The 60,882-nt window shown below is 45.5% G+C and overlaps 4 protein-coding genes across 8 annotated transcripts; 1 reads left to right on the forward strand and 3 right to left on the reverse strand.

Moving 5' to 3' along the window:
* Positions 1 to 17,558: 17,558 nt before the first annotated feature.
* LOC308147433 (nectin-3-like) lies at positions 17,559 to 27,934 on the reverse strand. Its single transcript, XM_080519566.1, has 7 exons — positions 27,820 to 27,934; positions 26,759 to 26,884; positions 23,353 to 23,679; positions 22,896 to 23,225; positions 21,902 to 22,189; positions 21,262 to 21,363; positions 17,559 to 19,226 (listed from the first exon to the last, which is right to left on the reverse strand). Exons 2-7 carry the CDS (start codon positions 26,808 to 26,810, stop codon positions 19,222 to 19,224), a joined length of 1,104 nt encoding a protein of 367 aa, XP_080375692.1. The 5' UTR covers positions 26,811 to 26,884; positions 27,820 to 27,934; the 3' UTR covers positions 17,559 to 19,221.
* Positions 27,935 to 28,201: 267 nt separating this feature from the next.
* On the reverse strand, positions 28,202 to 33,472 carry LOC308147707 (OX-2 membrane glycoprotein-like). Its single transcript, XM_080520016.1, has 14 exons — positions 33,461 to 33,472; positions 33,025 to 33,133; positions 32,575 to 32,736; positions 32,335 to 32,497; positions 32,174 to 32,251; positions 31,891 to 32,014; positions 31,748 to 31,784; positions 31,548 to 31,673; positions 30,771 to 30,918; positions 29,864 to 30,202; positions 29,458 to 29,793; positions 28,908 to 29,016; positions 28,688 to 28,738; positions 28,202 to 28,520 (listed from the first exon to the last, which is right to left on the reverse strand). The coding sequence occupies exons 9-14, from the start codon at positions 30,826 to 30,828 to the stop codon at positions 28,385 to 28,387; spliced, it is 1,029 nt and encodes a 342-aa protein (XP_080376142.1). The 5' UTR covers positions 30,829 to 30,918; positions 31,548 to 31,673; positions 31,748 to 31,784; positions 31,891 to 32,014; positions 32,174 to 32,251; positions 32,335 to 32,497; positions 32,575 to 32,736; positions 33,025 to 33,133; positions 33,461 to 33,472; the 3' UTR covers positions 28,202 to 28,384.
* A 6,227-nt stretch (positions 33,473 to 39,699) lies between these two features.
* On the reverse strand, positions 39,700 to 43,140 carry LOC308147708 (T-cell immunoreceptor with Ig and ITIM domains-like). Of its 5 annotated transcripts, none has more exons than XM_080520017.1 (10): positions 43,076 to 43,140; positions 42,858 to 42,895; positions 42,173 to 42,492; positions 42,080 to 42,102; positions 41,506 to 41,614; positions 41,059 to 41,137; positions 40,658 to 40,981; positions 40,375 to 40,498; positions 40,232 to 40,268; positions 39,700 to 40,157 (listed from the first exon to the last, which is right to left on the reverse strand). In XM_080520017.1, exons 2-6 carry the CDS (start codon positions 42,890 to 42,892, stop codon positions 41,061 to 41,063), a joined length of 564 nt encoding a protein of 187 aa, XP_080376143.1. In that variant the 5' UTR covers positions 42,893 to 42,895; positions 43,076 to 43,140; the 3' UTR covers positions 39,700 to 40,157; positions 40,232 to 40,268; positions 40,375 to 40,498; positions 40,658 to 40,981; positions 41,059 to 41,060. The 5 variants fall into 5 exon arrangements, with proteins under 5 accessions (XP_080376143.1, XP_080376144.1, XP_080376146.1 ...); XM_080520018.1 differs by having other exon boundaries at positions 41,059 to 41,228; XM_080520020.1 differs by lacking the exons at positions 39,700 to 40,157; positions 40,232 to 40,268; positions 40,375 to 40,498; positions 40,658 to 40,981 and having other exon boundaries at positions 41,124 to 41,137; positions 41,941 to 42,102.
* A 9,064-nt stretch (positions 43,141 to 52,204) lies between these two features.
* On the forward strand, positions 52,205 to 53,682 carry gemin8 (gem (nuclear organelle) associated protein 8). Its single transcript, XM_080519850.1, has 4 exons — positions 52,205 to 52,265; positions 52,359 to 52,397; positions 52,965 to 53,262; positions 53,347 to 53,682. The coding sequence occupies exons 2-4, from the start codon at positions 52,395 to 52,397 to the stop codon at positions 53,604 to 53,606; spliced, it is 561 nt and encodes a 186-aa protein (XP_080375976.1). The 5' UTR covers positions 52,205 to 52,265; positions 52,359 to 52,394; the 3' UTR covers positions 53,607 to 53,682.
* Positions 53,683 to 60,882: the final 7,200 nt, after the last annotated feature.

Genomic DNA, 60,882 nt, shown 5'->3' on the forward strand with positions numbered 1-60,882 from the left:
AGAGACGGTGCAGCGCTGCAGACCAGGCTTTGTTTGTATCAAACCACACAACAGATGCTGGTGTTTCAGGGAACACGTTCCCCCCCCCGAGGGAACATGTTCCCCCAGGGAGCGCTCAGATCACATCCCAATTTCATGGCCATCGATCACGTGGTTGTGGAAGAAGCAGTTCAGCCTGATATTCGCAGATTTGCACGTTTTGTTTCCGTCAAGCTTCTTGGGTACAGAAGATTCGGATCTAACGCTGCGTTCAAAGTCGGATTAAATCCTGTCAGTGTAAAAGTAAAAGGGTTCCAATGTCCTAGACACAGACTAGTCCTTGTAACTGACATCGTTTCCTCACATATTTCTGCATTCAGAACACAAAACTAACCTTTCATGAGCCCCTTTTGAAATCTTACAATAATCATTGAAAAAGCTTATCAATAATTTTAAAAATAATAATTAAAATGGCTCAGGAATTCATATTTAATACCAGTAAATAAAAAATGCATTGAAGTCGTCACTATTTGGGTAATTTAACCTTTTTATTGCATTTCAGATGTTTTTTTTTTTAATCAAAAATAGAAATTAAATGTTCAAATAAAAACTTAAGATAAAGAATGAAGACTGCATTTTGCAAATAAATAAATATTTAAGATTAAAGTTAAATTAGTGAGAAGGTGGAGGTTGAGGCCTGCCTCCTACCAACCCCGCCCCCTGTGGTGAAGTTACTCTGAATAATCAGTTACCGACTCAAACTGATCAACTTTCATCAATTCAATCAAATTTGAAGAATTCCCAGGTTTTATGACGGAGACACAATAAATTATCCCCCATCAAAATGAAAACACTTGTTCTGCTGTGCATCGCCTTCACGCGACGTTACCATGATGTAATCCACACGTTGTTGTGGTGGAGCGACGCTTTCATCCCCGCACTCTTCATATCGTATGTCACAAAGCTCCGTCTAAGCCGGCGCGACGATAAGGTCAAACAGCAGCTTATCACCACTCCAGAAAAGAAAGAAGGGAAAAAGAGAGAGAGAGAGAGAGAGACCTTCGTGACCTTTACACCCCGAGCAGAAGAACCACCAATGAGCGACAGGCGAGGGCAGTCTGCCGGCCAGACGCCTGTGACATCCCAGAGCGGCGTGTCGCAGACGCACCGAAGCACCGCTTGTCATCGAATGCATCTATCTAGGAGGAGGAGGAGGAGGTGGAGGTGGTGGTGGGGGGGGGGGGGGGGGGGGGCAATGGTGCGAGGGCCGGTCGCCTGGCACCGGACTTCAAAGTGACCTCCCTCATGACGGTGATTCATCACGGCCGCGGCGTGGGAAGAGGAGAAGAAGATGAGTGGGGAGGGAAAAACAAAGGAAACCTGCTGACCTTTCCCTCCACACACTCACACACACACACACTCACACACTCAAACACACACACAGCCGGAGGATCCATTCATAAACGGCAACACATCACTGACTGGAGCCGCCTGAAAGATCAATGATTTACCTTCTGCAATCTCACTTCATCCTGAGGCCTTTTGTCGATTCAACACATAAACTCAGAAAGTGCCAATGTCAGACAGTAGAAATGAAGGATTATGGGAATTCCAGTCATCTTCAGGCTGCGCGGCAACACCTCACGACAAAAATATAGTTTCTACTCAAGAAGCATCAACTGCCTCAGCTCACATAACAAAGACATGTGAATAATTGTGAATCAAGATGCATGTGTATGCATAACTTTTGGGTTTTTAAAAATGACAAAAATGTGCAACAATCAACAGCACCTGAATAACCAAATCAAAACACTGCAGCACACCTTCATGTTGTGCTACTGAAGCTTGCAATACCACTTCACGGCACAAGATGGTGTGACGAGTCAAGGTATAGTAAAGTACAGGAGTTGCCATAGCGATGAGTTTTATGTTGCAAACTTTTCTGGTTTGCAACATAAAACCAAAAATGTTCATCGTTTGTGCAGAAAGTTTGACGCAGTCGGTTTAAAAGCTGCCTCGGATCTCAGTTCTCAACTTTGGGTCCAAGTCGTCATGCAAATGTCAGCCGACTTAAGAAATGTGGAGAACGTCAGTGACGACATGTAGGATTAGAGAAAACCTGGACTCTGGATTTTTGAGGAAAAACAAGCCAGCGTAGAGAGAATTCTTCATGGAGCAGATGATTCCGACGGATCTTTGATGTTCCATCCATGTTTGCTCTCTGCGAGGCAGGAATTCACGTTGCCTCAACACTTGTGACTCTTTTTCACTCTGCCTCATTTCCTCGGCCCCAGAAGGAGACAAATTCCAGTCTCCCCCCTCGCACATGTCCGAAGCCGAGCTCGGCCGCCGGCGCAAACGTCCAGCGGAGCCCTCGGCCGCGTCGGAGGGTTTAATGAAAAGTTGGGACGGTTGTCGGAGGAGGCTCAGAGGAAATGCCTTGATCTCGAAGGCCTGTGCTGAATTATGGTCCCGGGGTCGGAGACGCATCTGGAGGCCGAGTCGGACGCGTTTCCCAGCGCCTGACGCCCAGCCGACGGCCAAACTCGCGCAGACGTCCAGGTGGATGGATGAGGACGGCGACGGCGCTTCCTCTCCGCTCACACAAACATGTGCGCTTCCACTTTATTGGATGACTTTTTTTTTTTTTTTTTTCAGACGAGGATTCCTCTGGCGGGCGGGGGAATGCGGAGGAAGCTTTATCGCATGCGTCCCAGACAGACGGCGGTAACGCCGCTGACAGGGACAGCTGCGGGGTCAAGTGTCCTGGATCGAGTGCGCGGCGTCTTCGGCGAGGCGCGTAAAGGCCAGAGGTAAACCGTCCTGAGAGCTGTGTTTACAGGAAAAGTCTTTATTTAGAGACCGAGACGCTTCGGTGGAAACACTCAAACTGAACCAAGTGATGAAAGTCCCACTTGTGAAACTCTGAGGTCTTTCATGAGAAATTTCCTCATTTTTCTGCCTGTCATGATTCATAACAGAGAGGGCATTACTGACCAGAAGCCGGGCTGTTGTTTGTTAATGGAGCGCAGAAGGCCGCTGAGGGAGGACTTTAGAGCTCAAATATTTGCGGGCGGCGCAAAGCCGAGCTGGTCTGCTGCCAGTCACCTCTAATTACTCCCATGTTCGTGTTTTCCACACTACTTTGGTCCGCGCTGCATTGTCTTCTCACTCATCGCATTCCACCGTTTGCCGCCATTAGAAGGAGTGATTGAAGAAATTCGGGCTGATGTTCAGCAGGTTTTCTGCATTATCGGGCGAGCGGTCAGCTTAGCTGGAAAAAAGTGTGAACAGAACCAACAAAACTCCAGCGGATCAATCAGACAACTGAGACAATCGAGTGCAATCACGTTATTTTCACAAGAAGATGCTCTATAATCTGGATGATAACATGGCTAAAAAAACAGATGTATGTAGGAAAGCTCTTGGAAACGGACGCCAACTTTTCCAGCAGGCTGCTGAGAGCACAGGCAAATGCTAAAGCCACACAATATTCGCAACGTGGCGGACGTCTGGAATCAGAAAAATGATGCCTCGTCTTCAAGCGCCATCGTTTTCCCACCAGACGAGAAGAATCAAACACCCGAATCCGATCTTCCCACTCGGTTCCCTCCTCCAGTCGTGCGGCAGCAAAGACAAAGACGGTGAACATCACTCATCTGACGACAGCCAATCGGCTGCCAGCTGAACAATAGGCGAAGGTGAAACATGGCCGGAGCCGGCGCCAGGCGGCGAGGCCATAGGCCACCGGAACGGCTCGCACGGGTCTGGTGTCCGGCCCGGGGGCTCTGTGCTGCAGAGCCGCCCGTCATCAAACCTGCAACCCCGAGGAGTGAGTGAGTGGAAACGCCTGCAGATATGGAGCCAAACTCACAATGATGCTTTTAGGGACAAAATCTAGATATTAGGCATCTGAGTAGCTTTGTTCGGAATCTCCCCGTTGGCGATGTCAGGTATAGTCAATGATGCTTCAAACGTGTTTCCTGATGACTTTGGTTGTTGGAAGCATTCGTGCATCTCCTCCCTCCGTCACATTTCCTTTCGCTCAAGGCGTGAGCAGACCGAATCAGATTAAAAGATCATTTCTCTTCTTGGCGGCGAGTTTGGACGAAATGTTTCCTCAATATCTTGGGTATCGGCGCACACCTGCATCCGTCCAGCTCCGGGATAAATGAAGCAGCGGCTCCGTGACACGGCGTCCGCCGAGCAAACAGCAGCTGGGAGCCGAGACGCTCACATCATTACGTCCTCAAGCTGTTAAACATCTCACATCCAAATCAAAACATTCACAGGAAGAGCGACAGAATGATGAAGTCAGACCCTGTATCAGGCTTCTATATGGATTTAGCTGGCTGAAGATTCATAGTGCTGGAGGTCACACAGTCACCAAACCTCAAACACATGTTTTTTTTTTAACTCTGACATGCACAGGCAGAACCTGCAAACTCCACACAAACCTGGAGAGAATAATTAGGAGAACCACAAGGATTAATGATGGACCTCTTTTGAATTCAAGAATGTCAAAAATTTAATAAATACATGCAACAATTGGCGCACTTATTGCCATTAGTTTTGCAGAGATTTGAGGTGAACGTGTGTCTCTAATAGAGAGAAATGGATTAAAATGAGGAATTTGAGGGGAATTTTGAAGAGTCTGTTGCTGATTTTGTTTCCTTGACAGACGTCAGGTTCAAAAGCTCTCGGAGAGGAAATGCAGACCCGAGTTCAGTGGATCTGAGCAGAGGCTGCGGCGCCTCGGCCCACAGCTGAGTACTGACCTCTGCTGGCCGCCTCGCTCACGCCTCTGCTCTCGAGCTCTTCTTCCTGAGCTAAACTCCCAACCATGTTTCGCCCTCCGAGCGTTCACCGTCTGTGCCGACGCTCCGCAGGCGTCACGCCGACTTAACCCGGCTGGGCTCCGCGCCGGAACGAAAGCTTGGGTCAACTTCGACTCGGCCTGCGACGAAAGCTGCAGAACATTGGAAGCAGGTGACGGAGCCCAAAAACAGCCGCGTCACCCGGTTTACTCAGGTGGGAGCTGTTTGTTTTCTCTGTATGGTATATTGATCACCAAACCACGCTGGTATGCAGGGGAGGACTCAACTCAGTCAGCAAGAGGGGAGAATTGTGCTGATGTTCTCCGAACGGTTAAGTCTTGGAGGTTGGTCATCTTGTTGGAAAGTGTAGATCACGACATGGTCAAGGACAGAAGGAATTATCGGACCAAACTCTTTTGGAGAAAGTACAGAAAGGATTCACGGGATCACAGCTGACAATTCACTCGTACCTCAACAGAACCAATCGTCTTGAAACTTTTTAAAATTATTAACCCTACATTGTAGTCACCTTGAGCGTTTGGATACTGAGCTGCTGTTGGTGTTCGCGGTGCTCGCTACAAACCTGCAGGTCCTCATTTACCCAGAGACACTGTAATCCAACCTGGTCTGAGAAAATAACAAAAGTGAGGACATGAAACAGAAAGGAAGCTCTGATGTCACTGAGGGGTTCATTCCAAAGATGCACAGTAACCAAAGGCTGTGTTTGGATCTGGTGGTCAAGCCGTTACCAGGCTGTGATCCGGATCAAGTTGCGTGAAGAAATATGGTTTTACGTTGTGATTGCAAGTCAGGATGTGAGACGACGCGTCTGCGTTTCCAAAGGAAGTGGACCGACGTGCTTGTTGACACTCCTTTTGCAGTTTCCCCTGAAATAGAAACATCAGAGTCTCGCGGTGTGCTTGTGGCAGCGACACCCCCCCGATCGTAAATCCCCGGGCAGCTTGAGCCGCGAGGGCCTCCGAGGCTGCCCACAGACCCCCGCCGCCTCCACACAAAGGCCCGAGCGGAAGTGGTCCTGCGGCCGCACACCGAGCGACACCGGGGCACAAAGGAGGCCAAACCTGCCTCCGTCGCAGGGCTCTAATCTCCTTCCTCCACCTCCCTCGGCCCGCTCATTCACCGCCCCGGTCCACACCAATGACAGCCCACCATGCGGTAGCTGGGGCACAATGGCGCTAATAACACAGCAGCGTGTCCCCGCTCCTCCTGTCAAACAGCACAGGCTTGTGTCCTGACAAAAATGGCAGCTGATTGAAGGGTTTCAGAGGAAGGCTGAATGAAGGCTCAGTGCACAGATCTAATTAAAGCACAATGCAGCAATTACTGCACTTCTGTGTGACAAATGAACGGAATTAGACCTCAGCATGTACAACACACTCGAACCTCGCCGCCGGGCCCGTGTGCGAGGGAAACAGCAGAGGAGCGAGGTGCCACAGGAAACTCCGAACCCCCACCCCCCCACCCCCGCCTCCACGGCGAGGGAGGGCCCGCTCAGATGTGACGGGACCTCCGCGAGGGGATTCCCGCTCCGCACTTGACATTCATCTCCTCTCAGATCACTTGAGTGTGACTTTCCCTCGCCTCGGCGCAGCGTGGAGCCCACGGCTCCTCCGCCGCGACGCTGACATGCATTGTTGGCGTGTCACTGGGTTTTGGAGAGGGCCACGTGCGTCCAGTCGTCTGAGACAAGTGCTCCCATACACGGTGCGAGGCATGAGAACGGGACAGTCTCCGGAGCAAAAACGCGCTCCCATCTGCAGGGCTCGGCCGGCACAAAGAGACTTATCTGAGAATCGGCTCAGGGGCCGCTTTATGAGCTTTTTTTTTGTGCCCAGAATGACGTCTTTCGGGCTCGCCGAGGAATTTCCATTTCCACTGTTCTCATCCCGAACAATTTGTGCAGGCTGAGTGCCTGAGAGTCTTGCTCAAGGGCACTTGAGCAAGAAAAATACTGAATGGCTGAAGCATCTGCGACTTTCTGAATGCCGGATAATCTGCGGGGGCCGGCGGGCCGAGCGTCCCGCCACTCCAAGAGTGGATTACCGGGGAAATCAATTAGCAGAAAAGACAAATGTTTTTTTTTTTAAAACCTCCTCCAAAATCCATTTCTACAGCCATGAGCACTGAAATCAACCCCCCACCCCCCCCCCCCCCGGAGATCTTAAATCTGGCTCCAACTAAACTGATGTGCCACTCTGTGTATTTGGACTATCTAATGAAGAAGCTCTCCACCAACTCCTCTCCAGTTTTCATCACAAAGAAAAGTTGACATAAAAGCTCCGTTCTTTGAAATGTTTTGACTTCAGTCACTGTCTCCACCACGCGGCTCACACAACAGTTTGAATCAGACACTGTTACAGCTTTGGGCCGCTTTGAAACTCCGATTCTGATTTCTGGACACGTTTTCAACCGCTTCGTTGCTGGTTTGAAACGTGTTCAGATTTATTCAGGTTTTAAGCTGCTGTTCAACAACACTGGACTCCTTTTGAACTCTTCTGATCAGCTTGCATTGACACTTTGATTTGTGGACTGGCGAGAATCTGATTTGGACGCACGGATCAGGAACGTACTCGCGCTCCTGAAAGTCTCCCGACGTCTTGAGCTCAGATTGAACGTCCTCCGAGGGTCCAGACGCTGGCGTTTGCAGAGCGTGCAGAGAGTGACGGACGGCCCTCGGACCTGCTGGGTGTGAATGAATCGGTGTCATCACTTCAGTGAGACAGCGAGACGGGCGGAGACGGCATTGTCCCGCCGAACAGAGGCTGATGGCTCCCTGAAAGACTGACAGATTTCAGTTGGCCTGAAGCCAGCAGACACACACACACACCCACACACACACACACACACACGTATATTCATCCACACACACACAGCATGGGAACTTTCGGGGTTGCTGCTTTCGCTGAATAGACGGCGGAGGCAGAGGCCACATTGTCCGACTATTAGTGTCAAACAGGATTCAAAGTCTCGTCTCCCGCCAGTTAATGGGGAAGCAAACACTGCAATCATTTATTTTTAATAGAAAAGAAGTGAAGCGTCCTCCGCCGAGCTGCAGCCGATACTCAAAGCCTCATAAAAGCGAACACGTCCTTTGAGAGGGACTGATGGGAGTCGACATTTCTGGACATTTATCTTCCAACGGGAATGACGTCGGACCGACGCTCCGAAGGCGGCTGTGAAATGAACCACGTCCACGTTCATATGCAGCACATGTGACGTTTCACTCGACGTCCAGACCTCTGGAAGTGTAAGGTGAAGACAGACAGAGGCGCGACGTCTCCGATGAGGTTAATCGGATCACTCACGGGATGAAAACGTGAAGACCTGCCAAAAACGACGCGGAAAACACGACTTTAAAGCAGCTGAAATACTAAACTGAGTTCATTTCAACAGCGATGATGAGGTGCAGGATGATTAGTCTGACGACAAAAAATATATCTATACATTGAGATCTGTGTCGCTCGGACAACTTCTGTGTTTTACTGCTCTGATTTGACTAAAGTATCTCTTACCTGCTTTAAAATCCATCAAAATATAGGAAAAACAGGCGCTTATTAAAAGATATAGAAGTGATGGAATGAACCAAAACTCACATTACAATAGCTTTAAACGTCGCTATAATAAACCTGACATAATACAAGACTGACCTGAATTCGATCACATCATATCTAAAACTATTTATTAAAACAGTACAAAGACAATCACAGTATCTATGGAGCATAAGAAATGTGTGATGTTGAATAATCATCGATACAGTAGATTTTTAATGAGAAATGTATGTATTGTGTGTTATATGTATTTATCATTTGCCATAAAATGATCAGTACGCTTAAGGAAATTTTAAAAAATTTAAAGCGTAAATCTACACTAAAAATTTTATAAAACTGGTTTGAAAGTAAAATGTCAAAATCAAAGAAGAAAAACAAATACGAAATCCAAACTATTAAAAACCTTGATTCTCAACCTCCATTGCACCTTGCAAGAAAATATTCTTGAAATCTGCTTCTTCGTCAAGTGAAGATGAAGTGGGACTTTTCCCAACTACATGTGATTGGTAACTGGGAACTTCCCACTGGGAAAGTGGAAGCGGAAGTTTCTTAGAATTACCAGAAGCAAATATAGCGTCACTTAATACATCACCAGGTGTACTGGGTTTATAAACACGATGCTCTACCAGACTTTTCCATTACAATCACATTCAGCCCGTCTCTCATCAATCAGTAACAAATGTCCCAAAGATTCTTCAGGAAACAAGGATCAAACTACAAACCCTGAAACTTCCTGATACCAACATCAACACTCGACGTTATGTTGCCACACAGGGTTTGGACACTGCTGTCAGTAGTGCAAGTTTCTAAAATAAAAGAAAAAGGTTTTGTTTGGTTAAGTCCCATCTAATATTGACCACCTCACAGGTGATCTTTGGCGCCCCCTGCAGGAAAGGCCTGGACTCCAGGTTGGGAGGCGCTGTCCCAGGACACCAATGTCAAGGGTACAAAGTGCAACTTCAAACGACCACCTTTGTGATTGGAACACAAACTCTGCAGGAGTTTCACCAGGATCGGGAAACTCTTGTTCCATCCAGAAACAATGAACCAAGAAAGAAACACCTTTGAAAATGTCTCATGAAACACTGCTGTCATTAGTTTGTTGTCCAACTTGTGACAGGATGTCGTCCTGTTACAACTGTACCACGAAGCTCAATTCTTTATTGGTGATCCAAAAATATGCAAATCATGCAGGAACTGAATTTTAAACTCGTTAAAAAAACACCTGATTAGAATTCTGTAACATTAAGATTAATCCCCTGAATTATATCTGTTGTAATGGAGACAAATTGGTTCTTAGTAATTCGGTTTTCCTGCACATGAGGCTCGATGGTGACGTGACAGTGCAGTTATTTAGCGTCTCCAGCTGGCCGAAGGCAGCGGTGACGGGAGACAGCTCTTTCTCCACTCTGACCCTCGGCGCTTCGACATGGTGGCTGCTCAGCCTCCTTCACACGTCCCTCCTCCCCTCCCCCCTGCTTATTTGACACCGGTGTCGTCACCCCATCCATGTGAAACAACAGAGTGAGAAAGAAGGGGGCGCTTTATTAATCTGCCCCCTCTGTATTAAGGTCAATGGAGCCGCCCGGTCCGTCACAGCAAACAGAGAGGAGACTCGGGCCTAAATCAATTTACCTAAGAAAACCTGAGGTCACAGAGGGTTAAGTAAGAGGTGGGGGGAGGGAGGGGGGGGCAGCGGCTCCTCCATTCAGCATATCTGATTTAATACGCATCGGAGCAGGGGTGAGGAGGCAGAAGGGGGCGACGCAGCAAATAAACTCAGCGGATATTAAAGGTCAAAGGGTCGTCTAACATGTGTTTCCCCGAGGCCGACGGGCTGAAGACTTGAACAGACAAGTGGGAGCAAGTTTAAGATGAGCTTACTTTAAAACTCCGGGTTCCTCCATCCAAACAGATTCTTTAAGCAGCGAATGGGCTTGAATTTCAAGGCGTGGCGCCGACGTCCTCTTCAGGCTTTAGCTTGTCCTGAAATTAAAATTCTTCTTCAGATTATTCCCTGGATATACAAAACAAGTTAAAACCTGGCGCCACTACTTCATACATTTATATTATGTATAAACATATATACAGGTAAATATACTAAACGCGCACCAACTGATTATGTAATTTTTTTATATGTGTCAAGTACTTGAGTCTTGCACCAACATATTCATTAATACACATACAGATATACAAAATATGTACCAGGGTAGACACCTTGATTATCAGGCAATCCAATCAGCATATTGTCCCAGATTAAATTAATTACAAAAATTAGCACAAAAACATTTTTTCAATAAAAATAACACTAATCTATGTACTATATAGAAATTTATAGATCGAATACTAGAATTATCCAATTATTCTCTAATATGTGCAGTTGGAATACTAGAAATCAACACAACATAAGTAGAGACACATACTCACATATGTCATATAATAAAAATCCCCATATTGTCCACAAATACACGCACATTTTCACCAAGATCTCCAGAATAAACGCTCTAAACCTGCACCAGCGTGAATATTAGAAGCTCGAACAAACAAGCCAATGATTTTTCAGGTGTGCATTTCCAGAACAGTTATTAAACCTGGTGCACATGTAAATACTTTATTTCACCTCATTGTTGTGACGTTTGATTTGACTCACCTGCTGTCAGCTCGTCCTTCACATTTCGGTTGAATCGTCAAAAACGCGAGAAAAAATATTAATTCCAGCTCTAAATCCAGTCTGCCGAGGCTCCATATGCTCTTTAAACCGAGTTAGAAGAATATAATTATGATTTACCGGCAAGGAAAAAAGGAAAAACACCTTCCAGGTGTAGCAGATTAGAGGAGAGCTGTGATTGGTCGAATGGGGACAACCGGAAGTAAAGTAACGTACATTAAAAGGTAATAATTTTAATAGTAAATAAATTGATACTGGATATGATCTAACGTCGATTATCAAACAAGCTTAAATACAAAAATAATAATTGCTTATTATAAAAATTGCGGACGTTGCAACAAGAGCACGTGACCATGTATCTCGTGAATGTAAATATTATTAAATGTTATTAAATACTACTATAAATAATATTCTATTCAAAACAATACTATTAGTTGAAATAACATTGATATCATACTTAATAATGGCAAAGAAAAAAGTTGCTGAAAGTTAAAGGCTTGATGCAGATCGAATCAAGAAAACTACTTGGAGTCAATCAAATTAATTTTTGTATTACTATTTCATCAGATTGTGGGCTCAATAAAGGAAAAAAAAGCCCTTTTGTATTTTCTCTAAGAATTGTATTTTCCCACGGTTCACTGACGTTCCTTCATTTGGCCTGTGCTTCACCCTTAGCACCACAAGTCGGCGCTGTTATTTCACTAATATATATATTCTGCTCATGTATACGAAATTTGCTTTTTTCTTCTTTTAAATGATCTCAGGGTGTATTTAATATCAAGCATAACCACTTGAATGTGGCATTTTCCCTCCATTTGTAAGAAATGATGTCATAAATAAATGTACAAAAAACAACATTTACATGTAACAATGCTACAAAACTGTAAACTAAAAATAAAAAAACAGAAGCAGAGAAGAGTTGATATTTATGCTTGAAGGCCAAACCACAACAGTTCCTCTTTATGCCACTATCAGAGAACACCAGACTGATGGAGATGCCTGATAAAGAAAACCACAGAATCACGCCAGTCAGAAAAGGCCGTGAGGTCACAGCATCGCCACCCTCTTCAGCACACTGCACATCCTCCAGTGAAACCACAGCAGTGTGCAAGACGAAGCAGTTTGCATGAGGTGCTGTAGTACAAAAGGCGAGGGAGGGGGAGGAAGTCGTCTTGGGCGGCGGTGACGAAGAACATTGTAGTGGGACTCACTTCATTCTGAAAGAGGAAGCTGCAGGGTTGCATTTCTCTCTTCGAAATCAATATAATGATGAGACCGATCTCAGTCGGTGAGGCTGCCGCCTGGAGACGACCGGAGAGCACCTGAGCGCTTCCATCATGAGGCCTGACCGCCGCTGGATGCAGGCGTCTACGTTGGCTGTGATGCTTCTCTGCCTGAACGCCGACGGTGAGAACACCTTTCTTCACGCAGAGCTCACCTTCTCTACTGTACAGCCACTTGCTTTCTACTCTCAACGCCAATTGAATCTGCAAAAACCAAAGTCTGAATGACGAGGGAAACAGTCCCTTCAAGGCTCGATTGCTTGGGATATTACATGTTTTTCCTAAAATAACTGCAAAAATGCAGATTTTCCCCCCAAATCATGCCGGCTTCCTCCTCCATGAGAAGTCGACTGAAGCCGCTTCTGCATTTTTGCTGCTTCTCCTCATGAAGCGGCGCAGTGATGAAGAGGTTTGGCCTCGCAGCCGCAACGCCACGGGCGACGGGATTTGTGGAGTCTGCATGTTCTCCCTGGACATTCCTCCTCCACCTCCTCCACCTCTACCACTTCACACCGTCGTCTTCAAAACGTGCACAGGCTCAGGGAGAACATGCAGACTTGCGATAAACGCCCCTGCAAGCTTGCATTTCGTCTTTCTTTCTTCCGTTTTCACGACTATGATGAAATGCAGCAATAAAGAAGAATAAATCCGTTGTGTGTGTTTAGGTGAAGAGCCTGCCTGCACGCCTACGATTGAAGTGAAGCGCAACACCACCTTCAAAGTTGCTCCTGGAGAAGAGCTGAGGATTATTTGCAAGGTTTCTTTGTGTGAAGACAAACCACCAAATGTGTCCTGGTATAAATATGAAGGCGGTTTGATTCCCATTGGCAAAACCAGTCAGAGTCGTTTTAAAACAGAGTGGGTTCAACTGAGTCCAACTGCTGGAAATTCTTATCTAATCTTCAAAAGCGCCGTCAGAAATGACTCAGGTCAATTTCAATGTCGACTTCAGGGCGAAATAAGTAATTTCATCAATGTTGTCGTCTCTGGTAAGTAGAACTTCTGTCTGTATTTTCTCTCTCTGTGTTGTCGGGACCTCAAATGCCAGTTTTCTCTTTCGTTCACAGACGAGTTCAGGAACAATTCCACCAGTAAGTTTCCATCTTTCCACGTTATCTTGACTATAACCCAAAATGCCAATGTGCTGCTTGACTCCCTCCCTCCCTTCCTCCCCCAGCAGAGAACCCGGACCCTGAACCCCCAGGGTGGCTGTACGTTTGCTCGGCAGGGGGCATCGCCGCGCTGGTCGCCGTGGTCGTGGTCGTCTCTGTGGTGGCGATGCGGGGGTGTAAAGGTGAGGCGCTCTGCAGAACGAGTCCCGCGGTGGCGGCGCAGCGGGGGGCAGTAACAGCAGCTGTTCATGTTGCAGGGAAGTCGAAGGAAGAGGAACAAGCTGAAAATCAGGTACGGTGAACTAGATTGAGACACTTTGCCGCCGGAAAGATGAAGTTGAAGACGTTCCCGCTGGGCCGTCCGCAGTACCTGGCGATCCCCATGGCGGAGCTGACGCAGCCCCCGCCGCGAGGAAGCCCCGTCGCCCCGCCGGGCAGGAGGTCCATCCGGAGGAAAACACAGGATGGGGAGGAGGAGAGGGGAAGGGCAGCGAGGGAGGACCGGAGGAGGAGCACGTCCATCGTGTACGCTGCTCTCAACCACCCGCCGTCGCCGAGGGGCGGAGCCTGGCCGCGCCGGCCGGCAGAGGCGCCGTCGGAGTACGCGGCGATCCGCGTGGCGTAGAGGAAGGAAACCTGCAGCCACTCGAGATCAGGACGTCCAGCTGAGGCTTCACTGCCAGTCGGCGCTGCGTGGGCGGGGCTTAATCCTCTACCTGTGGATACCGAGTTAGGACACGCCCACAAATGCACGACAACAGTTTTTCCTTGAAGCAAAAAAGGCTCATATGTGATGTGAACATAATCCGATCACAGTCTTATTTCACGTTTGGCTCAGAGCTGGAAAGAAATGAACAATTAGACAGAAAATGTACTTAATGCTCGAGATGTAATTTGCCCCTGTTGGGCTCTTTAAGTCTGATTTTATATTCCTGGAAAAAGTGTCACCAAATGTAAATTCATAAATAATCCGACCTGGAATGGACAGAATGTGCATATTTTACTTCTATGTGTTTTCCTGTGGTCTCATGTGTTACATAATCAAACCCGACTTGAATTTCCTCTGGAGAAACCTCAGCTTCTCACTCACCGATTGTATATCTGAGAGAATGTAATGTAATGTAATGTAATGTTTTCATTGTGCAATCAGATGAATTAAATCAGCCAGTTTGACTTTACTTTGACTTTAATATGTTTTTGTGGCATGAAGAGACCACGGCGCCACCAGAGAGGCGTGCCGACTCAAACAGGAAGCCGAGGGAACCACATGAAGAGTCACTCAGGTACTCTCCAGTTACAGTTACAGTTACTCCACCATGAGGCCGGCGGGCTGTCCGAGCTTCCTCCACATGGCGGCCTGTTTACTGCTCATCCCTGCTGTGCACGCCGGTGGTGAGTGCTCCTCCTCTTCCTCCTCTTTCTTTAAATGGCCGAATTTACCGCCCTTTGTCGTGCTTTCAACTCAAGTAATCAAAACGCAACAGTAACTTCAGCCACTTGTATGTAACGTACGTTGCATTTATACAGAATCTTATAAGAATTAAAGGTTAGAAGTCAGCCGTGTAATAATAATTCAGCTTTACGTGATTGTTAAAGCAGACAAGTCTGGTCTTTGGTTCAATGTCTCACTAAGCTGCTAAAAGTCTTAACTCAGGTTTTTAATCTTATTTTATCCAGTATGAAGTGACATTACGCTTTCCTCCGACGGATTAATCACATATCTCCAGTCTTTTTGCCACTTTAAACGTGTTTAATAAGAAGCCCAGAAGTGAAAACCACACACAGCGCTGACCTGACCTGGATGCTCTTTCAGTAGAAACACCTGCCAGCATGACTTTTTTTTTTTTTTTTTCCCTGCGATCTAATTCAATAATCTGAACTTTTAACTGCTAAAACGGGTTTAACTCTTCATGTCCTGTTAGGTTTTGGAGGCAACGTGAAGGACAAACGTCCCTTCTTGACCCCTGCAGACTGTCCCGACACGGCGTGGCACTTCCTGTACCGAGGGGTGGTGTTCATGCTGTTCGCCACCATCCTGATCGTGGTGTGGCGAGCTAAATTCTGTGCTGGAGGCCTCGGCCAATCAGCGAGCTCAAACACGTCTCACCCATTTGTCTCTGCAGCAGAGTCCAGGAAGACTTCGTACACGGGTCTCAGGCCTCACGCTGGCGGGACGCTCAACGTCCACATCTATGACAACGATCAATAAGTCGTCATACCGCCACCGTCACGGGCTGAAACTTTAATATTCATTCCTCAATTTGTGTGCGAGTTTTGAATTTAAAAACCATTCCTGCTAAATGATGCATGTTAACGTTTGTTCTGCCTCAAATGTCTTTTTTTTTTATGATAGTTTAAAAAAAAACATTTGTGCACATTCACATTCCTGTTCTGCTTCTTCTGTAAGATTTTTTTAATTCATATTTTTCTAATCCACCATGTGCATATTCACATTTCTAATCTCCCACATATTTTAATATATTCTATTAAAAAAGTTTTTTTTTATCCAATATATGCACATTTATTTATCCTGTATGTTCTCATTTATCTGTTTGTATTTTTCCAATAAAAAAAATATACACATATAAGATCTGTCTTATTTTCTATCTTCATATTCTGATTTTTTTTTTTTTTTAAAGAAAAGAAATATGTGAACATTTGAATACAAATTCCCCCTCAAGTGATTTTATATTCAAAATAAATACACTCATTAATGGTTTTGCCTCATTCAATGTAAAATAACACAAAAAATGTCTTTTGTTATGCCTTATTTCCCCTTTTATATATTGCTGTTGACATAAAAACGCCTGTCATGCTTTATTTATTATTTGTCACTTTTTCCTGATTAATAAAACGTGTGCTTCATTCTTCACGTCTCTGGAGATTAAAGCAGAACAAAAAACACAAATGCAGCTCCAAACGCCACATCTGCATCCCTGATTTGTCCCCAATATGTTTGCAATCTTGATCAAATCTGCATAAATCCTCATATTGAACCACTATTACCTCCTGCAGGCCTCTTTAGTCTGCACTGATTGCTCTCTACTGCCCACTGCAGCCGCAAACCACACCGAGAATCCTCCAAAAAGAGACGCAGGAAGCACAAGACACAGTGATGTTATCTGTCCCTGCTGATCCTCCAGCTCTGGGCTGGACGATTCACCACTGTCTGGAGGATCTGAACGCCGAAGAAGCAAAAAAACGAAAGCCGTTTCCATAGTCTACGTGTGAAAGCCGTTCGTCACTGGATCACACCAAACACCAGGAAGCGATACCTTTCAGTTCACACTGAAACGGCGCGTGAGCTTAATAAAAAAAAATCACCAAATTCCCCACAAGCTGCGAAAGCCTGCAGACCTGAAACATCTGAAACAGGAAGCCTTTCAAACTGCTCTCCCCGCACGCAGGAAAGAATTCAAATCAGATGTGATTCAGATTATTTAAACGGTTGTGTGACTGTAACTTGTTCAGGTAGTGTGTAGGATGTGTTGATCTGTGGTTTCACCCTCGGTAACGTGGAGGCTGCGTGTGCATTAACATGAATTATGTATAGATCTGTTCAGTGAAGGGTTAACTCGATGTGGCCATCTAGTGGTGAAAAGTCTAAAGATAGAAAAATATGTCCGTTAAACTCACCGAAAAACAAAAACAAGAATTCCTCAAATTCTGTTAACTATTACATCCCCAGGTGACCATTAAAGTATGTAAATTCCAAGTAATGCCACTTTCGTCCTCTAGGTGGCAGCAATGACTAACATTTCTTTGCCTTTTGTGGTTAGTTGATGGCAAAAATATTTACTTTAAATCTGCTGCTTTTGTGCTCTACATTAATGTTTGACACTAAAATATAACATTAAGTATTAAAAGCAGCAACCTTACGTCTGATGCATCTTATTTTGTATTCCTGAAGGGTGTTTTTTGACTATCTGGCACAATATAACGAAGGAATGATTCAGGTACGCTCAGAGTGTGAAGGTGAAACGGTGAAATCAGGAAATGTATGCGTTTGGTGATTCCAGCCAGTCAAACCCAAGAAACACCCGTAAATATCCAGCATAGTTGGAAAATAAGCAGAAAAATGAGGATGGGGGCAAAATACTCACGTGGACAAAGTGTATAGCCACAATCTGTGAAATACAATGAAGAAAACTTCAGAACACTTTATTTCTCCAAACACAGGATAGCAAAACAACCAGTAGAAAAAGCAATGTGGTGCACATACTTGCACAACAAACACAACAAACTATAGAATGACAAGCTAAATTATATTTTCTCCATCCGTTTTCCACAAAGGATCTAGTGTCATAACACTGGACACAATTGTTTTTGTTTAAAAACAAAACAAAACAACACTGGTTCTTCCCAAAGCTCTTTAAAGTTTTACAGCAATGTGAGCAAATTCAGTCGGTCGAAGTATAAATACGACGGTGATTCACACGTGTTGGAATCAGAAGCGAGAAATAGAATAGCAGCCTTCAATCCTCCCACTGCACTCGTCGCTACACTTTCCCGTAACCTGCCAAGCTAGAACGTGACCTCGTTTTTCTTCTCGTGTCTGACGACCACAAATGAAGGGTTATTAAGTTGACGCAACACAGTTGAGACACTGCGTTTAGAACGACTCTGGATTATAACCACCCTTAAAGTATATTTTCTCAATGAGATGATCACATTTTGTCGACAGCTTACATGTTTTAGTGCAAAAAAACCTAAACTTTCCCCACTTAAATCTCTTTAAAACACACAAATCCTTTCTAAGGTAAAATAAAATAAATAAAAATCCATAACTTATATAAAAACAGACGTGTTTGTAAGGCTTTCAAATTGGAATTTCTTTCAACTATTATGAGGAAATGTGTTTGATTTTCTGAATTAATAAAAAAAAATTAAAATCGGTTAAAGCTCGACAATTAGCGAGATTAATGGAGCTTAAATAATGTCTCTCTTTTTTCTAAATTACTAACAAATGAATTAAAAAAACCTTTATTTCACATATTTTCTCACTTTTGTAAAACTTCAAAATTTATGAAATTAAACGCCGACATCAATAGGATTTGTTTGTATTAAAAAACTAGTCAACTAAGTTTTTCATGTCAATAAAATATAAAGTGGTAATTCAGAAAAATAAGCTTTGAGTGTTTGTGAAAAATATATCATAAAAAAGTATGATCTTTTTAATAATAAACTTTTGTTAAAAAAAAGAGTATATTTCTACAAAAGAAAAATTGTCTTGCTAATTAGAGGCAATAGTACAATATTTTTTTATACAAATGTTTGGTGTTTATTCATTAAAAAACATTTTTAATGTTTCCCTCATTCGATCATGCAAGTGTTTTATTTTTAAACCAGAAAAATGTCAAACTTTTTATAATTTTTTTATGTAGGAAACATTTCTTGTTAAATTAAAAAAAAAAGTACATCATTATGCTGAATTTTTTTGTCAAAAATAAACCTTAATCTAAAATCAACTTTTGGGAAAATTATATTTTAGTAATTCTGCTTTTTTCTTTTAAATAGTCACGTTAACTCTGAATGTAAAATCTCATACACTTCTTTGTATAGGATTTTGAACTTTAGTGTTATGAATATTAAATTATAAATCAACGTTTGCTCTACACGCGAGTCTGATCAGTGTGTACGGTCGTGTACGGTCGTGTACGGTCGTGTACGGCGGCGTACGGCCGCAGCCTCTCTGGCAGAGACTTGATGTCCAGTGTTATTGATTTAGCCGCAGTGTGTTGTGGCAGGATCTTCCAGCAGGTGGCGATGTTGAGGTCCTTCATGGGCTCTTCCTCAGTCTGCACAGAAACACAGAGTTTCATGTTGGTTACTTGAGGCAGCAGAGCTAACCGCTGCTTCACCACGCCGACTCGGTCGCCATGACTCCCAGAGCAATGCGAAGACGAACACACACACACACACACACACACACACGCCACAGCTCAGCCGGGAGAATTTGTGTTTTACACCTACTGACCAGCAGGTGTCGCCTTCATCACGTTCGTAAGTTACCTTTCCTTCTCGATACCAGCAGAGTGGCTTTGTTCTCTTTTCCCTGGCTCTGGTCTGTCAGGAGCAGGAAGTGGCGCCTGCACCCTCACTTCCTGCTGCAGAGCCGAAGGTGCCAGCTCATACATGCAACTCCTTATCGCCGCCCTGCTTCCCGTCCCGGTGGCACCCTGTGCCCCCCCCACTCCCCACGTAGCCACAAATAGCCCAGCAGCGAATTCCTGGAAGGGCCTCGGACCTCGGGAGGCCGAGTGGCTCCCAGAGAACCACAGAAGCCGACTGCTGGTTCGACTCCGGCCGCAGACGAACATGAGTCACAGGACACATTTACTTTCTGCCACACACTGAGAAGGGTTGTGGCGTTGGGGTTGTGAAGCCGTTATCGAGCTCAAGGCCAAATATGACCATGACAGTTCTTCTCGCCAGCTGGATCCCGTCGCAGTGAAGCGTCCCCGACACCTCCCCTCCAAGCCGGACCAGGAAATACAGTTAGTGTGAGTGTGTGTGTGAGAAAGGAGGCGTTGTTATCAGCTGGGCCGAGGGTGAAAATGTCACCGCTCCCACCGCCAGGCCCCTAAATGCCTCTTTCTCCCACAGCCTGGAGGATTAAGACCAGGAAAGAGGTGGCATTCATTTCACACAATCACTGCCGCCACTTGTCATTCTGCTCAGGATCCCAGGAAAACCAGGAATCCCAGGCGAAGAATTCCAACCAGCACGGAAAGTCTCGGGGACTGTTTTCAAAAGAAAAGTCTATTTTTGTGTTGTCGCTCGCCAGCCAACCTTTAATTAAATACATGGGAAGTGAACTCTATTTCAAGACATTCACAAATGTTGACAGATTCTAGAACTCTACAGATTCCAGAGCTCTGACAAGTTCTCATATTAAAGAACTTTGCCCATTTTGAAACTCTGATCCACACACTGAGGAGTTCTTGTCCAGTAGTGGCTGTTCTTGGCACAAGGATGACACATTCTAGAACTCTGACAGAAACACTCTAGAACTCCAAGAATGCCAGAGGCTCCCCTCTCGGCGCTGAACGCGACTCACTCTTCCTGCATTGCGTGACACCGATTCATCGTGGAAAGAAGGAAATGCCAGATAAGACACGTGGAAAATATGTTTTTGTGTCCAGAAAATAAAAGACGAGGAGGAGCTGAGGGAAACGGAAAAGTCATTAATTGTTCTTTTATCCAAGTTCCAATCAGATTTGACTTTTTTTTTACCCTCAAAACAAACTGACATTAAAGCCAAATCGCACGTTGCCCAACCGAGCAGCCGTGGGACCGTCCCAACCTCCCTACGTCAGCGCCGCCATTGTTTTCCTTCCTTTGAGACTTTATTTTGGCGGGTGCGAGTGCCAACTTCACCAAAAAGCTTGCGCCCTCCACCCGCGCTCGCTGGCGCCTCCACCCAACCTCTCCTTTTGGTGTGCAGAGGATTTATGCCACTTTACGCCTGCAACGCGCCGTTTCCATGACGCCCATAGAGGATTGTGGGAAAGGTGGCAGGTAATTTACCCGATTAACTGCACTATTTAATTAAACAGACACTGTGAAAGCTGGCTTGTTTTGTGTGTGTGTGTGTGTGTGTGTGTGTGTGTGTGGTGGCCCATGAAAACTGCAGGATGTTTTGTGTTTATGTAACCAGGAGAAATGCGAACAACCCTCCTGTCATTGTTGCTACAGGGACAAGAGAGAGATTGGCCGGCGCAACAGGCGCCTCTGTCAGCGGAGGGATTTCACACAATAAAAGCATCCGGTCATAAAAAAAAAAGAAAAAAAAAAGAAATCTATGAAAGTTTTCCTGCAGTTTGGACTCACCGTTGGTGCAGATGAAGCATTTGCAGAGGCCCACGCACAGGCCCAGGAGGAGCACCGCAGCCACGCCGCACACCGACAGCAGGATCACCGTCGCTGGACCCGCTGCAAACAAACACGTTTTAAGCAAGTTCAAGTAAAAATAATACTAAATATAGTGATGTTATAGTAAGTATTAGACAGTATCAAAGAACCTGAAAATCTAAAGAATTTGACACAATTCTACAGCTACTTTTTGGTCATTTGTAATCATATAGATTGTGGAGTTCCTCAGGGTTCCATACTGGGTCCCTTCTTATTTTCCATGCATATGCTGCAAATTTTTTATTTATTTCTGCAGATAACACACAGCGATAGATCACAGGAAAGTTACAAATTGATCTAAAGTTCCAAAGTTTTCATGAAATTAAATAAATTTACATATTAAATGTATGAGAGTTAATAAAGGTTATTATACATATGCTATTTATAGATATAGAATCCGATGGTAAAAGCGACAAAGTATTTTTATTTAAGGATTATAGAAAATGAGAGTCCTATAACTTCCACGTGTTTCAATATAATATCAGCAACATGACTTGTTGGACTCAATCACATGTTTTAAAAGCGGCACTCTGGCTTCAAAGTGGCCCATCGTTGTGACCTGGTGCGTCGAGGGGGAGCGTCAGAGGCTCGTCCAGTCCCGGGTGCCGAACGACGCACCGAGCCGTCAGTCCGCCGAGCAGCTCCGACCGGAAGAGCAGCGTGCTGCTCACTATGGTGGTGCCGTCGCCCTGATCGGACGCCGACGAAGCGGGCGGCCCCAGCGTCCGGTTGTCGTCGCCGCCGACGTCCCAGGTGACGTCTGCCGCCGGGCGGGACCGGGCGGTGCACGTGGCCTCGGTGAGTCCCGAAGGGGACGCCACCCGGGTCACCTCCGGTTTGGGCGGAACTGTGCAGGATGAAACAGGAAATGGTGTTTTGCAATACAGCCGTGGCAAGGCTACGGGGTAGGGCCATGTTAACGTCGGCGGGACGCGCTCATCGTCTTCGTTCTGTCCGAGTCTGACGACCGCACGCAACACAAAGCCACCTCGGGTCCAGCAAACCGCCCCACCTGTCAATCACCGCGCCGCCGCGCCACAAGCCTCCGTCCAAAACAAGCCGGTCGGCAAACAAAAGCCAGACAGAGAGCAGTGTGTGTGTGTGTGTGTGTGTGTGTGTGTGTGTGTCTGGACCTTTGGTGCACAAGAGCAAGGCCTGTTCAGCACCGACACACACACACAGTGAGGCCTTGTGTCTGGGGAAACAGGGGGCCACTCATCCCCGGGGCTTTATCCTAAATTAATCACCCCTTCCCCTCAGTGCCACCCCTCCCTCATTATCGCCCGGAGAACACACACACATGGACGAGGTTAAGTAGCGGCGAGGTTCTGGCAGCGCGTCTCCAGAGGACAGGAGTTTAACGAGGCGCCCTCACCTCAGGAACGCCCATCGCTCTCTTTAAACATGACACTTCCTTTTCCTGCGCTAAATGCGGCAGGAGCGTGTGCTCAGATTTCCTCCTCCTCCTGCGCGGGGGAAAAGAAGAAAGAAAGAAAAATCCCCCCCGCCTGAAGCAGAGACAGGACGTAGGAAGGTGTGGGGTCGTTCCTCACCGTAGACGGAGAGGCAGGCGGCGGCGCTCCGGGTGCCGTCCGGGTACGTGTGGAACTCGCAGGTGTAGCAGGCCTCGTCCTCCGTCCTCACCGCCCCGACGCTCAGCCGGGTGTCGCCCAGCGTCCGGCTCAGCTCCACCCGGCCCCCGAACTCCGCCTCCACGTGGTGGTGGCCGTGCTTGGTGTAGGACGCCACGGTGACGGTGTCGCCCTGCTCGGCCGTCTTCCTCCACAGCACCTGGCGGACGCGCTCGGGGAGGCTGTACGAGCAGGACAGGGTCAGCGGCTCCCCGCTCAACGCCGTCCGGTTGCCCTCCAGCTGCACCGTACCTGGAGAGAATGGAAGCGGGAGTTTAAAACAGGAAGGAGCGGGCACCCTTCAGAGTCCAAAATACCCAACTTTTGCTTCAGATAAGACATTTTTTCCACCACCCCCCCCCCCCGCCCCTCGTCTCACCGGTGACGCTGACGCAGGTGGAGCCCTCTTGCGTCCCCTTGGGGAAAACGTCGAAGACGCAGCGGTAGCAGCCGCCGTCATCGTCGGCCCGCACCGCCTCGATGGTGATGGCGCTGGCGTCGCCGCGCGAGACGGTGAGCAGCACGCCGGGCTCCCGGTGGCTGACGCGCACCGGCGCCCATTGTTCGTACGCCAGCAGCAGCCTGGAGTGCCGGTCCAGCCAGCGCACCTGGCGGACCGTGTCGCCCGTCGCCGTGGTGATGTTGCAGGCCAGCACGAGGGGGCGGCCCGCCTCGGCGGTCAGGCTGGCCGGGGCGATCACCTCACCTGGCGTCGAGAAGCAAACATCTCAAGACACTCAAAACTACTAAATGTTTAATCTGTAGTGGCTCGATGAAGCTTTGACTCAATTTATATTCAACAATTTTGGGTTAAAAACTGCATAAAGAGAAATCGCTGACATGGCTAAAACCATGAGAAAAGCTACAACTTGTAAAAAAAAAACTCTAAAAAAGTAAAAAATGTTGCATGTGTGAAAAAAATGTATTTGCAAAACGCTTAAAAAGTGTCTCAAAAGCAAAAACAATATAAAAACCACACACATTGAAGAGTAAAAACTGTTGATACTGCATAAAACTAAACAACCGTGTTGACCCTATTATAAAGGTTAAAGGTATACAGGAGGATTTTCAGGAATTTTAGGAAAGAACCGCCCTCTCCACCGTTTGAAAAAAGTGCGCATGCGCAACGCTGTACCTGCTCCCGAGACGGAACGCCTACTAAAACGCGTGCGAGAGACATGCACGAGCCCAGTTCTCCTCGTGCACGCTCTGTTTACAAGTCACAAGTCGGCATCGCTCACATAAGCTCACTTTACAAGAAGATTTGCACCAGAGGGGGTGAAACTGTGTAAAAATGTCCGAGAATAATGCGTCGGGTCAGCCACCGGCATGATGAGGACCGTGTGGAGTGTAGTGATGATCAAATTTGAACGAATCGTTCAAAACCCGCGAGTCACTTTACTGAACGGTGACTCACGAGTTTTCACGTTCATTAACTCGTTCACTGAGTCATTTTTGCTACAGCCTCCTTGTAGCTGGGCCGCTAAGCACAGCAGCTTCCGGCTCCTGACATTCACATGAGGCTTTCAGCACATTCGAGTCAGCTTGTCGGTGTAGTTCAGCACGAATGACCGACTCACCTCCCCTGAATCGTTCAGCTCACATGCCCGAGTCAGCTCGCTCCAATCGTTCAGCTCACATGACCGACTCCCCTCGAAACTCGAAAGAGTCGTTCACTGAATCGGTCAGTAGCACTTCCGCTGTATCGTTCACCTCATGAGCGGTGAGCGGTGAGCCCTCCCCCCCCTCCCTCACCTGAAAATCTGCAGCGGCGCTCCGCTCAGAAAGTTTCTGAGTGACAGCGGAGAAGAAGAAAATACATTGTTTGTTTCACAAAGCTTGAAGAAATAAATACACAATAAATTATGTTAAAAATACGACTTTGTTGCCTTCAATGCTGTCCCCTATAAGTAGTTAGTTTCACCCTTTGAAAATCACGTTATTTATTAATAGAAGTAAAACTATTTTTGAGAGTTGTGAGAAGAAAATCAAAATGCTGGAAGTGAAAGGTTTCCTATCTAACTCCTTCCCCCGAACGGCCGACCTTCTTGTGTGGGGGAGATTTCGTGCCCCAGTGTTCAAAAACACAGTGGAGGTTATGAAAACCAAACTGTGCATAGTGGCAACATCAGTGCCTTCAGAACGGATCTTTTCCATTTACTTTGGAAGATTGTTTACGAGATTTGCACTAATTCATAATTTGTGAAACGCCTTCATTTACATTTTGCACATAGTTATTTTATTCGTATTTATTCATTTAAGTGTAAGTTCCAGTTTCTGTTTACTTTCTATTCCAAATTTTCGTTTTTGACGTTTCAATTGTGATGTTTCACATTTACCTTTGAGGTTGTGACAGAAAAAAAATCAACATTTGCATTTTAAGAATTTTTTATCTTTCTGTCTTTTTTCTGCTAAAAGCAGCTTGTAGCTGTAACGCCAGCTGCTAAGCACAGCAGCTTCCGGCTCCTGACATTCACATGAGGCTTTCAGCACACTCGAGTCAGCTTGGAGGTGTCGTTCAGCACGAATGACCGACTCCCCTCCCTTCAATCGTTCAGCTCACATGACCGACTCCCCTCGCTTCAGTCGTTCAGCTCACATGACCGACTCCCCTCGCTTCAGTCGTTCAGCGCACATGACCGACTCCCCTCGAAACTCGAAAGAGTCGTTCACTGAATCGGTCAGTAGCACTTCCGCTGTGTCGTTCACCTCATGAGCGGTGAGTCCTCCCCCCCTCCCTCACCTGAAAATCTCCGAGTGACGGCGGAGAAAAAAATAATACATTGTTTGTTTCACAAAGCTTGTAGAGATAAATACATGAATAATACATGGATAAATACACAGTAAACAATGTTAAAATACCACTGTAGCGTGTATTGTGTTACATTTAATATTGTCCCCTATAATTAGTTCTGCCCTATGAACGTCACATTATTTATTATTAGATTATTTATTAGATACTAGTAAAAAAAGAAAATCAGAATGTTGGAAGAAAAAAAAACTATAAAAACATATGTATACATTAATATATACTGTATATCTGCCATTCTGGATGCCAGGTATTTATTCAGTTTAATCATTTATCTAATTTATTTTCTGATTCAACTAAACCTCAAAAACAACACACATAATCTAGAATAAGGAGACCAGGATCACTAAAAACTAATGTGTACTTATTGTTTATTTTCCTCAGAAGTGTTTCAGCATTTTACTATGAATACATGATTCTCCCCCTGGTTCATGTCGCAGTTCAGCTGAGCCTCCAGGTCCTGGAGCGGGTGGAAATAGTGCGCATGCGCAACTGACTCAAATGACTCAAATGACCGATTCACTTGGGTGAACGACTCAAAAACCCGTGAGTCCGTTCGAGGAGTCGGGTTTCTCATCACTAGTGGAGTGAGCTGCGCGCAGGGACGGGCACGTACGACGGGCTTACGTCATATATCACCAGAATGATTGACAATTGGGAGGACCAGTTATTTTGATGATCCACCCGGAAGAAGAAAATCCTCTACTATACCTTTAAATAAGATAATTTTCACAAAAAATAGGTTGTGCCGAGATAACACGTGATGGTTAAACAAGTCATTTTCATTTTTCAATACCAGAAACTGACAAAAAGCCTCAACGAACTACTTTTGTTGGGACGACTTTCAATAAATTGGATTTCTTTGTCAAAAGTAAAAGGATCCAAGTGCAAAGCAGTGATTTCCTTCAGCGTTAAGTTGACGAATGGTTGTTGTATTTTGATTTGTGACGGAGGTGATGGTGCAGCTGGGCTCCACCTTGTCCGGTGGCGACCCCTCCGGCCCAGAGCAGGAAGTACAGGCCGATCATCACACAGCAGAGCAGATCACATCCAGAACCTCCTGGGACGACCTGTGGCGGTGCAGACGGACCTGCGCTGGGCTCTGGAATGAAAGACGCCACACATTACAGACAGAACATCAACAGCTGCTGTTGCCCTGGCATCATCATCATCATCATCATCATCATCATCATCATCAGCAAGTGCTGAGTCAACAAGCATCACCTGAGGTCTTAAATCCACAGCGTGATCTCTACTGGAAGTGTGTGATTATCTGGCAGCATCAAGTTGAGGTCTAGACGCAATCAAACCACATATTTCAAAATAAGAGCATGAAAGCAAAACTGAGACGTGAATCATTCAGGTGGGAGAGGGTGTGTGTGTGTGTTAGTGTGTAACTAGTGGCCAAGCCCAGTGATTGCTCAGCTCTGAACTGCGTCCCACTCATTGTGGGGAACAGGAGAAGCTTTGGGAAGGAGAATTATTGTGAAACCCTAACCCTCAGCTGATTTGCTCTTTCAAACATCTGGCTTCAAACTCTCAGCCTGCTCCTACAGGGCAACACTTAAATCACCTCTGCAACCACAGGAAAACTGCAGGCGTCCAACAAAGCTGATCCAGGCGCTCTGGTGTTTTTTTTTTAATGCGAGTCAGAGGAAAAGCTCCAAAAACCTGAAAAGGATAATTCACACATTTTTGCAGCAATCGTATGGAGATAAAAACAGAAGAGATCAAATATCTCCTAAGTCCAGTAACAAGTGTTTCATGTCCTTCAAAGGAGGGAGTGAAACCACGCCAAGAATCCAGAAATCTGCTATACGTCCACACGTGAACTCAAGATTGTATCACAGGGAGTCAAATTTAATAAGTTTTAACACACCTTTAACACATCTGAAACAAAGAACCGTTGCTTATTTTGCATGCAAAGCATTATTTCATAAATGATGTGGACGCTACACCCATTAAAGTTGCAGGAAAAAAGTCAAAAACTCAACCAAAACTAGTATTTCATGTCTGCGGGTGGAGGAAGAAACGTACCTGCAGGCGGATGTTGGGTGTTTGGGGCTGAACGGAGCTGTTCTGCAGGTGAAGCTGACGGAGAAACACATAATCCACCTTTCTCACGTTCAGCTGCGACTACTTACTGCCCCTGCTGCTCCTGTTCTGCCCCTCAGCTCTGCAACGACGAACAAATAAAAGCTGAACGTTCTGGACCTTCGAGGAAGGGGCGACACCCAGCGGCCACATGCCGCAACTGCAAAAAGAGACAGAAACGCCCCGAAGTCCCTTCAAAAAAGTTTTTAATGAAGAAAAAATTTACATGTATCAAATTCATCATATACACATAATTAAAACAGAACAAAACGCAATTTTTTTTGTAAAAAAACATTTAGTGATTTTTTTAACAAGTGTACAGATTTCATAGAGGACTGCTTAAGATATGCTCAAATTATAGAAAGTAGGTGACAAACCTATGTAAAAACTTAACCTATGCAAAACACACACACATTTTACTCTTTTTTGAAGCATGAAATTGTGTTTCATTTGAACTATTTCCTGTTTGCTTTGTTCTCATCTCTAATCCAGATTTTAATACTGAAATCTACGAATCCACCATATTGTTCAAGAAAGAAAGCATTCGAGCTGCAGGAACGGGCGACTTGTCATCACGTGGACGTTGGGGAGTCCGCCTCCTCATCTGGTCGCTGGAACTTTGTCTTGAAGGTGTTTGGTTTGGCCTGAAAAATCAAAAGATCAAGAAATATGACATCATATCATTGTAGATAATATTTCTGTCTCCGGGATGTTAACCTTCAACACTCAGGTGTTGATGAATTGCTTTTTTGCGCTGAAATTAAAAGTACAGAGTTGAGGGAGAAAAGGGTGCCGGCACCACTGTTCTTACCCAGTGAGGTGCTGGGCTTCTCTTTGAGGTGTGTTGATGGTCTGTGGCTGCCTGAAGGACACAAACAAGCGTATTGAAGGTTTGTGTCTCAGTGTGGAGCCTCACAGGTCAGTGGAGCCACGGAGACAGTCACACTTTGCTGCAGCTTGGAGCCTCTTGCAGACCACTTTTGGCCGTCGGACTCTATGTGAAAAACCCTGCAGTGACGCAAAATATTTACCCCTTCTTCTGTGGACGCCTGAGGAGGATGAGTGCAGCGATGATGATGATGATGAAGAGCAGCAACAGAGCCGGCAACAGGAGCCACAGCAACATGGTCTGGCTGGTTTCTACCAGGGAAAAGAGGAGAAGCTTCAAAACACTTTATCATGAAAATAAATATAAAGTTTTATTCTTGAGAAAAATGTAGACAAGAAAACATTTTCTATTGTCTTTACTCTGATGCTGTTAAGAAATGCCCTCTGATGGATGAATAAAGTTTTATTTTATTTCAGCTCTGGAGGATAAAAGTGCCAACATTGAATGTTTCAGAATCATTAAAAGTGTACTTTTATGCGTTTTTTAAAAGACATGTTTACAGGTTAATAAAGTGAATTTCCACCATTTTTCTAGTTTAATATCCAGAGTATTTACTGATCGACATGTCACAATGGTTGTATGATGTAAAACTCAGTCCAGAGTGTAGTTTTGTGACTTCAGATGTCCTGTGTTTGATTCTTGAAGGTTAATCTGACAGTAAAACGTCCTGACACTGGTCTGATTGGCCTTACCAGAGCTCGCCGTCCGTCTCTGGCCCTCCTCAGACGTCTGCAGGCCTTCGGGCAGCGTCACAAACGTGTGGAGTTGAGGACCAGAGGCCAGCTGCACCCTACACCCGACGGTGGCGCCGTGCGGCGGCGAGCCCCACAGCAGAGCCGAGGCGTTGATGGTGACGGTGCCGTTATGGTTGGACACCGTGAGCGAGGTGTGGTTGGACAGCCGGAGGCCCGGCTGGCTGACGGAGAGCGTCACGTTGGGAGCAGGTCGCCCTGTGGCCTGGCACTGCAGCACCCGGTGGGCCGCGGGGGGGTCCGGGAGGCTCACCTGGAGGAGTGGCTCGTGCAGCTCTGCAGAGAGACACCAGATGTTGGACAGATGTTGGACGGACGCGGGACGAACGCAGGAGCTCCGTCTCACCTTGCAGCTGCAGGCAGGTTTTTCCCGTGAAGGTGCCGTCAGGGTAGGTGTGGAACAGGCAGCGGTAGCAGCCCTCGTCCTGCTCCTCCACCTGCCGGAGCAGGATGGAGGAGTTGTGCAGGGACACGTCTTCGAACGCAACTTTCTCGGAAAAGTATGCGTTCACCCTCTGGCCGAAGAACTTGTTGGAGGACGCCAGGTCCGTCTCTCCCGCCTCGTTGAGCTTCTGCCAGGTGACCTGTCGCACGTCTTTGTGCTGCAGGAGGCGGCAGCAGAAATGAGCCTTTCCTCCGACGGCCGCCGTCACCGTCTGCTGGGTCTGGATCACATCTGGCCGACCTGCAGGACCACAAACACTCAACATTTCTAAACATGCATACACAAATACACGATCAAATCTCAGCATTTCCAGCCTGTGATCTCCTTTAAACATTGCTCCTGTCCAACAGTACAAAGTGTTATTTACAAATAAAGCAAACTGTATAAAAAGTATTTGCTGGGAATTTTAAATTAGTCACTTGCATTCATTTTCTGCATACGGAGCTGATAAAGCTGTTTTTGTCGTCGGCTAAATTCAGAAATCAGATGCAAAAACTGACAACAGGGGAGATTTTAGCACAACTATTAGTTTCTACCTTCAAGATTTATCTTCAATTCAGCTTGTTTATTGCAGAATAAAACACGTGTTGCAGAAGATGAAGGCTTGAACCCCATTGAATATATCAATAAATCATGATCCATTTTTATGTGATCAAAGTAAAGGAACAAAGACTAAAGTGAAGGACAGACTTGGAAAATCTACCGAGTACAGAAAGTGATGCAAACACGTTGTTTCTATGCAGCTTTATAGGATCTCACATTACCACGTGTCATCATGTAAAAAAAAAGCAGACATGTGATGACTCACCTTCAGAAAGAAGAATCAGCGCAGAGAAAACCAACAGCAGTCTCGTGTTTTCTGCCATTATTCGAAATTATGCGCGCCCAATACAGCAGTGACTTTCACTTTCACTTCTCATTCCTGAAGGGGATTGGCCGTGACGTTTTCTTGTATCCTAAGTTGAATAAAAACAATAAGTAGATTGAAGAACTATATCCCTTTATTTGTTTCTTACATCTGCAACAATAAAAAGCTTGTTTTGATTTAATGAGTTTATCTTCTTAAAAAGTTCAAGATTACAACAAATATTAAATAAAAGTGGATTGAAGAAATACATCCCTGTATTGCGTGTTTAAGGGCTCCGTATATTTCACACCACAACCTTTTGAACAATTAAATAAAGTAAACTGCAATAAGGTACAATAAGACTAATTACAACATCTGTTAACAATCTTTACGATTCAATTCAACTTTATTTATATGGCGCCAAATACAACACAGTAAGACACCCACCGATTAAATCCACACGAGAAAGCAGAGCGACTGTGGAAAGGAAAAACTCCCTGGAACAGGAAGAAACCTTTGCAGAATCCAGTGCACGCAGTGTTCAAGCATTGTTTTTCATTCATTCAAACCGATCCCCCCTGTAGTAGCACTGTGCCACCTCTAGGGGGGGCGCCCCCCCACTTTGGGAATCACTACATCAAGGCAACATGGTATCTGAACAAAATTGTATCCATTTATTGATCTTTGTTATATTTCTGCAGATTAATATGTTTTACACATTTTTGAAAACACACTCACACCGATGTGTTTTCTCATGCGGTCTGAATTATTGGTGGCAATGTGGGAACGACGGAACCGGACCACCGAGTAAAGTCCAGCGTCTGTGGAGATGAAGGTGCTGTAAGGCTCCACATCTTTGTCGCCCTGAAAACAAGACGTGAAGAAATTCAGAAAAGTGCATGAGAGGAAGGTGGAGGGTGTGGATGTCAGACTCGTACCATGTCGGGAGAGTTTCTCAGCAGATCTGGTTGTTTCCTGTGTGAAGAACAAGTAAAATAAGTCTGCTTTACTCGTGGCCACACTTGAGGCTTTATTATGGTGTGAAATAGACACATGACAGCAGATTCTATGAGAAATCTACCCGTGATGCAGTTTTGTGGAGACGAACACCAGCATCACTGAGGTGACAATTAGAAAAACAGCCACGGAAAGTGAAGCCCAGACGACGATTGTCGTCGTCAAACCTCCAACTTCTTCCTCTGAATCTTTGAAGAAAAAGAACAGAGCTTGATTACGTTGATGTGCGAAGCTTTAAAACCTTCTGCGGTACTGGATTCAGTTTGACTTCATGGTTCTCGCTACCAAATATGGTCACTTAACCTGAGTGCTAATGAAGCTGTTGTACTGAAATAAAGCGTACCGACCTTCCACTGTGATGTTGAGATGGAGAACTTTTGTAGCTCCTGGGTATGAACACGTACAGGTGATGTTGTAGTTGTCAGCTGCAGTCAAGTGATGGAGGAGGAGGAACACAGTCTGATTGTTTCCAGTGAGCGTGAAGCTGGAGTCACATTCTGGTTCAAACCTGTATCCTTGCCCGTCATACTGATAGGCCAGAGAACAGAGTTCCACGCTGCTCCGCTCTCTCCTGATCTTACAGTACAACATAGAGATGAAGTCTGGCGTGTTGCTGATGTCACACACTGGAGTCGCTTCTCCTTTCTGCACGACTCTCTCCACACGGAAATCTGGAATCAGCGAGTTTCCATGGATGAACTCCAGATCTTCAGAGAAGAAAAACACACACAGGGCAGCTGTACATTACCTTCACTGTGGCAGAGCGTCAGGAGCAGAAGAAACCACAGCTTCAGCACGTCCATCTCTCTGCAGCTGCTGATATACGACTGAAAAAGAGACACTGACCCATTTCTTGTTACCTGAATACGACTTCTGGCGCCGACGAGCTGCGGTCAACTTGTGAAAGTGCCTGTGGTTTCAATGTGAAACAAGATAAAGACATTTCCACTTGTAGAACTCGTGTTCTCACTCGGCATGGACTTTTAAAATAACATGATACAAGTTTACCACCAAAAAAAAATAAAAGGCTCAAAGTATTTTTCTTTTCACCTCGGCATGAGAAAAGCTGAGCGACTTTCACACCTGCGACATTAATTTGTACCCTTAGAAATTAAATTTAGAAAATGTTCAAAAGGGCAGTAGAGATTGCGCACAACATGAGCTCAAATCCTCATAAATTGGAGGCAAAAATATTTACCCCTTCTTCTTCTGTGGACGCCTGAGGATGAGTGCAGCGATGATGATGATGATGAAGAGCAGCAACAGAGCCGACAACAGGAGCCACAGCAACATGGTCTGGCTGGTTTCTACCAGGGAAAAGAGGAGAAGCTTCAAAACACTTTATCATAAAAATAAATATAAAGTTTCATTCTTGAGAAAAATGTAGATAAGAAAACATTTTCTATTGTCTTTACTCTGATGCTGTTAAGAAATGCCCTCTGATGGATGAATAAAGTTTTATTTTATTTCATCTGATCTCTTTCAGCTCTGGAGGATAAAAGTGCCAACATTGAATGTTTCAGAATCATTAAAAGTGTACTTTTATGCGTTTTTTTAAAAGACATGTTTACAGGTTAATAAAGTGAATTTCCACCATTTTTCTAGTTTAATATTCAGAGTATTTACTGATCTACATGTCACGATGGTTGTATGATGTAAAACTCAGTCCAGAGTGTCCGGCTGGCTGACGGAGAGCGTCACGTTGGGAGCAGGTTGCCCTGTGGCCTGGCACTGCAGCACCCGGTGGGCCGCGGGGGGGTCGGGGAGGCTCACCTGGAGGAGCGGCTCGTGCAGCTCTGCAGAGAGACACCAGATGTTGGACAGATGTTGGACGGACGCGGGACGAACGCAGGAGCTCCGTCTCACCTTGCAGCTGCAGGCAGGTTTTTCCCGTGAAGGTGCCGTCAGGGTAGGTGTGGAACAGGCAGCGGTAGCAGCCCTCGTCCTGCTCCTCCACCTGCCGGAGCAGGATGGAGGAGTTGTGCAGGGACACGTCTTCGAACGCAACTTTCTCGGAAAAGTATGCGTTCACCCTCTGGCCGAAGAACTTGTTGGAGGACGCCAGGTCCGTCTCTCCCGCCTCGTTGAGCTTCTGCCAGGTGACCTGTCGCACGTCTTTGTGCTGCAGGAGGCGGCAGCAGAAATGAGCCTTTCCGCCGACGGCCGCCGTCACCGTCTGCTGGGTCTGGATCACATCTGGCCGACCTGCAGGACCACAAACACTCAACATTTCTAAACATGCATACACAAATACACGATCAAATCTCAGCATTTCCAGCCTGTGATCTCCTTTAAACATTACCCCTGTCCAACAGTACAAAGTGTTATTTACAAATAAAGCAAACTGTATAAAAAGTATTTGCTGGGAATTTTAAATTAGTCACTTGCATTCATTTTCTGCATACGGAGCTGATAAAGCTGTTTTTGTCGTCGGCTAAATTCAGAAATCAGATGCAAAAACTGACAACAGGGGAGATTTTAGCACAACTATTAGTTTCTACCTTCAAGATTTATCTTCAATTCAGCTTGTTTATTGTAGAATAAAACACGTGTTGCAGAAGATGAAGGCTTGAACCCCATTGAATATACCAATAAATCATGATCCATTTTTATGTGATCAAAGTAAAGGAACAAAGACTAAAGTGAAGGACAGAGACTTGGAAAATCAACCGAGTACAGAAAGTGATGCAAACACGTTGTTTCTATGCAGCTTTATAGGATCTCACATTACCACGTGTCATCATGTAAAAAAAAAAGCAGACATGTGATGAGACTCACCTTCAGAAAGAAGAATCAGCGCAGAGAAAACCAACAGCAGTCTCGTGTTTTCTGCCATTATTCGAATTATGCGCGCCCAATACAGCAGTGACTTTCACTTTCACTTCTCATTCCTGAAGGGGATTGGCCGTGACGTTTTCTTGTATCCTAAGTTGAATAAAAACAATAAGTAGATTGAAGAACTATATCCCTTTATTATTTGTTTCTTACATCTGCAACAATAAAAAGCTTGTTTTGATTTAATGAGTTTATCTTCTTAAAAAGTTCAAGATTACAACAAATATTAAATAAAAGTGGATTGAAGAAATACATCCCTGTATTGCGTGTTTAAGGGCTCCGTATATTTCACACCACAACCTTTTGAACAATTAAATAAAGTAAACTGCAATAAGGTACTGTTATGGTGGATGGCGTAAGGAAGAAGCAGGAGAGCATGGATTGACTGTTCCAATCTTTAGTCAGCATTCATTCCAACAGCATGGCAGATACTCTTACTTCCTATCTCTAAACTAGGTGAATCCACTCAGCTAACAACTTACACTGACACCCAGTGGAGAAGCAGTGAAAAAACATTTTCCCTAGTGAGGTAATGGAGAACACAACATTTCCCCTCTTTGTAAAAAAACAAATTCTTCTGGGGTAAATAATGAACTGCAGTAAACATGAAACGCAGTTATAACCAATAACATTTTCTGCATAACAAATAACTAAATCAAATCAAGCATTGTGAACAAAGTGAAGAATTTCTCAGATTTAAGCCAACACCAATATGAACGATTCTGTGGAATAAAACTTAAATCACATATACATTGCATTTTGTATCTTGTATTACAGAAAATAAAACAAAACGTGCTGGCAGTCTACCTTCTGAACCTACAGTTACTCAGTCACATAATCCTGCATCCAAGCAGGTTTCTTACGTGCTCGTGGTTGGGTAGGACAGGTTGGAGTGGAAGCATGTGGCTCAGGATTGTCCTGTAAGTCTGTATCAATACTGAAGCCAGGAGCTAGGTGGCAAGCATTCCACTTTCTACCATCCTCCAGGAGGTAGGTGCTTTGGCCCACTTTCTTCTTTATGCGTTGTGGGTTTCCAAACTTTCGGTGAGCCTTGGGTACATGGAAAGGCGTTTTCACACGCACACTATCCCCCTCCTTAAAAGAAGGAGTGCGCGCGCCTCGCCTATGGTCAGTGTATGACTTCATCTTGAGTTGATGACGCACCACCTTCTCTCGCACTCGCGCATCAGGAACAAACTCAGCATGTGAAGGTGGCAACACTGATAGTTTTGTGCGCATTCTACGGCCATGCAGGAGTTGAAAAGGTGAAACACCTGTAGCGGCATGCGGAGTGGCACGGTAAGTCATCAGGAAAACCGTTATGGCAGGTTTCCATGGCAAAAACTGTGAGATCGTCATTTGCACATTCTGTTTCAAAACTCTGTTGAAACGCTCGATAGCGCCATTTGCAGCAGGGTAGTACACAGAAACTCTATGGTGAGCTATGTCCCGTTCAGCAAGGAAAGTAGCAAAGTCAGCAGAGACGAACTGAGGACCATTATCTGTCACTATGGCCTCTGGGTTTCCTTGTCTGCTGAAAACAGTGGAGAGGAAGGACGTAACATCCTTGGTGGTGACTGTTGCAGAGAATCCAACCTCTGGCCACTTGCTGTAATAGTCGACAAGAGTGATGGCGTATCGACAGTTCCAGGCAGCGGTCTCGAATGGACCGACAATATCGATGGCCAGCTTTTGCCAAGGCCTCTCTGGGAGTTCCACCGGTTGAAGTGGGGCAGGACGAGGCATGGCAGTCTTGTCGTTAGACTGGCAGGGCTGGCATGTATGGATTGTCGAGTGAACTAGGCCATCCATCTTAGGCCACCAGTAGTACTCTCTCAGGCGTTGCTTTGTACGCACAACACCTTGGTGTGATTCATGTGCCAGGGCCACCAGAGCAGCACGCAATGAGACAGGTACAATCAGGCGTGTACCGCGAAGCACCAAAGAATCTTTCATGGACAATTCACTGCGTACCTTGAAGTATGGAGCGAGCTCTGGACTCAATGTTTTCCCTTGCCTTGGCCAGCCCCGTGTAATCTGCTGACGGAGTGCAGACATCTCTGTGCAGGAAGCAGCAGCCACTTCAAAATCAGTAATGGGCAGGGCGTCAAGAGCAGCAGTGATGTATGCAACCACTTCTGGCTCAGCATCCAGGGCAGGGTCGGCAGGTGCAGACATTGGGAGACGGGAGAGGCAGTCAGCAATGGCGTTGTCAGATCCAGGACGGTAGGCCACATCATAGTCAAAGGTCAGGAGCCGGGCAGACCAGCGTGCGACCCGCATTCCAGCACGGTTTATTCCTTTTGTGGTAAGCAGTGTGGTGAGAGCCTGATGATCAGTACGTAGTGTAAATCTACGGCCCCATAAGTATGTACGCCACTTTTCAACTGCCCAGACACATCCCAATGCTTCCTTTTCAACAGTGGAGTATTTGCGTTCCACAGTTGACAGTGTTCGGGAAGCAAATGCAACTGTGCGTTCTGTGCCGTCAGGATGAAGCTGGGTGAGCACAGCACCAAGACCGTAATCTGATGCGTCGGTGGACACCACCGATGGCAGGGATGGGTCGAAAAGTGACAGGGCTGTACTGTTCACCAGCAGCGATTTGACTCTCTCAAAGCTCTGCTGTGCCTCAGCTGTCCAAGAGAAGTCCGTATCCTTTCTGAGACATGCGCGCATCGGCTCTGACTCTGTCGCATAGTTAGGGAGAAACTTGGAGTACCATGACAGCAAGCCCAGAAAGGAGCGTAGAGTTGGGGCATCTGTAGGAGCAGGGGCATTAAGAACAGCTGCGACGTGTTCTTTTTCAGGCCTGATGCCCTCGGACGAAACGACATGACCCAAGAAGCGAAGACTCAACTGGTTGAAGCAGCACTTTTCTTCATTCAGGAGTAAACCTGCATCTTTCAGGCGCTGTAGGGCTGCCTGCAGGTGAGCATCGTGTTCTGTCTTGTTGCGTCCATATATGATGACGTCATCCAGGTAGTTTTGCACTCCAGGCAGGCCATCCAGAATGGTAGCCATCATCTTTTGAAATGCAGATGGTGCAGAGGAAAGGCCATAAGGCACTCGGCAGTAACGGAACAGACCTTCATGAGTAATGAAAGCGGTCAAGTCCCGACTTTCCTCATGTAGGGGCACTTGGTGATAGGCACTTGCAAGGTCGATCGTTGAAAACACTGCAGCTCCCCGCAGAGTGGACAGCAGCTCGTCTATGTGTGGGAGCGGATAGCAGTCGGCAATGACCGCTTTGTTTGGCTCCCGCAGATCGACACACATTCGAATGCCTCCTTTCTTCTTTCGTATAACAACTATGGGAGACACCCAAGGAGAAGCGTCACATCTTTCGATCACACCAGCAGCCAGGAGTTTGTTTATCTCGTCTGTGACAGCACCTCTAACAGACAGAGGCAATCGGCGCAGTTTTTGTTGTACCGGGGCAACAGATGCAGAAACCTTGACCCGGTGTACAAAGTTTTTGGCACATCCGATGAGAGGAGGGGAGGTGGACAGTTGCATGACAGAAGCACCTGAGGTTGAAGCACAAGGACGGGCAGGCACTACAGTTCCACCGACAATGTGAAGTTTCAGTGTCTTTAGAAGATCCATCCCCAGCAGGGGTGTACCATTCTCCACGACGAAGAAGACCGCCGGGGCGGTGATGTCATCTCTGGATACCATTGCTGAAAGGCATCCCAACACAGGTATCTGTGTCTTGGAGTATGTGACCAGTCGTACGATAGGCTGTGTCAATTTAGAGGCACTGAAGTGTTCTTTGAACACCCAGCTCGGCAGTATGGATACAGCGGACCCTGTGTCAACAACAAGGTTGATGGCATGAGCTGACGAATTCGCAGTTTTGATTTTTACGTTGCATAGGATTTTATCAGACGTGCTGGCTGGCCCTCGAATGTAAAGGACAGTCAGTTCAGGAACCTCCACTTCCTGTACTGATTGGGTGCGAGCAGATTGACACACTTTTGCAAAATGTCCTTTCTTGTGACAATTTTTGCACGTCACTTTGGAAGCAGGGCATGAGGGTGCATTTGCAAGATGATTGTCAGCTCCACATCTGAAACATTTACGGGAGGACTGGGCAGTACGGGTAGTACCTGTAGGCGTATACAGCTTCTTCTGGGACCGTGGTCTATGCTGTTTCTTTTGCACTGCCTGTACTGGTAATGTAGGCTTCTCTCCAGCCATACGCCTAGCCTGTTCAGCTGCAGACTCCATCTGTGTGGCAATCGTGATAGCCTTGTCCAGAGTGACTCAATAAGCTGATCACGTAGCATCTCATCATTTCTATCGCCGTATTCACATGATGTTGCGAGCTCTCGTAATGCAGCAACATATTGAAGAACAGTCTCACCTGGACCTTGGACTCGTCTTCTGAATGTGTTACGTTCCACCACCACATTCGTCATAGGTGTGAAATGAGCTTGTAAGGCAGCAACAGCAGAGTCGTATGTATCACCCGTATCTGGCAGTGAGTAAAAGATCCTCTGACCCTCTGTTCCGAGGCAGTGAAGCAGCACAGCTCTCTTCCTTGCAACCGGCCATGCATTCCCCGTCGCATTAATGACCAGGAGATAATTGTCGAACATCTTCATCCATGTCTTGAAGGGAATAGTAGGCACTCCAGGACAGGGCAAAAATTGAGTAGGACTGGGCACACCGGCAGCCATCGCCATAAAAGTAGCAAAAATTCTACTCTAGCAAAAAAATACTCATCTGTACTTGTAGTATTGCAGGTGGGTTACCTCGTCGCCAATTTGTTATGGTGGATGGCGTAAGGAAGAAGCAGGAGAGCATGGATTGACTGTTCCAATCTTTAGTCAGCATTCATTCCAACAGCATGGCAGATACTCTTACTTCCTATCTCTAAACTAGGTGAATCCACTCAGCTAACAACTTACACTGACACCCAGTGGAGAAGCAGTGAAATAACATTTTCCCTAGTGAGGTAATGGAGAACACAACAGGTACAATAAGACTAATTACAACATCTGTTAACAATCTTTACGATTCAATTCAACTTTATTTATATGGCGCCAAATACAACACAGTAAGACACCCACCGATTAAATCCACACGAGAAAGCAGAGCGACTGTGGAAAGGAAAAACTCCCTGGAACAGGAAGAAACCTTTGCAGAATCCAGTGCACGCAGTGTTCAAGCATTGTTTTTCATTCATTCATACCGATCCCCCCTGTAGTAGCACTGTGCCACCTCTAGGGGGGGCGCCCCCCCCACTTTGGGAATCACTACATCAAGGCAACATGGTATCTGAACAAAATTGTATCCATTTATTGATCTTTGTTATATTTCTGCAGATTAATATGTTTTACACATTTTTGAAAACACACTCACACCGATGTGTTTTCTCATGCGGTCTGAATTATTGGTGGCAATGTGGGAACGACGGAACCGGACCACCGAGTAAAGTCCAGCGTCTGTGGAGATGAAGGTGCTGTAAGGCTCCACATCTTTGTCGCCCTGAAAACAAGACGTGAAGAAATTCAGAAAAGTGCATGAGAGGAAGGTGGAGGGTGTGGATGTCAGACTCGTACCATGTCGGGAGAGTTTCTCAGCAGATCTGGTTGTTTCCTGTGTGAAGAACAAGTAAAAGAAGTCTGCTTTACTCGTGGCCACACTTGAGGCTTTATTATGGTGTGAAATAGACACATGACAGCAGATTCTATGAGAAATCTACCCGTGATGCAGTTTTGTGGAGACGAACACCAGCATCACTGAGGTGACAATTAGAAAAACAGCCACGGAAAGTGAAGCCCAGACGACGATTGTCGTCGTCAAACCTCCAACTTCTTCCTCTGAATCTTTGAAGAAAAAGAACAGAGCTTGATTACGTTGATGTACGAAGCTTTAAAACCTTCTGCGGTACTGGATTCAGTTTGACTTCATGGTTTTCGCTACCAAATATGGTCACTTAACCTGAGTGCTAATGAAGCTGTTGTACTGAAATAAAGCGTACAGACCTTCCACTGTGATGTTGAGATGGAGAACTTTTGTAGCTCCTGGGTATGAACACGAACAGGTGATGTTGTAGTTGTCAACTGCAGTCAAGTGATGGAGGAGGAGGAACACAGTCTGATTGTTTCCAGAGAGCGTGAAGCTGGAGTCACATCCCTGATCAAACCTGTATCCTTGCCCGTCGTACTGATAGACCAGAGAACAGAGTTCCACGCTGCTCCGCTCTCTCCTGATCTTACAGTCCAACAGAGTGATGACCTCCAGCGTGTTGCTGGTGTCACACACTGGAGTCGCTTCTCCTTTCTGCACGACTCTCTCCACACGGAAATCTGGAATCAGCGAGTTTCCATGGATGAACTCCAGATCTTCAGAGAGGAAAAACACACACAGGGCAGCTGTACATTACCTTCACTGTGGCAGAGCGTCAGGAGCAGAAGAAACCACAGCTTCAGCACGTCCATCTCTCTGCAGCTGCTGATATACGACTGAAAAAGAGACACTGACCCATTTCTTGTTACCTGAATACGACTTCTGGCGCCGACGAGCTGCGGTCAACTTGTGAAAGTGGGTCAGCGCCTGTGGTTTCAATGTGAAACAAGATAAAGACATTTCCACTTGTAGAACTCGTGTTCTCACTCGGCGTGGACTTTTAAAATAACATGATACAAGTTTACCACCCAAAAAAAATAAAAGGCTCAAAGTATTTTTCTTTTCGCCTGAGCTGAGCGACTTTCACACCTGCGACATTAATTTGTACCCTTAGAAATTAAATTTAGAAAATGTTCAAAAGGGCAGTAGAGATTGCGCACAACATGAGCTCAAATCCTCATAAATTGGATGCAAAAATATTTACCCCTTCTTCTGTAGACGCCTGAGGAGGATGAGTGCAGCGATGATGATGATGATGAAGAGCAGCAACAGAGCCGACAACAGGAGCCACAGCAACATGGTCTGGCTGGTTTCTACCAGGGAAAAGAGGAGAAGCTTCAAAACACTTTATCATAAAAATAAATATAAAGTTTCATTCTTGAGAAAAATGTAGATAAGAAAACATTTTCTATTGTCTTTACTCTGATGCTGTTAAGAAATGCCCTCTGATGGATGAATAAAGTTTTATTTTATTTCATCTGATCTCTTTCAGCTCTGGAGGATAAAAGTGCCAACATTGAATGTTTCAGAATCATTAAAAGTGTACTTTTATGCGTTTTTTAAAAGACATGTTTACAGGTTAATAAAGTGAATTTCCACCATTTTTCTAGTTTAATATTCAGAGTATTTACTGATCTACATGTCACGATGGTTGTATGATGTAAAACTCAGTCCAGAGTGTCCGGCTGGCTGACGGAGAGCGTCACGTTGGGAGCAGGTCGCCCTGTGGCCTGGCACTGCAGCACCCGGTGGGCCGCGGGGGGGTCGGGGAGGCTCACCTGGAGGAGCGGCTCGTGCAGCTCTGCAGAGAGACACCAGATGTTGGACAGATGTTGGACGGACGCGGGACGAACGCAGGAGCTCCGTCTCACCTTGCAGCTGCAGGCAGGTTTTTCCCGTGAAGGTGCCGTCAGGGTAGGTGTGGAACAGGCAGCGGTAGCAGCCCTCGTCCTGCTCCTCCACCTGCCGGAGCAGGATGGAGGAGTTGTGCAGGGACGGGTTGAACTTAACTTTCTGGGAAAAGTCTGCGTTCACCCGCTGGCCCAAGAACTTGTTGGAGGACGCCAGGTCCGTCTCTCCCGCCTCATTGAGCTTCTGCCAGGTGACCTGTCGCACGTCTTTGAGCAGATAAAAGCTCGTCCGCCGACGGCCGCCGTCACCGTCTGCTGGGTCTGGATCACATCTGGCCGACCTGCAGGACCACAAACACTCAACATTTCAATGCTGGCAAACTAATCTATTTTAAACAGTGCTCCTGTCCAACAGCACAATGTGTTATTTACAAATAAAGCAAACTGAAATACAACATAGAGTGGAAATTTTAAATCAGCCCTTTTCTGCATACAGTGCTGATAAAGCCGTTTTTGTCATATTTGTCAGATAAATGCAGAAATCAGATGCAAAAAACTGACGAGAGACATTTTAGCACAACTATTAGGTTGTTTATTTGTTGTTTTTTGCACAAACTAATAGTTTTCGAAATTGCATCGTTTCATCAACATTTCGGTAACAGTGTCTGACAGTGAAAGTGTGAAATATAATGCAAAAAATACATACTGCATGCCAGACGTTCCGTTAGGAAAGATATTCATATTCTAATAAAAGGAGAAAAAGCAAAGGAACGACTGAGATCTGGAAAATCAACCAGGAAGTAATGCCAACCTGTTTCTAAGATTATAAGAGAAGTTTCAAGCTTTAAAAAGTGGATTCCATCAAAGTTGGATCTTAAAATCTCACATCACGTGTAAAAGAAGCAGAGATGTGATGAAACTCACCTTCAGAAAGAAGAATCAGCGCAGAGAAAAACAAACAAGAGCTTCACGCTTTCCGCCATTATTAAGATTTTAACGAGTAACTTTCACTTTAGACAATCCTGAAGGGGGCAGTGAACGTGAGGGTTTTCTCGTATCCAAAAGAAGTTGAATTAAAAAAATATATATAAGTAGATTGAAGAAACATATCCTTGTATTACTTGTTTCTTACATCTGCAATAACAAAACAGCTTGGTGCAGTTTTAATTTAATACGTTTATCTGCTTAAAGAGTGCAAAGTCATAACAAATAAATATTTACTTGAATCATGTTGCTGCTCCAAAGCAGCTTAACTTTTCATATTTTCTCCTCTATTTCTCTTTTGTCAATACTTGAAGTGGTGATAATTAAAAAGAAGACGGATTAAGGGCCAAAAAAGGCCCAGTGTATTAACATATATATATATGTAACCCGTCTATTGCCTGCAAGCAGATAGAAATAGGGCCCTGAACTCGTTAGCATAAAAATAACAGAATAATATTAGTTTTGGATTTGAAAATTAAGAGTACCAGGAAACAATGTCAGCCGATGATAGTAAGTAGAGTTCAATGTTTTGTTTTTTCACCTTTCACCTCAAAACAATTCACAGCCAACAATATGACAAAGAAATCTTAGTAAAAGTTAACAAATGAAATACTACTTTATTACAACCAAAAAAAAATACATTTCAACAATAAACAAACAATCATGAAGCCTCGGCTAAGCCGGCACAAAAGGCTTTCAAATCAAAATAACCCGTCGCGGGCCAGTTAAGTGGGAGTTCGTGGGGAAAAATAAACTCAGTCTTGTTCTCCCAAACAAGTGGAATCAAATTCCATGAAATACCTTCTAGAGGTGGTGAGGTGAGTCGGTGGTACAAGTTGGAGCTGGGGGCAGGAGCAGGATGCAGGAGGTGGTGACGAGGGGCGGCTGGGGGCAGGAGCAGGATGCAGGAGGTGGTGACGAGGGGCGGCTGGGGGCAGGAGCAGGATGCAGGAGGTGGTGACGAGGGGCGGCTGGGGGCAGGAGCAGGATGCAGGAGGTGGTGACGAGGGGCGGCTGGGGGCAGGAGCAGGATGCAGGAGGTGGTGACGAGGGGCGGCTGGGGGCAGGAGCAGGATGCAGGAGGTGGTGACGAGGGGCGGCTGGGGTCCCACGTGGCCAGAGGAACTCAGAGCGCTATCTGGTGATGGCTGGTCGTCTTCGGAGGGAAAACAGTTCAGTTGCCGTTGATAGCTCGGACACACGCTGCGAGGAGTGGACGTCTATTCCACCACTGCTCACTTGGCTGATGGCAGTATATCTACAATGAAGTTCTGGGCTAAAACTTCAGCCGTAGTTCACTCACTCCACACTTTGCTTGGTCAGCAAAACTCTCTCCCTCTGGCTGCTGTGTCTCCTTCTCTGCTCTCTCTCAGGCTGATGCACCCAAACACTCTTCACACCTGTTTCCCTGCACACCTTCTGCTCACCTCAGCTTCCCTATTATCCAATGAGCAGCCATCAGGCTGCAGCCAGGCCCACAGCCATCTCTCCACCCAGAAATATCACATTTAAGAAATACACAACATGAAGTACACAAATAAACAGTTGAATAAACAAAATGAAATACATCAAACATTCAAATAAACTTTTACATGTTGTACCTTTTTTAACAAACCAAAATAAATGTATTTAAATTACCTTTTAATATATTTTAAACTATTTATCCCACTACCAGGGGCATATATTTATCAATGTTTTAATATGTATTCATATTTTCCACTGGGCTACATATATATTGTTGGGCTTTTCTATTTTCTGTTAATCGCACCAAGGAATGACTGTGTTGTATTTATATAAATAAACAAATAAATAAATAAAAGTTGAATTGAATTGAATATAAAAAAAAACACCAACCAAAATCCTTTTGTTGTTCTTTTTAATGTTAATTTAGCAATCTGCAGAATTTTGCAGCAGAAGACATGAGAAGAGCGTGCAAGCTGCACACGGGCTGTATCTGAACCCACTCACACTAACAAATACACAGGATTCCGTAAAAGGATAATAAATAAGTGCTGATTTAAAATAAATACATTAAGGCAACATGTTGATTCACATAAACAGTCTAAGCATTTCAGCGATTAAATATCTGCAGAAGAAAATGTGAATCGTAAAGTGCAAACTGCAATAAAAGTGAAAACTATAAACATACAGAAAACAGCATTCCAGCAACATTTAATGGCTCCCCGTCATTCCTGTGTGTGCACACCTTGCACACTAGATGGCGCCCGAGTGTCAGTCAGTCAGTCAGTTAAAGTGGCCTGTTGCCTTTTTTATCACGTGGATCAGTGAAGCACTGAGTTGTTAAAGCCAGTGTTTCCTATACATTCAATACGTCCTGCGTGTTTTAAACAAAGTGCTTCACTTGAAATGTGACGTGGTTTAGAAGCGACCAACATGAAGACATTGGACGTCTTCAGCTCATTTCTTCATGATTGCTAAAAGTTCCCAGAGAAGCACAAAGGCCGATCAAACAACAGCTTCGTTTCTTGTCCTCCATTCCCACCTGCAGGAATAAGAGAAAAGACATTTATCCCACGTGATAAACACCAAGACAGGGGATCACATGGTGTTAAAATAAACATCTAACCTCTTGCGTTTCACAGCGACGACAGCGGCAAGAACGAAGATACAGACCGAGACGACGACGACTATGACGGCGACCCACAGGACCCCGACATGAGAGGAACCTCGATCTGCAGAGAGAATAAACAAGTCTCATGAGAGCTGCTGCACAGAGGAGGAGTGTTGTCAACATGAAACTGAAGCACAGAAAGTGAAACCCAGACGAAGTAATAGCCATAAAGAAAGATAGTCCATTACAAGTAACAGTAATAAACTTAATGTAATCTATGTTTGACTCGTGTGTCACCGTTTCCCTCGTAATTCAGTAGATATTCTCTGTCACTTCGTCTGTGACTGTAACGTCTACGGTTTCATACTGAGTCATGAGTTTCTTGTTTATAAAGCCTCTCATAATCTCCACGGGACAGCTGACGCCCGCAAAGCAGAAGTGAAAGAAAAAAAAAAATCCCGGGAATTTCTGAGCTGTGAGTAAGTGAGATGTCTGGAGGCACAGATAAAGACCTGAAGGGGGAAAAAAATACATTAAAAAAACAGCTCGGGGAAGTAAGGTGGAGGGAGCATCATGGCTTGATGCTGCTTCACTGTCACCTTTCAGGGTTAAATTGAGATTAGAGTATCTGACAGCACATCATGAAAGTAAATCTACACTATAAGAGAGTACCTTTGATTAACGGCAACATGTGAACAGGAGTATTTAAAGGAGGGCGATTGAATGGAGACAATGTGACACCTGTTAAGATGTAGGACATTTACTGTCAATACACCTGAATTTGACCACGACAACAACAACATAAAGAAGGCATCCCTTCATGAATCTACCTGACCAGGTGAGGAAATACCTCCAACAGATCAATCAACACGGCGGATCGTCATGGCGACCGTACCTCCCTCCTGCTCGTTCCGCAGTAACACCACGGGGATCCTCTCCGTCCTCTGGCTCGGCCTCCCGCGGTTCAGCACGCAGTCCACGTGTCCGTCCCAGGGGGCGCTGAGCTTCAGCGTGACGCTGCTGCTGCTGGTGAAGGTGCCGTCAGCGTTGCTCGCCGTCCGCGTCTGCCCGGGAGGGGTGTAGGACTCTCCCGGGGGGAGCTCCCATTCCACGGTGGGAGCGGGTTTACCTGTGGCGGCGCAGCGGACGACCGCCTCGCCGTCCGGCGCCAGGATCTGCACGCTGGCGTTGGCCCACGAGATGCCCTGCACCGTGAGGCAGGTCCGCCTCCCCCGGGAGCCGTCGGGGAAGGCGTTGAAGGAGCAGACGTAGCAGCCCTCGTCCCGCCACGTCACGTCCCTCACGGCGATGGCCGTGGAGCTGAGCGTGGCCTCGGTGAGCGCCACCTTCCCCCGGTACGGCTCGTTCACCTGCTGCCCGAAGCGCGGGCTGAAGGTCGCCAGGTTCTCCACCGACTGGTCGGACGAGAGCCTCTGCCAGGTGACCTGACGCACATCTGGGGAGGGGAGCCAGCGAGAGACACGCTGAAGGTAACGGGTACGAACTGCTGCTGGGGGGGGGGGCTCTCTTCTGCCCCGTTGCCATGGCTACGTAGCCTCACTCCTGTCACGGTGTCTACTGGGACTAAAACAAACTCCAGACAAGGAGCTTCACACCCCTGAAGCACAACAGATACCGAGTTCATAACTTAAAGTCTAGAAATTTCCTGTATTATCTAGTAATTCCAACATAAATCTACTTTGTCCCGGCTCTTCACCTGTGGCGTCGGCCGAGGCACAGCGGTAATAAGCAGTCCCTCCGTACACGGCCGTCGTATTCCCAGAACTGCTGATCTGTGAGCTGGAGGCTGGATCAAATAACAGCGACGCGTCAGGAAGGGACAGGGTGGTGGGGAAAATAACCATTTCTCACAGTTTTAGATCAAACCAGCACATTTATGATATAAATACACATTCCACAGCAAAATAAATGTAAAGTACAGAAGCAAGGTGTGTGTGTCTTACCTTTAAAGAGCCAGCATATGGTGATGAGGAGGAGCAGCATCATGTCGAGTGTCTCCCAGGCTGCTGCTTCACTTTCAGTTCACTCCAATGACACGACTTTATATCAGCTGGAGAACTGAATCACTTTTGGTTTTACTTGTCTGGTAGTGATTGAGCTTCCTGCTCATTGACAATGATTATGTTTACGGTTAGTGAGAAGTGTCACACCCAGGTCTAAAGAAGTTCCAGTTGATACTCAAGTCTTTCTGTAAATATCTCATGTGAACTCCCAAAAGAAGCAGAAGCCAGGTCATTTATTTATTTGTTTCCTGTTTTTTTTTTAATTTCCATTCAACAATTTCTAAATTTAAATTATGTTTAGACAGCAAAATACATACATCTTTTTTTAATTTCATTTATTTATTGTGTTTCTACATTTCTCTTTGAAATTGAAAAAAATCTATATTTTTATTCCCATTTTTTTCATTCACTTGTGTCTTAAAAAACATTACTTTTATTTAATACTTTTCACTTAATACTAAAAAGAAAATGGAATTAATTGGGATTAAACACACACTTGATAATAAAACATTTTGATTGAATTTGACAGTTTTTCAGTGATGCACATTTCACTAGTAATTTTCTTTAATTGTTAATTCAAAATAAATATGAACGCCTTCCTCTGCCCACTAATGATAATAAGTCGCAGATATTAGTCTTCTGATGTCGTCATTCACATTGAACCACATTGACTTGTTCGGTGACTCAACAGCATGAGACGAATGTTTTGTTATTGTCAGCTCAGAAATTCTGTAAAACTAAGGCCAGATGAAAACATGTTTGAACGTGAATCTGTTCGCCACTGCACGTGTTTATAATCGGTCAACAACATGTTGAGGAAGAGCCTGAGCCCGAGGGAAGCACCCGAGTTCTGTGTCTCATTATCAAAACGAGCCTCATCATCAAGTCTGCAATGTCGTTGTCTGGAGGTTAATTGCAGGAAAGTACCTGTTACATCGGGTTACATCAGAAGCCGTTCCAGTTATTCGTCGCTGCTACAAACACAACCCAGCTTCTCCTCCACCTTCAAACAGGAGTTTAATAACAGCGTTTAATGAACCGACAGAGAGAAGTGATGACGTAACATCACATATCTGCTCCAACATGTGATCAGAGGCTGATTTGCTGACTCGTGAACATGACTCATGGAGTTTCTCACCTCTGAACCCGGCCTGCCCAAAACGACCATTACTGTAACAAAGTTTTTCCCCTGAAGCGAATGAAGGTCATTTTGACAAATGTCAGAAATTTTTTAACCTCATACTTCCTCAACAATTTGAGCTCTGAGCAGGGGAACACCAGAGTGAGTGAACAAAAGACTTAGGTTTCCTGGTTGTTTACATAATTTTATTTTTAAGAGGTTGTAACAGTTAAAACAATAGTAATGTGAAATGTTAAGACAGTCTGCTGTTTGTAGAAGAGCGAAGCGGGTTAAAAAAGGCGACGTGGCGTCAGTGAATTCGCTTCATCTTTGGCATAAAGAGGCGTCTACTGATGTAAAGTAGGAACTGAGAGGAACTTTCTGACGTGAACTGAGAAACTGAGTGTAAAACGAAGGCCTCATTGTCAGTCGTCAATATAAAAGCATTATATTACAATATTACAATACTGTACCTCATGAAGTGTCAAGTGTGTCTCATTTTTGTCTCATTGCTTCCAACAGATTTGAATTTTGAAAAAAATAGATTGTGGATTATTAATTATATATGATCTTTTTATATTACATGACTTGTTTGTCCGTGTTTCATGTCCACATAACAACAGTGTTAGATTTCCCCACTGCAACATTACCCCCTGGTGGCCACAGAGGGAACTACAACAACACGAAACGCAGAATCTTAAACGCTTCTAATTGAATAAATGAAGTGATTCGATCATCTCTTGAAAATAAGTTGGTCTCTTTTCTATATTTTATCCGTCTACCTTTATTATTGCTCTGATTGATCTTTGTTAAAATTGTACAGTTGAAAACCTCTTTGAAAATACACACACATACACACACACACATGCACACGCACAGAGATGTGTGTTTTCTCACGCGGTCATGTCTGAATTATTGACGTTATTATGAGAGAGGGGGATCTGGGCCAAGGAGTAAAGTCCAGCGTCTTGGGGGATGAAGGTGCTGTAAGGCTCCACGTCTTCATCGCCCTGAAAACAAGACGTGAAGAAATTCAGAAAGGTGCATGAGAGGAAGGTGGAGGGTGTGGATGTCAGACTCGTACCATGTCGGGAGAGTTTCTCAGCAGATCTGGCTGTTTCCTGTGTGAAGAACAAGTAAAAGAAGTCTGCTTTACTTGTGGCCACACTTGAGGCTTTGCTATGGTGTGAAATAGGAAATGAAAGTTCAAAAGAAGACGCAGCACATCTTGTTTTGTGGGAGAATAATGATGCCCGACAGCAGATTCTGTGAGAAGATGGTTAAACGTGTGTGGTTAGTTAAATCTACCCGTGATGCAGTTTTGTGGAGACGAACACCAGCATCACTGAGGTGACAATTAGAAAAACAGCCACGGAAAGTGAAGCCCAGACGACGATTGTCGTCGTCAAACCTCCAACTTCTTCCTCTGAATCTTTGAAGAAAAAGAACAGAGCTTGATTACGTTGATGTACGAAGCTTTAAAACCTTCTGCGGTACTGGATTCAGTTTGACTTCATGGTTCTCGCTACCAAATATGGTCACTTAACCTGAGTGCTAATGAAGCTGTTGTACTGAAATAAAGCGTACCGACCTTCCACTGTGATGTTGAGATGGAGAACTTTTGCAGCTCCTTGGTATGTACACGAACAGGTGATGTTGTAGTTGTCAGCTGCAGTCAAGTGATGGAGGAGGAGGAACACAGTCTGATTGTTTCCAGTGAGCGTGAAGCTGGAGTCACATCCCTGATCAAACCTGTATCCTTGCCCGTCGTACTGATAGACCAGAGAACAGAGTTCCACGCTGCTCCGCTCTCTCCTGATCTTACAGTACAACAGAGTGATGACCTCCAGCGTGTTGCTGGTGTCACACACTGGAGTCGCTTCTCCTTTCTGCACGACTCTCTCCACACGGAAATCTGGAATCAGCGAGTTTCCATGGATGAACTCCAGATCTTCAGAGAGGAAAAACACACACAGGGCAGCTGTACATTACCTTCACTGTGGCAGAGCGTCAGAAGCAGAAGAAACCACAGCTTCAGCACGTCCATCTCTCTGCAGCTGCTGATATACGACTGAAAAAGAGACACTGACCCACTTCTTGTTACCTGAATACGACTTCTGGCGCCGACGAGCTGCGGTCAACTTGTGAAAGTGCCTGTGGTTTCAATGTGAAACAAGATAAAGACATTTCCACTTGTAGAACTCGTGTTCTCACTCGGCGTGGACTTTTAAAATAACAACATGATACAAGTTTACCACCAAAAAAAAATAAAAGGCTCAAAGTATTTTTCTTTTCGCCTCGGCATGAGAAAAGCTGAGCGACTTTCACACCTGCGACATTAATTTGTACCCTAAGAAATTAAATTTAGAAAATGTTCAAAAGGGCAGTAAAGATTGCGCACAACATGAGCTTAAATCCTCATAAATTAGAGGCAGAACTGAAAAAGTGAGAATAAAAAGGATTAATTGTAATTTGAGGGAACATTTCTGTCTTTTTGCATTTTTGCTTCAATGAACTCAAACCAGAGGAAATGATTGTTGGCAAAAGTGACCAAAGCTGCTCTCGGCTATTATTTAAAAATCTTATTTAAATAAATGAAAGAAGGTCTCACTTTTACCCTCCAGGCTGCACATCCGCATTTAAATATCAAGCTACAAAATAGAACAAAGGTGAAAGTCTCAATCATGAGTGATCTGCCAGCAGAGGGAGAAGTGAACCCAATTATGTGACCTACATTTATTCACACCCAGAAGAGCGTGTGTCATTACCTCTTTTATCATTGCGTTTTAAATCACATTTTCATCATCTGCTTGCCACTTCCACATATTTGCAGGCATAAAATTAAGATGCTGATGTACTTCACGAGAGCTTTGTGGATGGCATTGATGAAAAACACTAAAATATCTCATAAATGGGAGAAATAACGAGGGAGAAATCCTGGATTAACGCGAAATCTTAACGTTTTTAAGGAGGCATGTTTGCCTTTTTTTGCGTTTCCTCTAAAAGCTTTGAAGCCCGAAGCCAAAACATGACCCAGTTAGACGGTCTGACATGTCTCACAACACTCAAGTCTTCTGTTCCGACGCTCAAATCTGCAAAGACAATACAAATATCCCCACATTGTCTTGTCATTTAGTCAAGAAATTCAGATTTTTCCCTGAGTGTAATGACTGAGATGTGTGCGTTAGAGTCATACCGGAGCAGAAACACTGTAGATATAATCACAGAAGAGGATTTAATGTGTAAATATGAAGCGCAGCCTCACATTGTAGTTCACGCGGCGGTGCAGTGACAGCGAGGGGCCGCTGGGTGTCGCCACCCGTGCAGTCTGACGAATCAGGCTCAAAGCATGCTGGGAACATGTCCATGTGAGGAAGAAGCACGGAGAGCAGCAAAACATCCCAGATCTGACAGGTAGAAGCGCCTCAACGAGACAAGTTCCTACGTTTTCCCACGCGTTCGCGAGACGTTGTGGCCGCCACGTGCTGATTTTGTTGTTGATTGCAGGTTTTAACCAGCTGAGAGCTGCGCGAGACTACAGTCATGGTAAGAAGATATCATCTGTTTCATGCTGTTAAATAGCGACATTTACCCCAAACACAGTAACCGCAAATACAAAATGTCTTGTTATTATGTAGTTATTATGTATCAGCAATGTTAAAGTCCATAAAAGTGTCTGGTTCATTGTACTAGTTCTCCCTCCGCCTGTCGAGGTATCAATGCGCTGCGCATGCGTACTGACATTATAAACAATATGAAATGTTATTTTCTCATTCTACTGAAGTTTCTTGCATTATAACTTAATTCCAAGAATTTTAATTGAAATCTATGACATTAAAAATTAAGACTGAATCAAATCCAGTTGTGAAATGAGCAGTTTGGTGGAATAATGTGTCAAATTTAACATTTTTATTGAATATTGTACTCAATTTTTAACACATCTGACATGGATATGTTTAGTTTTTTCCTCATTCAATCATTCGTAAAAAAAAAAAAGAATAATTCCAGTTTCAACTCACTTTTCTGAATATAGTGTGACGAATAGTTTACACCTTCTTTTGTTATTGTGCCATTTAAAAAGTGTGAAACTGACCATGAAAACGTTGTGATCAGGAGGACGGAAGCGCAGTGATGTCCTGGTTTTCCGACCCCATGTACACCCGCTACTGGCAGCACTACCAGCAGGCCATGGCCTGGTACCAGAGGCACAGGCGGGCCTACAGCAAGGCCTGGGAGGCCGCCTACGGCCCCCAGCAACCCCGGTACCCCCGGGAGCAACGCTACGCCGACTGGCAGGAGGACGAGGGGAGCAGCTCAGACAGCGAGATCGAGTGCGACGTGAGCAACATGGAGATCAGCGAGGAGCTGCGGCAGTACTTCGCCCAGACCGAGAGACACAGGGAGGAGCTGAGTGAGTGAACAAAAGCAGCCATGAGTCTTTAAAACCAATAAAACTTGCCTGCAGGTTCAGCGTGGATCTACTTTCTGCTTGCAGAGAAGCAGCAGCAGCTGCAGGACGAGGAGCAGGGCGGCTACGTCCCGGCCGACCAGGACCTGCACCGCGCCTCCTGGCGGAGCAGCGTGGCCCCGCCTAACGAGCGGCCCGGCGAGCGCCGCGCCGCCGAGATGAAGAAGCTGTACGGCGAGGACGCGTCGAAGATCCTGGCCATGGAGGCGGCCATGCAGCTCACCTTCGAGCGGAACTGCGACCTGAAGGGGCCCAAGTACTGGCCTGTGATCCCGCTGAAGCTCTGACCAGGAGGCACGACCGGCGACGCTCCGTCACGTCCCAGCTGCTGACGGAGAAGCGACAGTTCGGGTCAAACGAGCATCACAGGGAGGGGGGGGGGGGGGGGGGGGGAAGTTGCATTAATGAGTTTCTGCTCAGTCGGACACAAATGTCACTGACCTGTCAGCTGCTGCTCCACATGCAAACCTTTGGGGGAGTGATGCGTTCAAGGACTGTGGGTTGTTTTGGGTTTTTTTCTTCCACATGCACCGAACTGAAAACCTCGGTCAAACTGATGTTCTGCAGAGCAGCAAGTGTCACATTGGAGCCGCTTCATGCTGCCCGTCAACTCAGTTTAAGCAGAGCGAGGCGGCACGTCCTCCTCTCTTATGTTTGCAGCCCAGGACCGAAAGATGTGGGTTTTTTTTTTAATCAAATAAGTGTGTAATAAAGTGTTTGAGGCCACGCTGTGTGACGACTGATTCCAACAACTCTGGGAATGCAAATCGTTTCCATTTGCATGAAATGTGGGTCAAACACAGTTATCCTGTTGTGTTACAAGCCTCTGTTGATATTTCAGGCGTAATATTCAATTTCAAGGGGATATTCCTTCTCCAGATTTCAACAGGCACACAAGAGAATTGCAGTTTGCTAATTCTCACTGGTTCTAATGGAGAGGTGTAGCAGTTCGCCGTCTTGCCACACATTACAAAAATCCCCGGTTTAAGTCCTTGATCCTCCTCCTCCATGCCGCACCTCCTTCCTTCCTGCCTGTGAGCACCATCAAGGCCACTTCACAACCCCCCCAGGACCTGCGGGACAATGGGTAGGACACCTGCACCTTTCTTTGTTTCCTTCGTTACGTTGAGAGAAAGTTTGGAATTGTTCAGCGAAGGTTTTGCTCGCGACGCACCGCCGAGAGTCGTCGGCTCGTATTTTGCCGCTAATCACCTTAAAGGCTCACGCGAGTAAAACCCGCTCAGTCTGGTCACTTTAACCGTTTCAACCCGATTTGCCTCCCGTCCTTCTGTCAGCGCGTCGTCTCTCCTCTCGGCACTTTCACAACAGCGCCCTTCATGAAGCGCCGGGTGATTCCCTGGGAAGCGCAGAGAAAATTGAAACCGTTGCGTTTGTCCACGCTGCACATCAGTGACCGATTCCTTCATGACACGTCTTAATTATTACAACATAAACTCCCTTCCCGCCGTCGGCCCCACGTCAGCTGCTCATGTGAGACTTGATTGGATTATGGCGGAGTGATCGGCTCCTTCGCCGGATTATCAGAATGGACCGGCTCGGAACACGGAAGACAATTACTGCTGTTCGCGGGAGAGAAAACCAGAGGAAGATTTCACACTTAAAAAAAAAAAAAAATCTCCAGGGGCAGAAAATACAAAAGCTGTAAGTCCCGACAAAAGACACAGTGACTAACATATGGATACAAACGCTGCGTCTGGAGTGCAAAAGCTGCAACACAATGAGAAAGTGTGCAACATGAATGCACAAAATGTAAATTACAAAAGCTGCAACATGAATGCACAAGCTGCAATCCAATAAAAAAAAAAAAACAAACTTCAAAAGTTGCATCACAATGCAAAAGTTGCAACATGAATCCAAAAATCTTGGCACAAATGTAAAAGCTGTGGCAAAACTACAATTTACGCAGCATGAGCACAAAAGCTACTACATTAATTCCAGACTGTCAATATAACTACAAAAACTGCAACGTAAATACAAAAGTTGCAACACTAAGGCTCAAAAACGGCGTTCTGTTTGTCGTGGCTCCTCTTTGATTCGCTCTCAAAGAAAGAAACTCGCATTAAATGACGTTTTATCCGTGCAGAAGCAGTTTTTAGCTCTGAGGCTTGGAGAGGAGCAGCAGGTGTTTATCTGACGTGACGATGGAAAGTCAACATTCGACGTGACGCCACGACGCCGTGGGTCGACTCAGGAACAGCGAGGACGATCGTCACGGTCCCAGGTTTTTCCAGGTCCTGCTCTTCACCTCCTCCACTCGCTCCCTTTCAGAACATCTGTTTCACATCAGGCTGCAGGCCGAGGAGGAGGAGGAGGAGGAGGAGGAGGAGGAGTCAAGAACAGACAGGATGCAGCCACATGATTTAGACTGATGGGGAGTCGTTTTCCAGCAGGACTGCAGTTTAAACCTCCTCCAAAGCTTCCATATTTCACCCCCACAAGAAAAGAAGAAAAAAAAAGCGCCTCATCTTTCGTCTGCTCCCTCGTTACTTTCCCCCTCCGTCTTTGTGGAAACGCTTCTCCTCTCCTGCAGAATGGAGGCCGACATTCAGACCAGCTTTGGGACTTGAGCGTCTCGTACTGAAGGAATAAATGATCACTGAGATGGAAACAAGAAAGGCAGCGAGGAACGATCCACTGACCTGATTCCAGGCATCAGACTGCAGCAGTCTGAACTCAGCGGGTTTCAATCCCTTGATGGACGCACAAACGTTTTTTTTTGTACGCACACGCTAATATATAGAAAAATAAAAGCAGGGTTTATTTGTGCACATCCAAGTCCAACAATAAAAGACGTGTCTCATCTCTTTTCCCAGCATGCACTCCTGCCGATTTCTCGGCGTTAATTACGAGGCGCTGACGAGTGTCTGAAGGGAAAGTTGTTTGCGTCGCAGCTCAGCGGCAGATTTTATTTTGTGATCAGCTGTGACACCAGCGAGTGACGAGTCGGATGAGGACTGACGGAAGCGACCGATGAATCACCGGCGACTCCAGATCTAATCAGAGATGCACAGGGAACTCAAACGTTTGGATCTGCAATCCTATTTCAAAATAGTTGTAATGCTAAAAATATAAATAAAAGCATTTCGATTCCCAATACGACATAAAAAAAATGCATTAGATGTTGTTGTTTTTTACGTTTTCAAGGGAATATATAAAGTTTTTACGATGTACTTTTGACAAAAGCTAAAAAATAGATGAACACTAACTTCACTCATATAAAAGTACCTGTTAACATCTATATTTATTCATATTCATGTTGCAGGTTCATATCAATCGTCCACAAAGTGGAATTTTGTCTTGAATTTCCATCATTTTCTGATTTATTTACAGAAATCTGCACGTTCTGGCTTTTTTTTTTTCTTTCAATCTTGTGAAATCTTCATACAAGGCATATTCCTTTACTTTTGGGATTGTTGCATAACGTTGCCTCCTGCTGCCACGTTATTGATTTTTATATTGATTTCAGCCCTTTTACTCGCCGGAGTATTTTGTATTTCATATGTGCAGTTGGAGGCTTCCTGTATTTGGGCGAAGCTGCTGGCTGAATCAGGATGTGGAGGTTTTCCGCCCCTCGTATTTGCGCCCGCTCTTTTTTTTTGTTTTTTTCTCCCTCTCCCCTCATGTGAGAGGACCCGTTGCCACGGCAACACCGCGATGCGTAGCGCTCCGGGCCCCGACGTCACCTCGGATCGTGGATCGCGCGAGGCCCACGCAGGCAGAAAATAGAGACGTGTTTGACCCACAGACGGCAGGGGATGAAACTGTCCCTCACCCAGACCCCCCCCCCCCCCATGTGCTACTCGCCCACCTCTGCAGCCACGATGATGATGATGATGATGAAGACAATGAGCTCACTCGCTTTGCATTTCCTCCACAGAGTGACTCACGTTGGATTTTATCCCACGTACATCCTCATCATCATCATCGCCGCCAGTGTGTGTGTGTGTGTGTGTGTGTGTGTGTACAGTAGGTCACAGGTGCAGCCCATGAGTCACATGACTCTCCTAGAGGTCACATGACGCATGCAGGCAGCCTGAAGAGGGGTGGGTGTACTCTGTGTGTGTGTGTGTGTGTGTGTGTGTGTGTGTGTGTGTGTGTGTGTGTGTGTGTGTGTGTGTGTGTGTGTGTGTGTGTGTGTGTGTGTGTGTGTGTGTGCAGTTGTTGGGATGTAACGTAGCACCGTGGAGCAGACTGCGGACCAAATCTGGGCCAGCGGGATTAGCGGCTCGTCGGATAAATTGCTGAACGGAGGGGGGAGGGGTGTGTAGGCCTGCGTGCGTGCGTGAGTGTGTGTGTATGTGTATATAGGTGTGTGTGTGTGTGTGTGTGTGTGTGAGTTAAGCCATCCGTACCAACAGGAGTCAGATATTGTAAATAAGATGAGATAAACGGGTGCAGTAGTATTCCTGGCTGCTGAGGAAAGTGGGCGCTCCCTCAGTTTGGACGGTGCGAGCGCGGCGGCGCCCAGCGGAAGCGCCCGGCGCCGCGTTGCATCATCGCACATCAGAGGGGGACGGTCGCAGTCAGATGCAAATCAAGAGCACACGCTGGAGTGCAGGTGTCTTGGAGATGCAGACAGAGTCTGATGTGATTGGTTTTGCATGAATTTGCATCAAAGTCGCTCTCGGAAAAAAAACAAAAAAAACAACTCAAAGACAAAACCTGCATTCATAGAGGCTCTCATCAGCCAGAATATTATGACCACCTGTTCAGCCCTGAGCCATCGAGGCAGAGACTCCTTTAGATCTCCGAGGTCATGCAGCAGTAGATCTATTATGTCATACAAGTTGTGAGGTTGGTTCCTCAAGCTCTTCCTGAAACAATTCTCATTAAATATGTCCTAAACTAGCCTGATATAAGACCCAAACTACTCTCAAATGTTTCCCAAAATAGTGCTTGGTACCCAAATATGTCTCAAAGCAGTGAAAAATAAAACCCACTTCAATATGTCCTAAACTAGTCACGGATATTTACCAAACTAGCCTGATGTGACGCACAAACTCGTCATTAATACAATGGAAAGTTGTCTAAAATATGTCAAACTCGTCCAAAAGATCCAAAATGTCTCCCAGACTGGTCTGAAATTAGTTCTTCAGTGTGTCCTTAAGCTAATCTCAAGTGTTTCCCTAACTAGTTTAAAGTAAATCAGAGAGAAGTCAGTGGTCTTAATGTTTCGGCTGATCAGTCTGTGTGTGTGTGTGTGTGTGTGTGTGTGTGTGTGTGTGTGTGTGTGTGTGTGTGTGTGTGTGTGTGTGTGTGTGTGTGTGTGTGTGTGTGTGTGTGTGTGTGTGTTATGGATTAACCTTTGTCTCCATGTGATGGTTCTGTTCAGGGATGAGAGGGGAAGCGTCTCCTTGGCGACCGCCAGATGAGGGCGGGGGCTAAACTGGGTCATCATCACCATCACAGATTAAGGGCCCCGGATCTGGACACACATACACAGACAGACACACACACACACACACATACACACACAGTGTCAGGTGAAAGACATGCGAGTTGCCAAAGGTTTCCCTTTTACAGAAAGCCAGAAGCCCATTAAAATGGCCAGGATTAGACTTAAGAGGCAGCGGGAGGCTCATAAAGCCATCGGTGCGACACCGTGTGTGTATGTGTGTGTGTGTGTGTGTCACCGTGTCTTTGCATGTTTACACTTGTTTCAGTTGTGGCCTGTTCTCGTCACTGGTGGTAAAACAGTGAAACGTGATCAGAAGAATCGGAAACTTGAGTGATTTCTGATGACGTCTGGTAACTTTCCTAAACGAAACCGACAAAACAACATCATCAGTCGTATTTTCTTGACTCTATCGTTTTTTTTAAATACATTTAAATATTGTACAATAGAGTTGTCTTGTGAGAGGATTTCTAGGAACTGATGGAAGGGTCTCTACAGCCGGTTCCACGTCTCCATGGCAACAGCAGAGCCGCTAACGCAGGCTGCTCTGGTGATGAGCCATAACATTACGACCACTTTCAGGTGATTCTCAGCAGTCACACACATTTCACACTTTGTGGTGCTGCTTCGACACTCATTCCCAACTAGTTTGCACACATTTTATACCGTTTTAAAGACTAGTTTTCAAGATAATGGGAACTAGTTTTGGCACATATTTGACACTAGTTAAGGACTTATAGTTCAAACAAATTTTTCAGTGTCAAGACTATTTATTGGACATATTCCAAATTAGTTTTTAAGCATATTAAAGACTAGTTATTGGACTACTTGTAACTAGTTATTGGACATTTTCAAAACCAGTTTTTGGACTTATTCAAGATTAGTTATTTGACTATTTGAAACTAGTTATTGTATGTATTATTAACGTATCTGTAAACATGTTCAAGACTAGCTATTCAACTGTTTGGTATTAGTTCTCGGCCATACCAGAGACTAATCTTAGAGTTATTCCAGACTAGTTTTTGGGAGTATTTTTCAAAATATTTGACAGTGGTTTTTTTTTATTCATTCAAAACCGGCTTTATTTGTATTTCAGGATGATTTGGGACATATTTGACAACATTTTTTGTTGCATTTCAGATTTGTTTTTAGATATTTAAGACCGGTTTTGATGTATTTTAAGGTATTTGTTTATCCATACGTCATATTTCCCACAATTCAATCAAATCAAGCATATGTTAGTTGGGATAGGCAGGAAAAACAACGAAGGTGGTGCATTAGTAAGATTCCCCGGTGGTTTGAAATCCCTTTTCAAGCTCGTCATGTCTTGGCCGACGTACGCAGAAGAAAGTTTGTGCAGCTTCAGTTCTGGCTCGATTCCTCCTGAAGCTCCGACGAGCCGGCCGGCGCAAATGCCAACGCAAAGAGAAACTCCCAAACAAACAGGTTTGAAACCGGAGGCCTTGGCTTGATCTTTCATGTCCTTTGTCCACCGTAAAGCCCGATAATGCGCCGCACACAGGAGCCGTCGTATGGCTGGAGGGGATTATCCATGAAAACCTGATCATTGCCTCCCAACAGACACGGAACACATCCCTTTGATACCAGGAGGCTTTGCGGAGCAAAATCAGTCCCTTTCTTACAAATCTCTCAATCCGAGCATTCAGGGTGAAACAATGCGCCGCGGCTCCACGTCACAATATCTGTTTTTTGTTTTTTTTTAATGGATTTGCTGTGTAATTTGGTGAACGAGCACAGAACCGTCGCTTAATCCCGGACATGAAGTGGCTGGAAATGTTGCACAGGAAGTTGCCAAACATATTGAATTGTTGCAGTAAATAAATAAATCATTCAGAAAAAATCTGATAAAGTCTCTAAATAAAAAACGTGTGTGTGTGTGTGTTTGAGTGCATCTATGTGTGTGTGTGTGTGTGACAGGGCGATGGTGAAGGGTGCCAGGGAGCACTGTATCTCATCTTCTGGACAAGTCCTTAATCTGTGCGGCCCTGCAGGGGATTATGGGGGTTCTGGGAGGGGAAAAAAAAAAAAAAGAAAAAAAGCGAGTGAAGTGACAGTTTGTAGCTTGTGTCACTTTGCATTTTATGCTCCTTTCAAATTGAATAAAGTCTAAAGGGACTATTTCGTCT

This window comes from Blennius ocellaris, assembly GCF_963422515.1.
Source record: "Blennius ocellaris genome assembly, chromosome: 24".
Classification (NCBI taxonomy): Eukaryota; Metazoa; Chordata; class Actinopteri; order Blenniiformes; family Blenniidae; genus Blennius; species Blennius ocellaris.

Excerpts from the sequence above, each read along its gene's own strand:
- LOC308147433 (XM_080519566.1), bottom strand. The coding sequence starts at position 26,810 with ATGATCGGCCTGTACTTCCTGCTCTGGGCCGGAGGGGTCGCCACCGGA. Across the intron at positions 23,226-23,352 it reads CACCTGCGTCAGCGTCACCG|GTACGGTGCAGCTGGAGGGC; the intron begins GTGAGACGAGGG and ends CATTCTCTCCAG. Across the intron at positions 21,364-21,901 it reads GCTCCCCCTCGACGCACCAG|CGGGTCCAGCGACGGTGATC; the intron begins GTCACAACGATG and ends GTTTGTTTGCAG.
- LOC308147707 (XM_080520016.1), bottom strand. The coding sequence starts at position 30,828 with ATGGCAGAAAACACGAGACTGCTGTTGGTTTTCTCTGCGCTGATTCTT. Across the intron at positions 29,794-29,863 it reads AACCTGCCTGCAGCTGCAAG|AGCTGCACGAGCCACTCCTC; the intron begins GTGAGACGGAGC and ends GTCTCTCTGCAG. Across the intron at positions 29,017-29,457 it reads GAGACGGACGGCGAGCTCTG|AAACCAGCCAGACCATGTTG; the intron begins GTAAGGCCAATC and ends TTTCCCTGGTAG.
- LOC308147708 (XM_080520017.1), bottom strand. The coding sequence starts at position 42,892 with ATGAATATCTTTCCTAACGGAACGTCTGGCATGCA. Across the intron at positions 42,493-42,857 it reads AACGGAACGTCTGGCATGCA|GTCGGCCAGATGTGATCCAG; the intron begins GTATGTATTTTT and ends GTGGTCCTGCAG. Across the intron at positions 41,138-41,505 it reads AGGCGTCTACAGAAGAAGGG|TCGTATATCAGCAGCTGCAG; the intron begins GTAAATATTTTT and ends TCTCTTTTTCAG.
- gemin8 (XM_080519850.1), top strand. Across the intron at positions 53,263-53,346 it reads GAGACACAGGGAGGAGCTGA|AGAAGCAGCAGCAGCTGCAG; the intron begins GTGAGTGAACAA and ends TTCTGCTTGCAG.